The 56,343-nt window shown below is 46.9% G+C and overlaps 4 protein-coding genes and 1 long non-coding RNA gene across 7 annotated transcripts; 3 read left to right on the plus strand and 2 right to left on the minus strand.

Annotated features, from left to right (window-relative positions):
* Positions 1–805: 805 nt before the first annotated feature.
* CCDC51 (coiled-coil domain containing 51) lies at positions 806–23,270 on the minus strand. The gene is made up of 4 exons (XM_079963782.1): positions 23,183–23,270; positions 20,722–21,073; positions 18,001–18,165; positions 806–1,631 (listed from the first exon to the last, which is right to left on the minus strand). Exons 2-4 carry the CDS (start codon positions 20,989–20,991, stop codon positions 861–863), a joined length of 1,206 nt encoding a protein of 401 aa, XP_079819908.1. The 5' UTR covers positions 20,992–21,073; positions 23,183–23,270; the 3' UTR covers positions 806–860.
* Positions 23,271–24,032: 762 nt separating this feature from the next.
* Positions 24,033–27,866, plus strand: TMA7 (translation machinery associated 7 homolog). Its single transcript, XM_079964211.1, has 4 exons — positions 24,033–24,188; positions 25,477–25,532; positions 25,891–25,978; positions 27,676–27,866. The coding sequence occupies exons 1-4, from the start codon at positions 24,173–24,175 to the stop codon at positions 27,708–27,710; spliced, it is 195 nt and encodes a 64-aa protein (XP_079820337.1). The 5' UTR covers positions 24,033–24,172; the 3' UTR covers positions 27,711–27,866.
* A 4,738-nt stretch (positions 27,867–32,604) lies between these two features.
* Positions 32,605–40,412, plus strand: LOC307208916 (uncharacterized protein). 2 transcript variants are annotated; one of them, XM_079963957.1, is made up of 2 exons: positions 32,605–33,082; positions 35,504–40,412. In XM_079963957.1, exon 2 carries the CDS (start codon positions 35,583–35,585, stop codon positions 36,537–36,539), a length of 957 nt encoding a protein of 318 aa, XP_079820083.1. In that variant the 5' UTR covers positions 32,605–33,082; positions 35,504–35,582; the 3' UTR covers positions 36,540–40,412. The 2 variants fall into 2 exon arrangements, with proteins under 2 accessions (XP_079820083.1, XP_079820082.1); XM_079963956.1 differs by having other exon boundaries at positions 32,606–33,249.
* A 3,769-nt stretch (positions 40,413–44,181) lies between these two features.
* On the plus strand, positions 44,182–49,711 carry LOC307210876 (uncharacterized protein). 2 transcript variants are annotated; one of them, XM_079967058.1, is made up of 2 exons: positions 44,182–44,831; positions 46,316–49,711. In XM_079967058.1, exons 1-2 carry the CDS (start codon positions 44,574–44,576, stop codon positions 47,351–47,353), a joined length of 1,296 nt encoding a protein of 431 aa, XP_079823184.1. In that variant the 5' UTR covers positions 44,182–44,573; the 3' UTR covers positions 47,354–49,711. The 2 variants fall into 2 exon arrangements, with proteins under 2 accessions (XP_079823184.1, XP_079823185.1); XM_079967059.1 differs by having other exon boundaries at positions 44,184–44,600.
* A 35-nt stretch (positions 49,712–49,746) lies between these two features.
* Positions 49,747–53,273, minus strand: LOC307210878. Its single transcript, XR_013836195.1, has 2 exons — positions 50,144–53,273; positions 49,747–50,091 (listed from the first exon to the last, which is right to left on the minus strand). It is a non-coding gene; the product is annotated as an uncharacterized lncRNA (long non-coding RNA).
* Positions 53,274–56,343: the final 3,070 nt, after the last annotated feature.

Consider the following 56,343-nt stretch of genomic DNA (forward strand, 5'->3'; position numbering starts at 1 on the left):
GGCCTAGAAGTACAGCAGCAAGCTGGGGAGAGAATGAGTCAGGGCAGTGTTTGAGCACAATGTTTGATTTTTGTTTGAATCCAGGGCTGCGGCTATGGGATAATCAAGACCCTTTTGGGGTATTAATGCTGTGGACCTCTCCATCATAGGCTCAGGCCATCTATATGTGTGTAAATAAACCATATATCATAAAGACACCACAGTTTCCACTGTCCCTCACTTCCAAGAGGAAACATGAACCCTGGGTAAATGCTTGCAACTGGAATCTTGCACCGCTTGGAGATTGGGTTGGTATGCAAAAATATTTTATGGCACAGCTGGCACAGCTAGGAAGCATGTGTAGGCAGGTAACAGAAGATGCCTCCAGAGAAGATTAGAAAGAAAAGAGGCATCATACACCTAGCAAAACCCAAAACATCCGACTAGCCATCTGGCACATTTCATTTTAGAAGATACCCACGTTAGAATTTCAGAAGATACTGCAAGGCAGATTCTGGGAAATTGTAAAACCCACATCCTTGCTAATTTGTTATTTAAAAGTACATCAAGTAAGGTTTTGCTAGCAGCTGTTAAAAAGGCTTATCCCGTTAGGATAACTCGATATGGAACCTGTTTTACCCTGCATCTGTCTCCCCACAAAAAGGAACTTGCAAACTTCATAAGCAGTCCAGAAAAGAACACAAGAAAGAGGTACAGATTGTATGCTTTACCACAATACATTTGCACGCAGCTCTAGTCTGAGGTACAATTTCGGGAAATTGCCTTCAAAAACAACCACACATTATCAAGAAGAAACCGCCAAGACTGAAGGGGAATGACTCTTTATTACTCCAACAAATTATTCTTTGCTGGGCTGCGGGCTAATTCCCCTTGAGTAGGACATAGAGCATGGGGAATGTGATAGCAAAGACAGTACATGTGAAGGCCGTGCTGTAGATCGAGTTCCTCTTCATTTGTGCTTCCAGTCTCCTTTCCGTGTTGCACAGTTCCAGAACCACATCTTCTGCCTCAAAGGTCTGGCTGCTCCCCTCCGCTGAAGGACCAAGCAGTGCTTCCCTCCCAGGTGCGGGCTGGGGTACCCTTTTCACGTTCTGGACCTCGGCGGCCATTTGCCCTAAACTTTTTTCCAGGCTGCTAAGCTGCCGCTGCAAACTCTCGAGGAAGGAGCTCATCTGTTTGGAGTAGCTCAGCTGCTCCCTGACGGAAACTAAGAGAGGGTCTGTTTTCAGAGGAGTGCTTTTGGCCGGGGAATCCCCCGTCGCTTCCTGCGAGGTCACGGCCACCGCTTGTAGGATGTCCTTCAGGTTGGCAACGAGGTCACTCAGATCTCTCTGCTGGGAGTTGTAGGCGGAGGCCTGCTCCCTGATCGCTTCCTGAAGATTGATAGGTCCCTTTTGTGCCTCAAAAACTAAGGCTTTCAGCTCCTGCAGCCTAACTCGGTTGACGTAGGTAGAGCCCAGGACGCCAATAATGGCCCCCAGCACTGAGCCAATGATAGACCAGTTCTTGGTTTTCTCCGCTCTCGTCCGCTCTTTCTCGTGGCTTTCCCTCACGGCGGCAGAGAAGAGGGAGAAGGCTTCCCGTTCAGACTCCTCCGCAGTTTGATAAGTGCTCCGGTACCTCTTCTCTTCCTGCAAGGAAAACACACAGGCCTTGTTAAAAGAACAGCATGTTAGATGCCGGAACCACCTCGGAAGACCGGTATGCGGGGGGAAACCAGTGAAATTTATGAAATATTACTAGAAACGGAGGATCAAGAAGATCAATTTATTTATTTACTTTTTAAATTTTAATTTATTTAACATAATTATTACAAAATATAAGCAAAATATTGCAAATACATGCATATATATTTCAGATAAGCACACACATATATAAAAAGAGCAAATGAGAAAAAAGGAAGAAAAGAAGAAAGAAAAAGAGAAGAAGAAGGAAAGTTGGAATAATTTCTTTCAAATTTATTCTACAAATATCTCAATAATAATATTCCATTGATTGACTTCCATCACTTACACTGCACTTCCTATATACATTTTAAGCAAGACTGTATCTGTTATTCCGTTTCCCCCCCATACAATCTCACACAAATATTCTAATCAATAAGTTCTCTAAATCTTTCATAAATCTATTCTAAACACAACCAATACCTTGCATTTAATCTTTGTCTAGATCAATTTAAAGAAGTGTGGGAAAAGGAGACAACAGGGCAAATAGATAGTCAAGGCTGGGGGAAAATATGGGAGAAACGTACGTAGAAAATGTTGTCTATAAGAGTAAAAGAAAATTATTATAAATTAATTTGGAGATGGTATTTAACACCAGTCAGATTAAACCAAATAAGCAAGGAATATTTGGTGTTATGTTGGAGGGGATGCCAGGAAACAGGGAATTATGTTCACATGTGGTGGGGCTGTAAATATGTACAATTTATTTTATTTTTATTTTTTGCAAAGGGTGTTTAAGGAGATAACAGAAATCACTGGGTTAAAGCTGGCCGAAAGTCCAGAGCTAGCATTATTATCAATTTATGATGGGATGGAAGATTCGCAGGCTATGAAGTACTCACTCACAAATTTAAAAGGTAAAGTAAAGGTACCCCTGCCCATACGGGCCAGTCTTGACAGACTCTGGGGTTGTGCGCCCATCTCACTTAACAGGCCAGGGGCCAGCGCTGTCCGGAGACACTTCCGGGTCACGTGGCCAGCGTGACATCGCTGCTCTGGCGAGCCAGAGTCGCACACGGAAACGCCGTTTACCTTCCCGCTGGTAAGCGGTCCCTATTTATCTACTTGCACCCGGAGGTGCTTTCGAACTGCTAGGTTGGCAGGCGCTGGGACCGAGCAGCGGGAGCGCACCCCGCCGCAGGGATTCGAACCGCCGACCTTTCGATCGGCAAGTCCTAGGCGCTGAGGCTTTAACCCACAGCGCCATCTGCGTCCCTGCCACTCACAAATTTATTGATGAATTATTATAGCTAGGAAGTGGAAGGGGCAAGCAGAATATAAAATGCAAGGAAGGTATAAAGAGGTGTGGGGTACAGCTGTTAATGATAAATTAACACGTGCCATTAAGGTAAGACGGGGAATATGCAGGATAAATGATTTTGAGGAGATATGGAAGGTGTTTGTAGAAGTTGTACTGTTAAAACGGAAAGGGGTCAAACCATCGCTAGAGGTGTTGAAATTTTGGGAGGTTGGATAGTTACAATGGAATGGTCTCGGTGGTGGGGTGCACGTTTTTATTCTTATTCATTTATGATTATTACTTAGTCAAAATATATACATAAAGGAAGTCCGTATGTGGCATAATCTGCCCCAGGATGATGCTGGGGTTGCCAGCTTTTCCCCATTCCCTGCTTCTGTGCCTTTAACAAGAGCTTGATGTGTGCAAGAACGCCAGAGTGTTCTTGGTTTCATTCGCCTGTCAATTTCTCCCAATCAAGACTGCTGTCAAAGCTGTGGCTACAGGAGGTCAACCACATGTGCATGTACAGGAAATAGCTGGCTTAGGTCTTTTTTTATCTCTGGCAGAAAAGGGGCTAGCAAGATCCTCCTCTAGTGAATACTGGGGGATTACAAGGGAATATGACATCTTTGCCATCCCAGGCAGGAGCAATATAAAATGCACCATTTGTACCCTGCCTCTTTATCCTCAAGTCCACAAGCTCTGTTTGCACAAGCATTAACATGGCTCAGCATCACCGGTTTCATTCTCGAAGGGAATGTTCTCAAGATAAGGCTAAGGTAGACTGCGCGATGTGAGCGAAAACAGGGTGAAGAGGAGAGTCATCTTCCCTTTATTTCAGCGAAGCTCCAAAATGAAGAAATAAGCGAACGGAAAAACTAAACACGTGTTCCGTTATCAAAAGAATGTGGGAATCACAATATACAAAATATTGCTCCAAAGCCCCACAAACCCGCCTGACACAATCAATAAAAAATGGGAGGACGACACAGGCTACGAAATTAACCTCACCCAATGGACTAGAATGTGGTCTAAACCTTCCTTTAAATCCATATCAGCAGAAAGAAAAGAAGAGGAGTTTGCTTTTAATATCCCGCTTTATCATTACCCGAAGGAGTCTCAAAGCGGCTAACAATCTCCTTTCCCTTCCTCCCCCACAACAAACACTCTGTGGGGTGAGTGGAGCTGAGAGACTACAGAGAAGTGTAACTAGCCCAAGGTCACCCAGCAGCTGCATGTGGAGGAGTGGAGACGCGAACCCGGTTCCCCTGATTACGAGTTCTATGGTAACTTTTCAAAAAACCTGCCACTGTTTTTCGGGCGCTCATTCAGGGCGACAGATATGAAGAAGAGGAGTTTGGATTTGATATCCCACTTTATCACTACCTGAAGGAGTCTCAAAGCGGCTAACAATCTCCTTTCTCTTCCTCCCCCACAACAAACACTCTGTGGGGTGAGTGGGGCTGAGAGACTACAGAGAAGTGTGACTAGCCCAAGGTCACCCAGCAGCTGCATGTGGAGGAGTGGAGACGCGAACCCGGTTCCCCAGATTACGAGTCTACCACTCTTAACCACTACACCACACTGGCTCTCAGAACTCACCCTGAAACTCACTTACAGATGGTACCTAACACCACGGAAACTGGCGCTAATACGCCCAGAAACTTCACCAAAATGCTGGAGAGGGTCACCTCCCCAGGCACATTTCTCCACATGTGGTGGGAATGCCCCGAAACCCAACTCTTCTGGACGACAGTCATATAAGAAATAAGCAAAATAACTAAATGGGGACTAGAAGTCACCCCAGAATTGGCCCTACTGAACATCTTCCAAGATAACAATGCCCATTCACGCTATAAAGAGCTCATAACCCACCTACTCTCAGCGGCCAGAAATATCATAGCCAGACACTGGAGGGACCTGTCAGGAATAAACATGCAACACGGGTTTTAAGCGGTATGGGAAACTGCCTTACTAGAAAAGCTAACCAATAGATTGAAACTGACATAGGGAGAAATAGAAGAAGACAGCTTTACCTCCAGTATGGCTCCCCTTTACCACATACACAGCCCAACAAGACAACAACATGAACCCGATGTTAGAATTCCTGCTCCATGATTGCAGTCATGGGATTTTTGTCTTTCACATGACGATATATGTTTTGACTCCACAGAGTGGGAAGTGACAGAGACAGGATGTTTGTGTTACTGTGGGACTATTCTACTTTGTTTTTTCTCTTTGCTGTCTGATGTAGAGAGAGAGGGAGCCACGTTGAGGTGCTCCGTGTGTGTTTATACGTAAATAAAGTAGATTAGCCAAAATGCTGAGCTGCTGAGGTTTGTTATGCAAGCTGCGAATACTCTGCGGATCCCTAAGTGTGCCGGTGTCTGTTGGCATCGGTCGCTGTGATGTTCGGGAAGAAGAAAGCTTTTGAAGCTCCCGAACGATTGACCAGGAGGGAGAGAACATGCCAGTTGGGCATGTGTCTCTGCCAGGGTCCTACTCGTGTGTGGGCCGAGCTCCTGACACCCACCAACAGCATACGATTCAATATGGCTAACTTAACCCAACAACCCCACGCACAAACAAATCCCACTGTGGCTAACCAAAGACAATCACCCTAGGCCGCCCCACCTCTCTCACCACCAAGGGAAAAAAACAAGCAAACAGAATGAAAACCTACCCAAGTGACGCAGACACAAAGACCCCACACATACACTAAGTAAAAGAACATAAGCTTTACCACCCCACCCCTTCTCTCCCATCCCCCCTCTTTTTTCCCCAACCCTATACTGCATATAACACCAATGTCTCACGACAAATGTAACTGATCTGTAGAAAACACACCCTGAAGAAAGAGAAAGAGACGATGCGTGTGCTTTTGTAAAAGAGGAGAATCTTTAATACAGTGGTACCTCAGGTTACAGACGCTTCAGGTTACAGATGCTTCAGGTTACAGACTCCGTTAACCCAGAAATTGTACCTCGGGTTAAGAACTTTGCTTCAGGATGAGAACAGAAATCGTGCTCTGGCGGCGCGGTGGCAGCAGGAGGCCCCATTAGCTAAAGTGGTGCTTCAGGTTAAGAACAGTTTCAGGTTAAGAACAGACCTTCCAGAACGAATTAAGTTCTTAACTAGAGGTACTACTGTAAATAAAAATAAAATAAAAAAGAATGTGGGATTAAAAACAGGAAAGTAATCCCCAGATAAATTATACTCCCATCCCCCTTTTTTAGACCAGGGGTGTGTATATTTTTGCTGTAGAGAAGCATGTGGTGGTGGGTGGGTGGTCAGGAGACAATGGCAGTGACGTGGCAAAGGTGTTTTTTCCTCGCTCTGTCTCTTTCTGTCGCTCTCCGTCCCTCTCTCTCTCGGTCTCTCTCTCTCACACACATCCCTGGCTGTGATGGGAAGGCCTGCCAAACGCCTCTTCTGACTTGCGATACTAGCGTACAAGGCAGCCTTGGAAATTACAAAGTTGTCCAAGTCTTTAAATAGACTGTGGCTTGTGCTGTTGATTTCGGAGAGCTTGGTCTTTAGTTCTCAAACCGGATCCCCCCTACCTGACAATAATCTCAACGATTATGGGAAAAACGAGAGAACGCGCAGACTGTCCCCAACCTGATGAAGACACAGAGGGCAAGCTCAGGCAGGGAAGCAGGAAGGGCACGGAGCTGAGAAAAATACCCTAAAACCGCTGTGTGTGATAAGTGGCTATTATGAAAGGCAGAGGGCAAAGGAAGGACCTGCCTAGATTTGAGGGAATCCTTGTAACAGTACCTGGAAGAGTGGGCCCCAATGGTAGCTTCTTTCCATTGCCCCATAGAGTTCAAAGGGAGCCACTAACAATGAAATCTGCCCCTACCTGCACAGCCCCCACCCTGTAGTCCCATGCCTTGGTCACACATAAGAGTGACCAAGAGACAGGTCCCAGGAACCTTTTTTTCTGCTATAAATTATTACCAAACAATGGGTGCATCCACTCTCCCCCCCCCCCCCCGTTCTGAGTTTAGCCCGTTATAGCAACGACTGTTTCACAAACCAGCTTCATGTTGGTACTTTCAGACCCTGTATTTGGGTCTAATGCATAATGCCTGCAAAAAATAGATCAGCACAGCTGGGGTGGAACTCGCATCTGCTTGACTAGAAATGTCAACTAGACTATCGGGATCCTAGCTCTTCCCTCTTTTCTCATGACCACTCTTTTCCCCAGGGAGCACAGCACAGCCCTGGGCTTTTTAAAGAACAACCTCAACGCACAGATGGAAGCGAAGGAGAAGTTGGAACAGCTCCACCACAAACATAAACGACACAGAAGCAAGGCAGGCTGCAGTCGTGGGCAGACCACTGGTCCATGCCCTCTTGCAGTTTCCTCTGTAGTTTTCCCTGGCAACATCAGGACACGAGGAAACCATTTACCGAAACCCGTAGCCTGGTGGCTCGCTTTCTCAGGCTATGAAAGCCACATGGCCAAGGAGGTGAATGCTGCAAACAATAAGGAGAAAAGCTGCTCCTGGGGGAAATGTTTTTCCTTTCACATTCCAGAAACACTTCTTCTGAACCAGCTTGTGGAACTCATGGCCACATGATGTGGTAATGAACAATGGGTTTACGGGCAACTTGAACTGTGAGATCCAGTTCACGTTTATTACAGAGGGGTTAAGTGTTAAGTGTTACTGGATATGCTTTAAAGGCCACAGGTTCAAACTCGAGTATTCCCAGACAGGGCTAGAAGAGACATTTGCCCGAAATCCTGCAGGGTCACTGCTAATCAGTGGACACAGGGCTGAGCTTAGATGGACCAAGAGTTCTGACTTGGCAGGCCATTCCTCCCTAGAAGTTAAGTCACACTGGGCAGCATTCAGAGGAGACCCACAATGGAATTCATTAACATGACTAAGTTGTTGTTGTTTAGTCGTGTCCGACTCTTGACTAGAAATGTCAACTAGACTATCGGGATCCTAGCTCTTCCCTCTTTTCTCATGACCACTCTTTTCCCCAGGGAGCCCTGTGTCCACTGACTAGAGTGTGGTGGAGTCTCCTTCTTTGGAGGTCTTTAAGCAGAGGCTTGACAACCATATGTCAGGAGTGCTCTGATGGTGTTTCCTGCTTGGCAGGGGGTTGGACTCGATGGCCCTTGTGGTCTCTTCTGTTGCTACCAAAGGGTTAAAAGGTAGCAGAAACGCTCTAATCACTGAGCAGCTGGAAGTCATTAGGCTTCCAGGAACATGAGTTTGTATAAATAGTCTCCTGTGTGTTTGCTCCTCCCTTCTCCCCTTTTGGGCGTATTTGCTGATATGTGTGGTTCGTCTCCGGGTTTTTTGTTTTTGTAAATAAACCTTTCTTTGAGTTCCAAAACTGCTTGCTCCAAGACTCCTCTTTGAAAAGAAATACTGCCTCTCCTGCCCTTCTTAAACTGCTGCGCGAAATGCTCTGCTGTAATGGGACTTGAGACGATGGAAGCGCACCGGACATTTACTTTGCATTAAACTAATTAAAGTTTAATGGGACAGGTTATGGCTGTTTGTACGTCAAGAAGGAGCTAAGGAGTGCAGTTCAGAGTGATTTATGCAAGGACTGGAGCGAAGTCAGAAGTGGTTGCCGACAACGAAAGCCTTCAAAGCAGCTTGAGTCCTGCAACGTGCCTAGAAAAGTTTTAAACAGGCACTGAGCAGTTTGTACTCGCTGGAAGACGTCTTATTCCTCAAGGAACCACCTCAGCAGCTGGGAGACGGTCTACAGGTGTGTGAGTATCGTTCCTAAGCCCCAGGGAGGATGGCAGAGTCCCAGGAAAGTTTTTCTGTCCCGTTTACGCGACTCAATGGGAAAAATTGGCAAGATTGGAAGGCTGGAGTAAGGGTTTGGTTGCAAGCAAAAGAGTTGTGGAGTTGTACTGAAGCACCGCCTTTACAGGCAGCTGCAGACGCATCTGCAGAAGACAAAGCAGCAGTAGCAGCTTCACAGAAACGCGACAGGAAAGCCCAAGGTCTACTAGTTTTGGCAGTGGGACCAGAGCAAATGCCTTATGTTTCTGAGTTAAAGAACACGCATGAGGTCTGGACGGTTCTGCAGCGGTTAAATTCCAGAAACACTGCGGGGGCCAAGATCCATGCTACAAGATGTTTGTTTGATTTACGTCTCCAACCGGGAGCGTGTGTGAAAGAACATATTGCCAAAATGGTGTCTGCCTTTAATCAACTAAGACAGCTGGGCATTCCTTTCTCTATGGAGCAGCAGTCATACATATTGTTGTCTTCTCTTGATAAAAGCTATGAGACTCTAGCTCTAACTTTGGAGGCTATGCCTTCAACTGAATTAACCCTTGAATACATTTCATCTCGGCTTGCAGATGAACAGGATAAAAGGCAAAGAGAAAGAGGTTTGTCTTCAAAGGGGAGTTATACTGTGCCTAAGAGGGGGGATGCTGAGTTTGAGAACACAGTAAATGCTTTTACAGCTAGACACTGTTTTCGCTGTGGTTCCCCTTCCCATCTAATCAGGAATTGCACACGTGAACCTGGTCAAGACAGCACCAAGGCTGTTACCCCTAGTTACCAGACAAGGAGTTCCAGGGGACGTCGAAGAAGAGGAGGAGGTCGTGGCTACTCCCACAGCACACAGCACATGGCTTCAGCAATGGCGTTGATGCAAGGGCGTGGCCAAGGCAGCAATCTACGCTGGTTGATTGACAGTGGTGCATCTCACCACCTGGTGGCGCCATCTAGTGTCCGTTTGCAGAATTGCAGACATTTGCAAACCCTTAAAGTTGTTACAATGGCAGATTCAACTAAACGTTCCTTAGAGACCGTAGGCACAGTGTTCTTGAATTGTTTGCAAACAGAAATTGATGCCTACGTGCTAAAGGGATTGAAGGGGTGTATTTTGTCTGTGTCAGAACTTGATAGAGTTGGGTTCAAGACTGTGTTTGAAAATGGGGTTTGCACTATTTCAAAGAATAACGTATCTCTTTTGCAGGTGGAATGCAGAGATGGGTTATATTATTTTGAGACAAGTCCAGATGAAGTTGAACAGGTTCATGCTGGTTGTGTGAACACGCCTACCCATAATTCTTGTGTCCATTTATGGCACCGCCGTCTGGGACATATTAATTTTCAGTATGTTAAAAGGCAACCTGAATTATCAGAAGGGTGCAAAATGAACAAATGTACTAAGTATTTGGATTGTACTGCATGCAAAAGGGCGAAGGTTCATAGATGCAGCTATCCCAGTTCAGATAGGAAATCTGACAAAGTATTCCAACTTGTGCATATGGACCTATGTGGCCCAATGCCTGTTGCTAGCATGGGAGGTTCGAGGTATGCACTGTGTCTCTCGGATGACAAAACGAAGGTTACATGGTTTTTTTCCTCTCAAAACAAAAGCAGATACTGCAGAAACAGTTAAAAATTGGGTTCATGCAGTAGAACTTGAATTCGGTACTAAAGTACTTGCTTTTCAGACAGACAGAGGGTCAGAATTTACCGGGTCTGTGTTGCAGAATTTCTTTAAGAAAAAGGGAATTAAGCATCGTCTGTCTACACCTTATTCCCCCCAAGAAGGAGGCGTGGCCGAACGAATAAACAGGGTTCTGCAAGAGTTGGCAAACTCTATGTTGTTTGATGCTAATCTCCCTCAAAGTTACTGGGCGGAAGCCTGGCAGGCGGCTACTCATATTCTGAACCGAGTATATAATTCGGTAATTGCCACTACCCCATATTTTGCTTTATATGGGAAGAAGCCCAAAATTAATTACTTTCGGGTGTTTGGATGTCAAGCCTATGTACTTATCCTAAAGGCGTTAAGGAAAAAGGGAAGTCCAAGGGCTAGGAAACTCATCTTTTGTGGGTACGAACCACACGCCAAATCTTGGAGATTCGTGGACCCAAATGGGGATACTACAAGAGTGGTCCTCAGTAGGAGCGCTGAATTTTGTGAGCAGTCCGGATGGACTCACTTACATGCTAACCCTGACATTTTGAGAGATGATTTAGGCATTTATGCTGAGAATGAAAGTCCAGAGAGTAGTGAGCCAGAAGGGGATGGTGCACATGGTTCAGATGCAGATTCTGACCAGGCACAAGGTTCTTCTCCTAAGGTAGAAAAGCCAAAATCTAGGAGTGTTCCAACATCGCCTCCCAGTAGGCCTAGCAGACAGCAAAAGCGAAGCAGGTCACCTGCAACACCAAGCCCAAGGGAGGTATCTAAACGGAGGTCTTTATCCCTAGAGGCACATCCAGATATAAAGTCTGAGACAGATTCTGACAGCCAACGGTCAGAGGGGGCACAAGAGGAACAATTGCGCAGGTCAAACCGTGCCACAAAGGGCAAGCCACCAGAGCGGTTTAAGGTGACAAGTGTATACGTAAATATGGCACAGTGTGAGCCAGATAGCTATATGGAAGTACAACAGCTTCCAAGCTCAGAAGCCGTAAAGTGGCAGGAAGCAATGGAAAAAGAGATGGCTTCAATGAAGTCTCTCGGTGTGTTTACAAGTACAGAGCTTCCGAAAGGGCAACAAGCTGTAGGTTGTCGATGGGTATATCGTTTAAAGCCCACAACTACTGAAGAGTTGCAATATAAAGCCCGACTAGTTGCAAAAGGGTTTTCGCAGCGCAAAGGTGTTCACTATTCTCAAATCTATGCCCCTACTTCAAGATCGGAGTCACTAAGAATGCTTTTAGCCTCTTCAGCTAAGAAGGGAAATAAGCTGTTTCATTTTGATGTCAATGTGGCTTATTTAAATGCAGACTTACAGGAGGAAGTCTATATGACACCACCACCGGGTTTTGAAGGAGACAAGCCAAACCAGGTCTGGCGCCTACACAAATCCATTTATGGGTTGAAACAGTCTGCCCGTAATTGGAATTCCTGCTTAAACGATGCTCTAGAGAACATGGGGTTCAGAAAGAGTGCAGCAGATGCGTGTCTTTATCTAAAAGGCTCGGGATGTGAACAAGAAGCAGTCTTGATATTTGTTGACGATTTATTATACAGTGGAAAGGACGATAAACTTGCACAACAATTTGCCACAAAGCTTGGAGAAAGGTTTCAGATAAAATCACTAGGCAATGTATCTGTTTATCTAGGAATTAAAATTCAGCAAGATGAAAATGGGAACTATTGGCTCAGCCAAGAAGCTAAGATCCAGCAGTTGCTGGAAAGGTTTAAAATGGACAACTGTGCTGGTGTTAAAATCCCAATGGAGTTAAGTTACATAAAGGATGCTCAAGCCGAGCAACAGGCAGAGTTCTCTAATCCCGGGGTTTACCAGTCAGCGATAGGAAGTCTACTTCACATTGCACAGTGGACTCGGCCCGATATAACATATGCTGTCAACGTGCTGTGTAGACAAGCTGAAAAACCATCAATGCATGCTTGGCAAGGAGTAAAAAGAGTTTTAAGGTATCTCCAAACTACCAAAAGGTTTCGCTTAAAACTATCAGCAGAGGGCAGCACACAACTTGAATGTTGGGCCGACAGTAGTTGGGCAGATGCTGGACCAGATAGAAAATCAGTGTCAGGAATGGCGATAAAATTTGGAAATGCACTAATTGGTTGGAGATCAAGAAAGCAGTCACTTATAGCTTTAAGTTCAACTGAATCTGAGTTTAATGCATTATCAGATGTATGTAGAGAACTGGAATTTTATAAGCAACTGGTACAAGAATTGTTTGGAGAATGTTCCCTACCTATCAGAGTGTGGGAAGACAATCAACCTTGTATTAAACTAGCTAAATCAGGTCAATTCAAGGCACACACAAAACACTTGGATATCCGTTATCAAAATGTATGCCAAAGTGTAAAACAAGGTTTAATTGAACTAAAGTATTGTCCAAGCCAAGAAAATCTCGCAGACGGTTTTACGAAAGCTTTAAGTCCGCAATCTCATAAATGTTTCTGTTCAGGTTTAAATTTGAATTAAGGTTGGTACAGCTCAGTGTTAAGAGCGAGAGGGGGTGTTGCTACCAAAGGGTTAAAAGGTAGCAGAAACGCTCTAATCACTGAGCAGCTGGAAGTCATTAGGCTTCCAGGAACATGAGTTTGTATAAATAGTCTCCTGTGTGTTTGCTCCTCCCTTCTCCCCTTTTGGGCGTATTTGCTGATATGTGTGGTTCGTCTCCGGGTTTTTTGTTTTTGTAAATAAACCTTTCTTTGAGTTCCAAAACCGCTTGCTCCAAGACTCCTCTTTGAAAAGAAATACTGCCTCTCCTGCCCTTCTTAAACTGCTGCGCGAAATGCTCTGCTGTAATGGGACTTGAGACGATGGAAGCGCACCGGACATTTACTTTGCATTAAACTAATTAACTAATAAACTCTATGATTCTATGAGTCTATGATTCTTTGTGACCCCATGGACCAGAGCACGCCAGGCACTCCTGTCTTCCACTGCCTCCCGCAGTTTGGTCAAACTCATGCTGGTAGCTTCGAGAACACTGTCCAACCATCTTGTCCTCTGTCGTCCCCTTCTCCTTGTGCCCTCCATCTTTCCCAACATCAGGGTCTTTTCCAGGGAGTCTTCTCTTCTCATGAGGTGGCCAAAGTATTGGAGCCTCAGCTTCACAATCTGTCCTTCCAGTGAGCACTCAGGGCTGATTTCCTTCAGAATGGAGAGGTTTGATCTTCTTGCAGTCCATGGGATTCTCAAGAGTCTCCTCCAACACCAGAATTCAAAAGCATCAATTCTTCGGCGATCAGCCTTCTTTCTGGTCCAGCTTTCACTTCCATACATCACTACTGGGAAAACCATAGCTTTTACTATACGGACCTTTGTTGGCAAGGTGATGTCTCTGCTTTTTAAGATGCTGTCTAGGTTTGTCATTGCTTGATGGCTAAGTTAGGTCCGTTAATTTCAATGGGTTTACTGTGACCAGTCTGCAAAGGGACTCAACACCTACTGAGGATTGCAGCCTCAGAACGATGACCAATTCGTGGTGGTTAGGGTTCACCAGGATGGCCAAGCAGAATTGCCACATCTATCAGCAACACACCTCTTCACACACCAATCGCTGGGCAGACAGAGGTAAAACTGGGAGAATTTTGGTGCCTTCATGTCTTAATTGTCCCAGAAGTACCCAGCTGGACATGGCAAGAAACAGGATTCTGGTCTCTACGGTGCCCTTAGTCTGATCCAGCAGAGCTTTATTTCAGAAAGAGACACGCCGCTTATCCTCTTTCAGAAGGGAGAGATTAAATTTCCTAATCATTATTATGGCATGTGTGTATTTATAGTGAAAAGGGTTATGTAACCGAACCTGTGTAGCAAGTCCTGGCCAGCCGTCAACTATGATGTAAAGAGAGGCTCATTCTGGAATTATGCGAGCACAAAAAGAAGAAAGGGAATTTTTTAACAGTATTGCATTCTTTTCACCTTGCTGCAGGGCACGAAGGGATGAAAAGATCTTGTTCAAACTACGCCTCTGCCTGCACATCAGCAGAGCTAAAACAAACAGACTCTGGGAAGGGAAGGAATGTCAGGCCCACTGAAAACGTTTCTTCCAAAAAAAGAAGAGTTTTGTTGTCGAAGGCTGGCAAGCTGGCAGGAAGGCAGGAGCACAGGAATCAGGGGAGAGGGGGAACCCACATTTTTTGCATTTTAAGACAAGCCAATAACAAATCATTTTAAATACATCCGAAGCAGGAAACCAGCCAAGGAAACAGGCAGATCATTAGATGAGAACAGGTTTGCTGGAGCTGGGATGAGGGACCCTGCTGGTGTTGCTGGACTGCAAGTCCCATCATCCTTGACCAATGGCCAGGCTGGCTGGGTCTAAAGGGAGCTAGAGTCTGCCTGGAGGACTGCAAAAAGTTTTCCCATGCCTGTACTAAAGGAAGAAGCTTAATCGTTTCCTTCAGTAGTCGCTGTGCAATATGCTAGAAAGATACTCGCCCCCTGAAGCCTAATCCCACCAGCCCAGCCTAAGTGACTAAGTCAAATGGAAGTGAGAAGACATGAAGTACAGTGGTACCTCGGGTTAAGAACTTAATTCGTTCTGGAGGTCTGTTCTTAACCCGAAACTGTCCTTTACCTGAGGTACCACTTTAGCTAAAGGGGCCTCCCGCTGCCGCCGCACGATTTCTGTTCTCATCCTGAAGCAAAGTTCTTAACCTGAGGTAAAATTTCTGGGTTTGTGGAGTCTGTAACCTGAAGCGTCTGTAACCTGAAGTGTCTGTAACCCAAGGTACCACTATACTAGGGCAAATCGGCAAGGTAAAAATTAACAGCCTGCTGCATATGATGGCATACACTCAAGAACTCTTAACAGAAACGTGTGAAATGGCCCATTGCCTGAGGAAAAAAACGTGCAGCTAGTCCCTAAAACCAGCTTCCTCCAGGACTGGAAAGTGCTTGACATAATGCAAGTTTTAAAGAACGGTGGGTGGAGTCAGAGACCAAAAAAATGTTACCTTTGTACAAGAGGCTCGTTTCTTCACACATTTGCCCATTCCTCTATCTGCTGCCCATCCAGGCAAGAAAGAAGCAGTAGCAGAGTTCAAGGACAGGGCAAAAAACACTCAAGGAGGGCTGGTGAAGGGGAGGGTCCGGGGAGAGCCCCATGGGTCAGATGGAGAGATATGGAGGGTCACTTTTAGCCCCTTGAAAAAGAAGAAGAGTTTGGACTTGATATCCCGCTTTGTCACTACCCGAAGGAGTCTCCAAGCGGCTCACATTCTCCTTTCCCTTCCTCCTCCCCAACAAACACTCTGTGAGGTGAGTGGGGCTGAGAGACTTCAGAGAAGTGTGACTGGCCTAAGGTCACCCAGCAGCTGCATGTGGAGGAGCCGAGACGCGAACCCGGTTCACCAGATTACGAGTCCACTGCTTGGCCTCAGGTTTCCCACCCTTGGTTTAAAGATTAGAAACATACTGGAAACTGAATGCTGGGGTTTTCAGGATTGTCATTTCACCAATTTCTATCCAAATGCAATTTTGGTTTTAAACGCAGTGTAAGGTAGTCTCTATGGGAGTATATTGTATTTAATTATGGGGTATTAGGTTTTAAGGGGGCTAACCAGGCTGGATAGCAGGCTTGTTGGTTTTTGAATGTCTGATGTAGATTTTTTTCAATTTTGTTGTTCTGTATGGGACAATGACAATAAAGATTATCGTATCGTATCATAATTTCTGCTCTTGCACAATGTAGTCAGGGGAATGGGAAATGAAACACCAGCAAGCCTCAATAGGCTTTCAGAATCCCTACAAAATGGTTTACATAGTTATCCCAGTCTAGTTTCTGCATTAAATAGCTTGAGACAGCCTCCGCACTCTTAACATTCACAGCTTCTCCTCTAAGGAAGCGCTCAGGTTTTGTCCTCCAATGGGCCAAATCGGCTGCCTAGGATCTGCACGCTTAACGCTTTTGCTCTCCTGGTGATCAAAGCCATTCTTTGACCAGAAAGGATGTCCTCTTCTACTTTGTAAAGCAGACAGCTGGTGCTACATATATAACAATGTGATAAACAATCATGCCAATCCTTGCCAAAATATTCCATATCCTGCAAACCAAAGGGGCTCACTGTTGTAGGGCTGCAGAGCTGAATTAAAAGAAAAGCATGCTTTGGCCCCAACCACTGGCCAGGAAAATAAGGGCCACAGAGTGTTGCATCCTCGGCCTCCCATGAAAAAACAACACAGCAAGGGGAAGGCCACTGTGGTGCCATCCGCTGGCCAAGAAGGGAGCAGCTGCAGGGAACTTGCTTCCCTACTCCACACCAGCCCTGGGATTACAAAACTGAAGGGAAGTTTGCTGTTGTCTCGTCCATGCCCCAGTGGTGCTAATGGACAGTGCATCTGGCTGTTAACCAGAAGGTTAGTGGTTCAAGGCCACCCAGGGACAGCGGTGGGCAGGATTTGTGCATTGCAGGGGTTTGGATTAGATCAGTGGTTCCCAATTAGGGGTCCGGGGACACCCTGAGGGTCCACAGAAGGCACCCAGGGGGTCCACAGCACCATCTCTTGCTGGGGGACTCACTTGTCTTGTTAATTGTACCACCTCAGATTACAAGTAAGGAATAGCGATAGGCCTATAGGTTTATAAATCATTTAATGTGTTAATACAAATGGATGCCGTTAACATTGCAGTTGTTATATAAGGGATTGTTATTTTGACTGGAGTGCAATTGAGATGAATAAGATTTTGGAATGCAGAAATAAAGGACTGTATTTTTCCATGTATAACACGCCCTGTGTATAAGACAACCCCTATTTTGGGGTACTCAAAATTAAGAAAATGGGGGGAGATTGCCCAGAGTAGTTAAGATTTTTTTTGGGGGGTGGACACCACATGACCGACGGTGCCAATCCTTTTGAATGTGGTGATAACGAATCCAGTGTGGTGTAGTGGTTAAAGAGCGGTAGTCTTGTAATCTGGGGAACCGGGTTCGCGTCTCCGCTCCTCCACATGCAGCTGCTGGGTGACGTTGGGCTAGTCACACTTCTCTGAAGTCTCTCAGCCCCACTCACCTCACAGAGTGTTTGTTGTGGGGGAGGAAGGGAAAGGAGAATGTTAGCCGCTTGGAGACTCCTTAGGGTAGTGATAAAGCGGGATATCAAATCCAAACTCTTCTCTTCTTCTTCTGAATGTGGAGATGTACAACTAACAAATCTATCTGCAGAAAAGCGGAATGCCCAGTGTTCAGCTGAAACACGCTTCCTTGCAAATGAACAGACAAAAAGAAAATAACGCCACCGGAACCTATTTCTAAAATCCTATTGTTAGATTCCTGCCATTCTGCATGCAGAGTTTTAATATGCCTGTGGTGATTTGCTGATCACCCAAACTCTTGGCAGGCCTTTCAAAAAACAGTACCATCAGAAAACGGTTTTGGCCCCTTACTGAAAAAAACCAAAAAAGCAGTTCAACAACCATCAGCATCGTTGCACCTGCTGTTTTAGCAACCTTTAGTGCTTTTACATTTTCAAGTTGCGTTGAGGCGGTTCCAAAAGGAAGGGCAAAAAGTACCTTTGATAAATAAATGAAGCGAGCAAGCGGAATCCCAACCCTTTCACTCCACTCCCGGACTCTGAGACACTCTTACCTGCAGTAATTTGTGCTCCAGAGTTGCCAGTTCCAGATACTGAATGTCGTCACGCGAGACTCTGTCTAAACGGTCCCGGATTTCCTTCAGTTTGAGCTGCTGGGCCTCCCAGGTTTCCCGAGATTCTCGTACAATCCCACGAGCGACCATGAACCTTTTTTCGGCCTAGAATAGGATGGGTGGGCAAGGGAAAGATGAGCTTGCCATCTACAAGTTTGGCAGCCTAACTCACTGAAGCTGGTGTGCTTGCATTAAACCATTGTTATCCACTCTGCGCCAGAGTGAAAGAGAGAGACAGAAAGAAAGGAGGGGAGTCGATAAGGTAAAAGAAGGACATGCTTTCTTATTTAATTAAAATGTGTTTATTTAAAGCAGCCTTTCTCAACCTGTGGGTCCCCAGATGTTGTTGAACTACAACTCCCATCACCCCTAGCTAGCAAGGCCAGAGCTCAGGGATGATGGGAGTTGTAGTCCAACAACATCTGGGGACCCACAGGTTGACAACCGCTGATTTAAAGTCTCCGAGGTCTCTGATGAAACACAATTTTTTTCTGGCCACATGGTGGCAGTTTTTTTGTTTTTTAACTTTATACACTCATACAATGGACTGCCTCATTCCAGCAAATCTGATTACTCAATTTATTTGGCCCCTTTCCTTTCCTTGTGCCCTTTGGACTTTTTCTTTTCTTTTTTTTTGCTGTCCAACTAGGATTAGTTGTTGGTACCCTTATAGTAGTCTTTTTAAAATTGATTTTATATTTTATGTTTTGTACAGCTCCGGGTTTATCTTCTTGTCCTGATGCCCTTTTTGTATGTACTGTACTGCTATAAAATTTATTTATTTAAAACATTATTAGGAAAAGACTTGTTATGTATGGGGAAACTGCTGCTCAGGTGCTATTAGCCAGCGTGGATAAAAATCATTTTTTTAAAAAAAGTAACAAAAATTGACTTTTTAATTTAAATCAGATTTTTAAAATAAAATGCTTTTGGAGGAAAAACCTTTGTAAAGATAGTTTTTTATTTCTGACATTATAGTCCAAAGGCTATTCTTCAGGAAATAAGGATTTGTTTAAAGTTTTTCATGTGTGCTAAAACCCAGTCTAAGTTTTATTTTTTTTTTATTGTTTAACCACATCGGTTAACAAACATGGATACATATGCTATAATGTTATTGTTTTAGTTAAATAAATTGTTTAAATTGTTATTAAGGAAATTATTATTTTTCTCCTCCCAATAAAGTACAGCAGAAAAATTGTCCAAATATAAACAATGATTTCATAATTATCTGCCTATGTATTTCTGATAGTATAACCAAATCAGTCATTTTTGATGTAACTGTAAAAAACTACTCTGAAAATTCATTATTCGAAAACCTTCCTCTGGTTGTAAATATTAAGAGGATGCCAGCAAGGTTGAACCTTTCTGTAAAAAAATTGATTTAAATCAAGCCTTACTGACTAGTGATTTAAATCAAGTCTTACAGACTAGTGATTTAAATCAAATCCATCCTGCTATATTAGCCCAGAGAAGGAAATAAGACAAAGTCCCTACCAGGAAGGAATGGCAAACTAAGCTGATGGACTATGCCAAAATGGCAAAGCTGATTGGAAAGCTCAGGAACCAAGAGGACAAAAACTTTTAAAAAGAATGGGAAAATTTATAATTTAGGAGACCACTGCAAGCAGATGGAAACATTAGCAGGATTTTAATCCCTCTTGTAATGTAACAAATACCATGGATAATATGGATTGATACAAAATATAGATTATGGTATAATATGCAGTTTTTAATGTTGATAAGACCCACGGAGGGGGTGGGGTGAAGTTGTGAGATTCAAAATAATCTCTATATATGAATATGTATTTGGCGTGTTTTAATTCTACATTTGTAAAATCAATAAAAAATAATTTCCAAAAAACCTCACAAAAAACATTATCTTCTCATCTTTCCTCAGAAAGTCTGCTAACAATCCATCACATCAATTAACACTAGACAAATTAAGAGCAGTAGGCTTAAACAGCAATAAAAAGAGGTACTCACTAAATACGTCAACTAACAACAATCAACGAAAGCAGGGATGGGGAAACCTCTCAGATATTGCTGGACTACAACTCCCATCATTCTTGAGCACTGGTCATGCTGGCTGGAGTCAGTGGGAGCTGTAGTCTGACAATATTTGCAAGCACTACAGGCTCCCCATTCCTGAATCTAAACAACAGAATAAGAGTAAGAATGCAATTTATAAAAAGCTTGGGGAAAAACAAGAGCACAGGATTAACACTGGAATCAAAAAGCACCCAATAAAACAGGCATAGGCAAACTCAGGCCTCCAGACGTTTGGGACTACAACTCCCATCATCCCTAGCTAACAGGACCAGTGGTCAGGGATGATGGGAGTTGTAGTCCCAAAACACTTGGAGGCCTGAGTTTGCCTATGCCTGCAATAAAACAACTGAAATAGCTTCTAGAGGTATTTAAAAACTTAACTAGAAGCCTTAAAAAGGATGGCAAAAGTCCATTAAGCAGGTAGCGAGATGACTATTCTAGAAAAGGAATGCAAAAGCAGGGTGGACAGGTGCTGACAGGGGCCTCTCCTTAGTCCCAGCCAGATGTATTTCGGAGAACTTGCTAAATCTAAATAAGCAGGCAAGTCTGTACAGCAGAAAGCAGACCTTCAGATACATTTTATCCAATATGTACCAACGATGTTGTCATTACCTCCGTCACATTTCCCTGGGCCTCTCGGACTTCATTAAGTCCGACAAATTCCTCGTACTTGTCCCACCAGCTCTGGGAGGTTGCAGAGATTCTCTGAATGGCGTTTCTTCCCAAAACTTTCCCAGCTTCTGATAAGCGATAAAGAACATTTGTAGCCACTTCCACAGCTGTGTTGGCTTCAGGCCTCTTGGAAGCTGGAGAGCAGTAGGCTCTCACTATATGTAGGCGCATTTTGTGATTCCTCAGAGCTATCAAATTGTGATGTTGCATGTTGTTGGCTCATGGGTAGCAACAGACACCATATGACACGTCATCAAAACTGACCATAGATTTCAGTCATGGTGGAAAATATCTGCAAGGATACAAGTGCAAAGAAGAAGGAGAAAAACAATCACTCAGAGCCATAAACAAACCTCTTAAAACAATGTCCCTTCGATGCAGAATGGCCATTTAGGTACAGTGGTGCCTCGCAAGAAGAAAAGAATCCGTTCCGCGATTCTCTTCGTCTAGCGGTTTTTTCGTCTTGCGAAGCAAGCCCATTGACGGCTTAGCGGCTTAGCGCTATTAGCGGTTTAGCGGCTTTTAGTGGCTTATCGGCTTAGCGGATAAGCGGCTTAGCGGCTTAGAAAAAGGGGGGGGGAAGGAAAAAAACCCCGCAGGAACTCGCAAGACATTTTCGTCTTGCAAAGCAAGCCCATAGGAAATTCGTTTTGCGAAGCACCTCCAAAACGGAAAACTCTTTCGTCTAGCGAGTTTTCCGTCTTGCGAGGCATTCGCCTTGCGGGGCACCACTGTAAGTATTTAAACTGACTTTGCAATATTTAATTGCCACTTTCACTTCCAAGATCAGCAAATGTTTTCCTTGAACACAGAGAATTACATGGATCCACAGCATGCTTTGAAGGTATCAAAGCAAAAACAGTCCTGCATCATAATTTTTTCTTTTGCAATTGTCCAAATGATCACCAAAACAAGGAATGGGGAACCTGCTGTTTTCCAGATGTTTACTGGACTCCCAACACATATCAGTCCCAGCCATCCTGGCCTATGATCAGGAGTGACCAGATTGTAGTCCAGCAACAGCTGGAGGGCATTAGTTTCCCCCATCTCTGCCCTAAACGTCAATTCCTGGTTAATAATGCCAAATAATGCTGAATAAATTGGACGGGGTATAGTTTAGAGGGTTTTGTGGGGGAAGGGATTTGTTGCTGGTATTGATATTAATTTTTTGTACAGTGGTGCCCCGCAAGACGAACGCCTCGCAAGACGGAAAACCCGCTAGACGCTTTGCAAAACGAATTTCCCTATGGGCTTGCTTCGCAAGACGAAAATGTCTTGCGAGTTCCTGCGGGGTTTTTTCCCTCCCCCCCCTTTTCCTAAGCCCTAAGCCGCTTATCAGCTGATCCGCTGATAAGCCGCTTATCAGCTGATCCGCTAAAAGCCGCTAAACCGCTAATAGTGCTAATCCGCTAAGCTGTCAATGGGCTTGCTTCGTAAGACGAAAAAATCGCTATACGAAGAGCCTCACGGAACGGATTAATTTCGTCTTGCGAGGTACCACTGTATCTTTGTTTTAGATCTTATTTACCGGTATATATTCAGTTTGGTTGTGGGGGGTTCATTAAACTGCTCCGGTAAGGTGCGGGCAACTGTGTGGCCCTCAGCGTGGTGGTTTAAAGGAGCTCACACTTTTGGAGAAAGAGGTGATCTCACCCTCACCTGTGAAGGCGGAGGGAGCCCTGCAAACTGAGTCTGTGGCAGGAACAAGTTGCCTTGTCTATGACACCTCGTGGTCCAGGGACGAGGCAGCTTGTTCCTCCCTTTCAACGTTGCGATGTATCACCAGATTGCAACGCTGAAAACCTGACATGGCCCTGCCCTACCGGCAACTCCTGCAGCCAAGCTGTTGCCCAACATATTGCCCTGCTTTCCTTTGGACCACATCAGTAGGGCCAAGTGGCCTTGTCGTCTGGGCAGCTCAGGACCTCCAGACACACTGCCCAGGCTTGTGGGGAAGTCACTTTGGTGCTGCTAAGTCAGCGGTTTGACCTCACCCTGGAGGTGCACTCCATTGTCAACAACAACAACTGCTGTAAGCCACTTTGGAAACCTGAAATTTAATCAAAACAAAACAAAACAAATTAAAAAATTAAAAAATTCCTTCCAGTAACACCTTAGAGACTAACTAAGTTAGTTATTAGTGTGAGCTTTCGTGAGCATGCACACTTCTTCAGATTCACTCTGTTAGCTGCTTTGAGACTCCTTAAAGGGAGTGAAAGGCGGGATATGAAATCCAAACTCTTTTTCTTCTTCTTCTTCTTCACTCATGAGCACACGAAAGCTCATACCAATAACTAATTTAGTTGGTCTCTAAGGTGCTACTGGAAGGATTTATTTTATTTTATTTTATTTTATTTATTTTATTTTGTTTCAACTCCGGCAGACCAACATGGCTACCTACCTGTAACTGAAATTTAATGAAAGCATTTTAAAAAGTGGCCGTCCCTGTTCCCACTTTTGGGTGCTGGTCGGATTCCCAGCCCACTCGGCACCCCCAGCAGTTCAGGGCTCTGCTCCTGCCCCGCCTTTTCCATGGGGGCGCTGCTCCCCTCCTCTCCCCTCTCCCCATTCTCGCCCCACTTTTGCTGTATGGCAACAGCAGCAGCGCAGGGTTTTCCTCCCGCTCCCCAACCCCGCGCACCTCTCTCTTTCTTTCCCTCTTCTTCTTCCAACTCCAGCTCACAGTCTACCATAGGACTTGCAAATGCCGGGCAAAGAGAAGCTAGAACACCATGACAAAGTCCGGGCGGATGTAATGTATGGGGGTCGCTGGAAATAGACGTAGAAGATCCGCGTCTGTAGAGATAGGAAAAATATAGAGTGACACGCATCGCGAAAACCGGGTTGTCGTCATAGGCCGTGATTCGAGGACGCAGAGCGGTGACACTCTACCCCCTTGATATCTCTATGGTGAGAGGTAAAGGTATGGAAAGCAGGCGACTGGATCGTGTGGGAGGCCGAAACCTTCTAGAGGTGTTCTCTGTGGGGAATTCCATCTTTCAAACTGAACCAGTTATTGACGCTCAACTCTCCGAACGGACCGTATGATTTTTTTAGACGTCGCTCTAGGCTTTCCCCTTCTATCTCTATGGTCTCTCACTATATCCTTCTACACGTCGCTCTAACCCTTTCCCCCTATATCTCTATGGTCTCGCTAGCATTCTGGGCGTCGCTCTAGCCCTTTCCCCGTCTATCTCCATGGTCTCTCTAGCCCTTTCCGCTTCTATGGCAGAAGTGGTGTTTCCGGGCCGGGCGGAAGTGATTCCCTGCGTCATACCTGCGACTGATTGGTGCTGCCCCTTTTCCTTTCCTCCCCGGCGTCAGGGCCTTCGGGTGTCGGAGCGAGCGGAGGATCGGGGAGAAGCGAGCCAGCAAGCGAGGAGGAATCATCATGTCGGGACGCGACGGTAATGAATCTCGGTGAAGGGGCAGTGATGGCGGGAAGGCAGCGGGCGGCAGCGGGCGGAAGGGGCGCCTCCAAGGTTGTGGGGCTAAGCGGGGAAAAGGTCTCGCTGGGAGGGACCGCGGCTTCGGGTCCCACTGCCAGCTGCGCGCCTTCTTCAACAACCCGGCCTTAAATAACAGCAGCCACTTCTCCTGGGAGCAGAGGGACCCACACGGCAAGGGGATGGTGTTGGGGGACCGCTAATCGGGCCCAAGCTGCCTTGGTCACTGAAAAGCCAATAAATGCCATAGACAGAGGAGATTTCCCACCATCACTCGTTTATTCAGCTGAGTAAAACAGAGCAGAAGGTCCGTATAGTTAAATCCATGGTTTTCCCAGTAGTGATGTATGGAAGTGAGAGCTGGACCATAAAGAAGGCTGATCGCCAGAGAATTGATGCTTTTGAATTATGGTGCTGGAGGAGACTCTTGAGAGTCCCATGGACTGCAAGAAGATCAAACCTCTCCATTCTGAAGGAAATCAGCCCTGAGTGCTCACTGGAAGGACAGATCCTGAAGCTGAGGCTCCAGTACTTTGGCCACCTCATGAGAAGAGAAGACTCCCTGGAAAAGAGCCTGATGTTGAGAAAGATGGAGGGCACAAGGAGAAGGGGACGACAGAGGACGATCTCAAAGCTACCAGCATGAGTTTGACCAAACTGTGGGGGGCAGTGGAAGACAGGAGTGCCTGGCATGCTGTGTTCCCTGGGGTCACGAAGAGTCGGACACGACTAAACGACTAAACAACAACAACAAAACAGATCGGAGGAGCCACACTCACCAGTGTGATGGTGAAGCCCCCCCCCCCAACAGCCTTTGTTCATACTTTTTATAGGCATGCCCCTCCCTTTTCCCCTTTCGAGGTTCCTTGTGCTGATCGAAACAGGACATACTGCCTGGAGATCTTGAAGGGGAGAGTTGCCCGGCAGAGGGAGATTTTCCTGAAAATCACCTAGCAAGGTTATCAGGTCTTGACATATTTGTGGTTCACCATCCTAAATTCTAAGGCAGGCAGTTTTTTACAGGCCTCTGTGGCTTTTCCTGAGACCCCACAATGGCATCTGCAATATCCAAAACACTAATATTCAAAACCCCAGGGCCCCCCACGCCAAAAGCAAAGAACAGTGGGAGCATGGCATAGGTTATGAAACGGGTTGATTTCTTAAGACGCCATAAGACTCTCTCCTAATTGCCCGTCATTGCCCCGCAGTCTTACTCTGATCACCTCTCTCTCTCCCCCTTCCCCCGCAGGTGGCAAGAAGAAACCTTTGAAACAGCCCAAGAAGCAAGCAAAGGAAATGGATGAGGTAAGAAACATGTAAGGGGGTGTAGAGTGAAGGAGGGGTGGTGGTACTGTGGAGAAACTGTGATTTGGGAATACGGGTTAGAGGAGATTGTTGGTGAGGCATCACCTTACGACGAGTATTGTGGGCTCCACACAACTGCTCTTCCAATCCGTAATAGCATTATCCGTGGTCACTCCAGAATGAGCAGGCTAGGCTACTGTGTGTTTTGTGCCAACAGCTGCTTTTTGAAAGGAGTGCCCTCCTCCCCTTTTGGAAGGAAAGAAGGCAGAGTTCATTTTGACATTGTTCAGTTGTCATAGTGGATTTATAATTCTGGTTCGTTGCTGTTTCATGCTGTTACTAACAAATGTCCCAACAGGAAGACAAAGCGTTCAAGCAAAAACAGAAGGAAGAGCAGAAGAAACTTGAAGAGTTGAAGGCAAAAGCAGCTGGCAAGGGCCCACTTAGTAAGTGGCTTTCTCTAAAACTGTATGCAAATGAAGAATTATCTTGAGCGATCTGACTGCTGGGCAGACATAGACACTGGGAGGAGCTCAAGGTTACGGTAATAGGGCTAACGTGCCAAGTCTAACAGATCTAACATGGTAGGTTGTTCACTGCTTTTAGAAACTTGTGCTTACACTTGCCTGTTTCCTATTTAATTTTATTCTCTTCCGTGCCCTCCTCCCCAAAATGCCTGAAGGCGCCGTTGATAGTAAATAGCAAAACATGTCGCTTGCCTCATAACTCGAGTCTTGGGTATTTCAATTAACAATGGGTTTCATCCAATGCTAGTCCTACTTAGAGTAGAACCATTGAAATTAATGGACACAACTAATTCAAATCCAATTTCAATAGGTCTGTGCTGATTAGGACTAGCATTGGATTCAGCCAGGATTAGACAAATTCATGGAGGTAAATGGTTGCTGGCAATGTTGGCTATATTTGTCTCCATTACCGGAAGCAGGAATGCTTCTGAATACCACTTGCTGGAAACTGCAGGCTGGGAGAGTGCTGTTGAGCTCAGGTCCTGCTTTGTGGGCTTCGAGAGGCAACTGGTTGGCTACTGTGAAGCCAGGATGCTGTGCTAGATAGACCATTGGCCTCATCCAGCTGGCTGCTCTCATGTTCTTAATGTACTTTTTGTGGCAGTGTTCAAACAGAAGAACAAGACCACATGCATATACAATATGTCTCGCTGCCATTCACCACCTTGTGGTTAATAGTTTGTATCATGCTGATGCTGAATAAATGTGTGGATTTATCGTAGCCTTGGTTAAACCCAGCTGCTGCTCCCACCCCCACCATAGAATACCTTTCCCTTCGCAATAACTATGCTATTAGCCATCGCTATCGCGTAATTTAAACACAGTGTTAAAGACAGTTTAAAATAAACTGCAGATGCTGGAGCATTAATTGAAACACACTCGGTGACCCATCCCAGCAGATGGAGGCAGGCCACTGAACTGTCCAGAGAGACATCAAGGGCTACCCAATATACTGTGTGTTAGTGTAGTCTATTATTGTTATTGTTATTAACATTATTGCTATTTGTTTAATTTATATACTGCCCTATACCTGGAGGTCTCAGGGCGGTTCACAGAACAAAAGCAAAATATAAAACCACAAAATATATAATCAAAATAAAAAAACAACAACTCAATACCCCCCCCCCCAATCCACATTTTAAAAGGGCACTGGATGTCAATCAAATCAACCAACGGCCTGGTTAAAAAGGGAACTTCCCTGGGAGAGGATTCCACAGATGGGGAGCCACTGCAGAGAAGGCCCGTTCTCAGGTTGCCCCCTCCGGACCTCTCGAGGTCTAGCCTTCTGGTTCCAAGACATGAAGAGTAGTTGGCAAGTCCTGGTTAGATAGATAGGGCTTCAGTTAAATGTAAATGAGACAAGTGCCTTGCAGAGCTCCTAGAATCTCTTCTGGGAGTTCATGCATACTGGACAGCTACCTGATTTTTCAGAGTTTAGACTGCCTTATGACAATTTATTTCTATGTATATGCACTGGATGAGGAGAAAAGCAATTTACGGTATCCAATGTGGCCCTTAGTAAGTCTAGGATGAGAGATGGACTTCTGGATTTTGCTTCTAGTACCACATGTTAACTCTCTTTCCTAAGCCTGATAGTAATGTATTTCCTTTTGCAGCCGGAGGTGGAATTAAGAAATCTGGTAAAAAGTAGCAGATTTGATGCGGCTACATGGCAAGTAAAGCATTCACTCTCACTGGATGCTTGGCACTAGGATGGATTTCCAGGCTGATGTTGTGGGAAACATTAATTTGAGCACCTTTGTACATTTCGTTCAAACAAAATAAATGGCGCTTTTTTTGTTTGTTTTGTTAATGTCCGCTGAGTTTCTTTATTTGTGTCCTTTGGTTCCTGTGGTGGGTGACCAGGAGATAAGGCAGAAGTCCTCCAGATATTAATGGACTACGGCTCTCATCATTCTGCTTCAGAGACTGCAGAGTATTTATATTGAGCAGCAGAATAAAGAGATATTTAATGAAGGGGCATGCAAAACAGAAAAAGAGAGGATCTATTAAGGTCCTTAACTGTTTGTTAGAAGTGAGTGAGCTTGCACAAGTCTGGCTGGCTTCTCTGATAACGTAAGAACATAGGAAGTTGTGTTATAGTCATTGAGACCACTGGCCCATCTACAGTGGTGCCCCGCAAGACGAACGCCTCGCAAGACGGAAAACCCGCTAGACGAAAGGGTTTTCCGTTTTGGAGGTGCTTTGCAAAATGAATTTCCTATGGGCTTGCTTCACAAGACGAAAATGTCTTGCGAGTTCCTGCGGGTTTTTTTCCCTCCCCCCCCCTTTTTCTAAGCCGCTAAGCCGCTTATCAGCTTATCCGCTAAGCCGCTTATCAGCTGATCCGCTAAGCCGCTAATGGGCTTGCTTCGCATGACGAAGAGACTCGCGGAACGGATTCTTTTCGTCTTGCGAGGCACCACTGTACTTCATTACCGTTGTCCCTGACTGACGCTGAGCTATGGCCCTTCATATCAAGCGAAGCCCCAGCTCTCTAAAGTCTCTGTGAAGATGACCAAGCGCAGGAGAACCAAAGCTGCAGGCTTCACATCCAGCTCCGCAGGCTGCCTGAAAAAGAAAAACTTGGTGATACCGTGGATGTCTTCATCCAGTGAATTTCAGAGAGAAGTCTCTGTCATGGATCAGTGCATACTGGGCAGGACCACCGCCTCCCCCTACCATTTAGAGCAGGCATGGCCAAACTTGGCCCTCTAGCTGTTTTGGGGTTACAATTCCCATCATCCCTGACCACTGGTCCTGTTAGCCAGGGATGGTGGGAGTTGTAGTCCCAAAACAGCTGGAGGGCCAAGTTTGGCCATCACAGATATCGAGGGTCTGAAATGGTTGATATTAGAGGAGACACTATTTCAGGTCCTCTTCTTTGGTGATCACTTGTAGCTGAGTAAGATTGTCTTCCATGAACACAGTCTTGACAGTGAGTCCATAAAGTGACTCTGGTGGCGAATTCTGGATCCACACATCCTTCTACACAGGACTTGGGATACCGGGCGGGAATTGATCACGGTGAGGGTTTGCCAAACGTGCCTTCTTCTTAACACATTTCTCCCTTTCATCCTGAGTTCGAGCGTACTATTTCAAGTACTTGAGTCCAAAACCCTTCAGAGTTTTCTCCACTAGTGCTAGCACCTTGAATTGTGCCTCATAGCTCACTGGCCCCATAATATTGATGGATTCCCTCCATCCCAGCCTGTAGGTCGTATTTCGTTGGTCCCAGCAAATCCCTCCAGGCTGTGAGAGGGCATAACCATCCCATATCTGTTCAGCGTGACCCTGCTGCATGCCTTTTGTTTGACCTCTGCGTCTTTCCCATCAATGGAGAAGACTACATCAAAGGGCATTTCAGTGGTACAGGCGGTGCTAATTTTCCTAGGGAAATGTCTGCAAGTGGTCTTGATGCTTCTGGCCTGGCCAGAAATCCATGCAAACCTCCATAGGGGAGGGCTCAGCCAGGCTAGATGCTCTTTGCCCTTCATCCTATTGTATCTGCATTTGTTATGATGAATATGCTGTATCTTAGAAAAACAGGACATAACGGCAACCCTACCAGCATAGGTGTAGGCAGTGGTGTAGCTACCTGCTCTGGCACCCAGAGTGGCAATCCGCCCACAGGGGCAGGGCGATCTGCCACAGCAAGCCACCCACGGAGTCCGCCTGGCAGACACAAGCCCCACGCTGCCATCCCAGGAGAGACATGGCTCAGACACACTTCAGGCCAGGCCCCACAGTAAATGCCGCCCTCCGCAGTGTGCCATTTTGTCACCCCCCCTCAGGGATGACACCCGGGGTGGACTCCCCCTTCCTATGCCTCTCGGCGTAGCCAGGATTTTTGTTAGGGGGCAGGCTTTTTTGGGGGGGAAGCAGAACCTCAAAATTTGTATTGATTTTGATTGATTGGCTATGTCCATGCCTAACAAAAGCAGCACCCACAAGCTAGAGGGAAGCGCAAGTTCCAGGCTCAGGGAGAGGGAGGGGCGGGACTGTGGATTCGAGGGGGAGGAACGGCAGCGTTGGCGGAGCACGAGAATGGAACGAATTGGGGGGCGCTGGGCAGGTTCCCCCATTCACACACACCCCCCCCCCCCGGTCAATGCATCTCTGCGCTGTGTGAGCCAAAATAACAGACACGTTGCCTTGGCAGAATGGCAGACGAAAGTGATAGACTATATGGAACTGGCGGAAATGACTGGCAGAATCCGTGACCAGGGAGAAGAGTTGGTGGAAGAAGATTGGAAGAAATTTAAAGACTATCTGCAGAAACATTGTAAAGTTAATGAATGTTAAAATGATGTTGGATCGAAATGAAACGGCTTTAGCAACAAGGCTAAAAAGAGTATGTAAAAAATGGATTGATAATCAGATGAAAATATGAAGCTATAATATGTTAAGATATAGAATTAAGATAAAAACAAAGAGGGAAAGGATTTGCTGAATTAACCATGTGAACTGGAATACCAAAAAGGGAGGTGTGAGGAGGTCAGGAAACAAGTAAACAAAATATAAGATATGAAAAGATTGATTTTTTTCTCTTTTTTTCTAAGTGGTTCTTTTTATTTTCCAGGTATTGTGTATTTTTGTTCGTATTTTTGTATTTGTAATTTTTTTCTTTTTATTCTGTAATTACTTTCTTTTCTCTGTTTGTAAAACTCCAATAAATATTTTTGGGGAAAAAAACAAAAAACAAAATAACAGACACGTTGTAACACCCAGGAGACTATAGGGGGAGGACTCTGCAGGGGGTTGGACTAGATGACTCGGGGGGTCCCTTCCAATCTATCCTTCTTCGATTCTGATCTTTATTATTCCAAGGGGGAGGCAGTCAGTTTCTAGATGAAGTTCATCAAGAATAGTACAGTGGGTTAAAGCCTCAGCGCCTAGGACTTGCCGATCGAAAGGTCGGCGGTTCGAATCCCTGCGGCAGGGTGCGCTCCCGCTGCTCGGTCCCAGCGCCTGCCAACCTAGCAGTTCGAAAGCACCTCCGGGTGCAAGTAGATAAATAGGGACCGCTTACCAGCGGGAAGGTAAACGGCGTTTCCGTGTGCGGCTCTGGCTTGCCAGAGCAGCGATGTCACGCTGGCCACGTGACCCGGAAGTGTCTCCGGACAGCGCTGGCCCCTGGCCTCTTAAGTGAGATGGGCGCACAACCCCAGAGTCTGTCAAGACTGGCCCGTACGGGCAGGGGTACCTTTACCTTTACCTACCTCGGGTTACATACGCTTCAGGTTACAGACTCCGCTAACCCAGAAATAGTACCTCGGGTTAAGAACTTTGCTTCAGGATGAGAACAGGAATTGTGCTGTGGCGGCGGCAGGAGGCCCCGTTAGCTAAAGTGGTGCTTCAGGTTAAGAACAGTTTCAGGTTAAGAACGGACCTCTGGAACGAATTAAGTACTTAACCTGAGGTACCACTGTACTCTTTTCCCACCCCCCCCCCGTAACATTAAACCTCAAGATAACATTCATTAATTTGTGGCCTCGTTATTTGCCTCCTTTTTTCTGTTCTTCCTTGCTCCGCCAGTACTGGGTAAGATTTGTGTGCGACTGATTTGCATGCTGCGTTTTCAGTTGGGTGAGCAGAGGCAGGAGTGCTCTCATATGTGCTGTTCTTGCTAAAAACGCACAGTCCAAATTGAGCCAGAGATGGCTGCAGTGGGTGGATGAGGTTATATTTGGAGCAATGCAATTCCCCTTTGCCCTTCCGGCTGCCTTTAAGAGGGGATTAGATTCTATTGATGCCACCCTATTTCGCTTTAGCTCAGCATTTTAAGAAAAGCCTTCAGCAGAGGTGAAGGGAAAAACTTTGGAAATCTGGTTATTCCAAATTATTCTACTTTTTGTTTTTACTGCCCCCCCCAAACTTGCTGCTTCAAAGGCTGCAAAGTTTCTCAGCTATGTTTTTTGTGATCTGTCTTTTGTAAAGTACTGTTTTGTTTTCCAGAATATGGTTGTATTCTCAGGCGCAAGCGTTTGAAAGCAGGGATTTCAAAACATTTATGTTTTCGGTTCTGATACCAACATTTACTACTATAAATTAGTAGAAATTTAGAAAACATCTGAAGGGAAGTTCAGGGAAGTTTTTAATGTGTGACATTTTGATGTATTTTTAATCTTTGTTGGAAGCCGCCCAGAGTGGCTGGGGAAACCCAGTCAGATGGGCGGGGTACAAATAAATTATTATTGTTATTATTATTATTTTTTATTAATGAACAATAAATATTTTTTTAAAAAATGTTTTGTCAAAAGTGAGAAAGGACAAAGGGACAGGATATCCTCCGTTTCTCCAGCATGGTGAAGACAGAGTACACAAGAGCATAGTGGAAGACGTGAATTGGGAGACTGTGAACGTATGTCATGGGAAGAGAATTTTCTGTCATTTTCTTCGAAGGCCAGACTCTCATGAGATTCTGGGCTGAGTGACAGCTCCTGCTTTTTCCTCCAGCCGGGAGCCCGTACCCTCCAACATTTCTCCGATGAAAATAGGGACGCCCAGAGGAAAAGTGGGACGTTCCAGAATCAAATCAGAAAGCAGGATGGCTTCTGTAAATCCGGGACTGTCCCTGGAAAACAGGGACACTTGGAGGGTCTGCAAAACGTTTCCCTTGAGCATGCCAAGAGCGCCATTCCCGCGCCCGCATGCCTTAGGCGCCCTCTCTTCTGGGATTAGCAAAGCCCGAGCTCCAGGTCTTTAATTTTAGAAATTAAACCCGGAACGGGCGGAGTGGAGGTGGTGGAGGAAGCGGAGGCGGTGGCGGTGGCGGCCCGACGGGGACGCACAGACGGGCGGAGGTGGCTGCTTGCTCTGCGGCCGCCAGAGGGCTCTTGCGGCGGCTGCTCGGCTCTCCTCGTCGGCTCAGGCCTGGGTTGCGCTTCCTAGGTCAGGGTCTGCAGCTGCTTCCTCCATTGCGAGCCCGGAGAAGTCGGTGCGCCTTTTGGAGAGGGAAGGCGCCGTTTGCGCACGCCGCGCTCCGGTGAAGCCACCCGGGGACCCCCAGAGCCGCGCCTGGTGGGCGCTGGGGGGTGACCCCCACCCGTGCGGTGGAGGCAAGCCGGGGAGCCTCCCTCCGAGGGGGCTCCCGCGCGTGTGACCCCCGAAGGCGACGCGGTTTGTTGCTGCCACTCCGGACCCCCTTTGACTTGGGCACCCAAGGAGGGAGAATCGCCCACTGGCAGGTTAGCGGCCACGGCAGTGGGTGAGCGGGTGGGTTAAAAAGGGGTGTCAGCGGGCGGGGGGGGGGGGAGAAGGAAGGGGGACAAACGCCGGAGTCGATGCAGCGAGGGGGGCGGCTAGCTTGGAAAGCGGAGTCCACTCCGAAGTCAAGTCTCCGTCCGAGGGCCTCGCGCCCAGGTAACGCTTGCTTTCAACATCGCAGTGCGATTTTGTGCACGCCGTCTGTTAAAAAGAAGAGACTCGACGGCCCGATCAGCGTGCTTGAGCGCGATTCTCTGCTTGTCTGTACAGGCTTGGCAAATGTGGCGCAGATAAGCCTAGTTGGCCCCTTGGGACACATGCTGTCGAGATGGTTTCATAGAATTGTGGAGTTGGAAGGGACCCCGACGGTCATTTAATGCAACCCCTTGCCATCCAGGAAACTCAGCTAAAGCATCCACGACAGCTGGCTATCCAACCTCTGCTTAAAATCCTCCAGGGAAGGAGAGGGAGGGAGACGGCTCCACTGTCGTGCCAGAAAGTTCTTTCTGATGTTTAGTCGGGATCCTAGTACTTGAAGAAGCAGCTTTCCCTATACCAGCCTCCAGGGTTGGTCTTCTAGTCCCATTATGGGAAGGAGATGCCTCAGGTGGTCTTCCCTGGAGGAGTGCCCCCCTCCATTTATTGAAGGCCTGCCCCTCTCAGGTACGTTTGGGCTGATTTTGCATTTTGGTCCCGCCTGAAAACATTACCACTTCACCCGTGTTCAGTAAGGAAGCTTACTGAAACAATAAGCTGAATTGTTAAGTTGTGATACTGCCTGCAGGTTTCTTCCAAGGCGGTTTTGGCATCGTGAGTGGCGCGTTTGTGTCAGTTCTGATATTTCCGCCTGCTCTCATTGTTTCGTGAATTGTATTGTTTGGTGGTTTTCTACGCAACTCACCCCCTGGGATTGTTACTGGATGAAAGGAAGGATAGAAAAATTGGGAAATGGATCTGGAGCCGTGTTCAGGCATTATACTCACGGGTAGGTACAGAATAACCCCCTTGCTGTGGACGCTGTGCACATCAAGGAGTCCCACCTTCTGGTATTTGAAGTATGCAAACATTTGCATGTGCCAAAGCCCTGCAGATGTTGCGCTTTGTGCATGGATGCTGGGGAGAGAGGGGTTAATCACCATGCATGGTGTCAGAACTATGGCTACTCAGGGTAACTCCTGCACCTTGCTTGTGTTGTTGACTTATTTGTGAGCATAACTCCTGGAATAGGACTAGGGAGTAGTAGTTACTCTGGCTTAGTTAACCTGGAATAGAAAAGTGTCGTGCATCTGGCTTCATATGAGTGAACTCGTGTATGCATTTCATGCTGCAAGTCTGAGTATGTTTAGTTTTATTATTGGAGCATTTATTTTTCCGCCACTTGAATGTAATAAAACTTCAACATGGTTTGCAGAAAGAACAAAACAATAAGCTAAAAACATGTGTCTTTTACTTGGAAATGAAGTTGTGTATACACACACACACACATGCTACCTGTAAGGAATATTCTTTCCCTCAGTGAATTCTGGGTGTGGTAGTTTACCCCTCGCAGAGTTACGATGCTCAGTGACCCTTAACAAACTACAGTGCCCAGAATTCATTGGCAGGGGAAATGTCATTTGTAATTTAACTATCCTGAGATCTTTCAAGTGAAGGGCAGTATATAAATTTAATTAATAATAATAATAATAATAATAATAATAATAATAATATATTTATACCTCGCCCATCTGGCAGAGTTTCCCCAGCCACTCTGGGCAGCTTCCAATTGAGTGTTAAAAACAATACAGCATTAAATATTAAAAACTTCTCTAAACAGAGCTGCCTTCAGATGTCTTTTAAAGATAAGATAGCCGCTTATTTCCTTCACATCTGAAGGAAGGGTGTTCCACAGGGTGGGCGCCACTACCGAGAAGGCCCTCTGCCTGATTCCCTGTAACCTGGCTTCTTGCAGCGAGGGAACCACCAGAAGGCCCTCGACGCTGGAACTCAGTGTCCGGGCTGAACGATGGGGGTGGAGACGCTCCTTCAGGTATACAGGGCCGAGGCCATTTAGGGAAAACCCACCTGATTTGACTCTTCCTGCATTGCAAAGGCGTGGGATCACATCTCGGTGGAGCAGCTCCCATACTGATCTGGGCATGAGTAGAGAAGGTCTCCAAATCTGTGTCAATATGCATAACATGAGCATTCAACGTAAGTGACTCTGACTGATCTTTTATTATGATGCTTCTGCAGGTATAGGGAGCCACACAGTGAAGGATACAGTGCCATGGAAGGCGGTTTGCAAAGCCCATTCCTCTGAAAGGCTCGCAAGATGCTGACCCCCAATCCCGAGTGCAGCCAGCCCCGCGAGAGCAACAGCAAGACTAGAGGAGGGGAAGAGGCGATGCCTCGCGGCCGGCCCGCCGCGAAAGCCGTCCAAGGCATCCGCAAACGCAAGGACTTTGTGGTGTGCCAGCAGGGCGCTCCGGCGGAGGAGAAGCCCAACATCTGCATCGAGTGCGGGAAGACCTTCAGCCAGAACTCGAGCCTGGTCAACCACCGGCGCACGCACTCCGACGAGAAGCCGTACAAATGCCCCGACTGCGGGAAAAGCTTTGGGGTGAGCTCCAGCCTCAACCGGCACCAGCGGATCCACACGGGCGAGAAGCCCTACAAGTGCGGCGAGTGCGGCAAGCAGTTCAACGACAAGTCCAACCTGACACAGCACCAGCGCATCCACACGGGCGAGAAGCCCTACAAATGCATCGACTGCGGCAAGAGCTTCAGCCGCAGCTCCCACAAGAAGCACCACCTGCGCCACCCGCCGGGGAAGAAGCTGGGCAAGGGGGGCGCTGCCGCCCAGGCGGATGGGGCCTGCGCGGCCAGCGCCAAGCCCAAGCCCAGGAGGAAGGTGGAGGTGCTGAACACCTGCACCGAGTGCTGGCAGAGCTTCAGCCAGAACGCCGACCTCATCAAGCACATGCGCATCCACACCGGCGAGAAGCCCTACCAGTGCAGCGTCTGCGAGAAGAGCTTCAGCGTCAGCTCCAACCTCTTCCGGCACCAGCGGATCCACACGGGCGAGAAGCCCTACGTGTGCTCCAGCTGCGGGAAGAGGTTCACCGACAAGTCGACCTTGGTCCAGCACCAGAGGATCCACACCGGGGAGAAACCGTACGCTTGCCGGTTTTGCGGCAAGAGCTTCAGCCACAGCTCCCACCACAAGAGACACGAGAAGATCCACAAGGCGGACTACCCCATACTGGCCTACTCGGCTCCACTGAGCTAGCAGGTTGCCAGAGGGCAGAGCTTTCCAAACCGCACGTTAAGTGTGCCGGCCGCGGTGCGCATGCGTGTCGCCGCGAGCGCTCCTCCCGGGGATGGAAATCAGGTCCGTTTAACTTCTGCTTTGCTAGTGGAACTGAATTGCCGTGTTGCGAAATGACGCCTGTCTGCAAAGCGTGTCACCGACGTGGAAAGTTTGGAAAGCTCTGTCGTAGGAGGGGGAAAAGGGGCTTCTCTGCTGGGGAGTTTTTTTTAGAAGCACACAAGCCCCTTTGGAAGCTAGCGGGTGAAAAAGCCTGGTGGGGTGGGAACGGGACGGAAGGGGAGGGGAGCCCGCTGGGCATCTCACCAACTGACAGCTTACCAGCACATCAGCTGGTGATTTTTGGATCAATTCCGCTTCTTGAGATCTAGATACAGTGGTACCTCAGGTTACATCCGCTTCAGGTTACAGACACTTCAGGTTACAGACTCCGCTAACCCAGAAATAGTACCTCGGGTTAAGAACTTTGCTTCAGGATGAGAACAGAAATTGTGCTCCGGCGGCACGGCCGCAGCAAGAGGCCCCATTAGCTAAAGTGGTGCTTCAGGTTAAGAACAGTTTCAGGTTAAGAACGGACCTCCAGAACAAATTAAGTTCTTAACCCGAGGTACCAGTGTACGTCTAGCCTTCCATCTCAAAGGGGACATTTATGGGCTAAATGGCAAAAGCGTATGGCAATTATTTTTCTCGATGGCTCTGCTCCAGACTGCGGGTGTGAGTGGCGTTGCATATTTTAAAGACCTCCCCATTGATCAAACGCCTTGCTCATTTTTTATTATTAAAAAAAGCATATTAGGAACACAAGGTGAGGTTGCTGGATCAGGCCAATGGCCCATCTAGTTCAGCGTCCTGTTCTCACTGTGGTCCGCCAGATGTCTGTGAGCAAACAGGACTTGAGATTAACAGCCACTCTCCAAACCTGGGTTCCCCAGCAGTTATTATTCAGAGGCACAATGCCCCTCTGAGAGTGGAGGTGGAGCCTGGGCATTTTGGCTAGTAGCCAAAGAGTATCAGCGACAACCTTTTCCTCTGGTGTGCTCGTTTTTCTGCAAACGGAAGGGTTTCAAAGGAATGCGGGAGGATATGCAAAAATGTGACAAACCCCCACCACCTGCAATCTGAAGTGGTCCAGTCTGTTTGGAGTGAGTTTGCCAGACATAGGATCAACTCTTGGTCTCAGCGCAGAGTCTCCCAACGTTTTCCTCCAGAACCGGTTCTGGCGGTGAAACAGCCTCACTTAAAAAACAGAGCTCTTACAGTGAGCATCTCCTGAAGCCTTTGCTGCTTTTGGCTAAGCTCAAAAGCTCCCTGCTCTGTACATTAAAAAGAACAGCTCTTCTTAGAGTGACACAGAGACTGTGATTCTGCTTTTCAGACTTTGAAATGGCTGCGCCCGTTTTTTCTTGCCATTTTGTGTAGTTTTCAAAGTAGGGAGGGGGCCCTTTGATCCCACCAGTCCAAGACTTACGCACCTGATGAGGAGGACAGAAACCGTACTCTGAAAAGGCAAGGTTTTGATCTACCTGTTCTTTGGAGAATATCATTAGTTATATCAGGACATTGTGTGCTCTGCATTACCTTTCTGTAAGTCATATTTTATAAATGTTTGTCATTCAAAGGCTATCAGGTGTGTTGAAGCTGACCCTTTTGCTCTCCACAGAATATAGCGCTGCGGTGTCCGGGTTAGCAGTATCTTGTCTCCTGGTTCCCATTGGTGTCCTTTCCATCAATATTCTCCATACCTCAGTTATTTCGCCACCCCCTTTCTTCAAAAGCATAGTTGGATAGTTTTTCCAGCTCCAGTGAACATGCCAGCAGGGTATAATAGGGCTGGAGGAACTTTGTCTCTCTGCGTATTTAATTTGCATGCAATTAACACAATGTGCATAAAAACAACAAGCAGAGGATGCTCGTTAATAGGTTTAGCTGGATGTTGCACTTCTTTCCTTGTGCTGCCGATTAAGTTTCTGGCGTTGGGCCTCCGAGATTCTTTGCAGACAATCAGTAGTTAACGGCGGTCTCAGTTTTTACATTGCCACTTGGTTTAGCGTTAGGTTTATTAAATTTTACGTACTGTGGCCCTCTTACAAAAAGTCCCAAAGTGATTTACAACCGAGTAAAAAGTGCCGCCATAAAATCACACGATAAATGTAATTAGAAGCAGATTTAACAATAGAGCATCGTGATATCATCAGCTTGGCCCAAACGTCTGGGAAAACAAAAATGCTCTTACCTGCTGCTGAAACGATGGCAAGGTTGGCACCGAGAGGGCCCGTTCTCTCATCGCCACCCTCTGGACCTCCCTTGGAAATGATGTACAGAATGACCTCAGATTCTGATCTCAGGGTTTGGGCATGTTCATATAAGGAAGGAGGTCCTTTAGATATAGGGGACATGAGCTTTAGAGGTCAAAACCAGCGTTTTGAACTGAGCCTGGAAACAGTGAGCCTTGATGAAAAGTGAAAATAGGAAAAATGCACGGCGGATTATTTCCCCTGTTTTAGCTGGCTGAAGCTGCAGGAGCCATGGATGGGACACCCAGTATTGTTGGACTCAGACTCCCATCAGTCCCAGCCAACATGGCCAAGTGTCAGGGGTGATGGGAGGTGACGCCCAGCAACACCTGGGGAGCCACATCTTCCTTATCCCTGCTGGAAGTATTGCAGCAAGGAGAATTCTTGCAAGCAAAACCCCTACGCTCCATCTGCAGCCGTGCTTTGCAATTCAGCATCTCCAAAGGACAAGTGGCCAGTAAGTAATGTTGTCTATAGTCTTTAAACTTGAAGATTTGTTTTTTTTTTTTAAAAAGCTATTCTACTGCCCTGTCTACAAATCTTTGTTTCTTAAGACTTGTATTCCACCTTGTGTTTTAAGGTACTGGAGTATAGATACTTGGGTGCAAACACTGCCATCAAGTACGAGGGCTGTGAACGAACAGTGGGCAGTGTTAGTGGTATACTCATAGGGACCACAAGGTGGCACTGTGGAGGGAGGCTTGACCATTTTTGTGTGGGAAACTACAGTTCTGTCGTTTTCCCTCCTCAATGGAGTTGCCGCTCGTGGTAAACTCTATGGCAGGCATGTATTTATTTGGGTTTGTTCCACCGGGCCTGATCAATGGTTTTCTTTAACCATTTCTCACTCCTCCATAATTAGCCGGTGCTTATATGTTATTCTCAGGCATTCATATAGGAATTTCTATACGAAGAGACCCTTTTGTGGCATAAAATTTCCAATAACTTACCTTTGACCTTTTTTTGGTTCATGCCTTGTGCCCATATGTAGCAACCAAGCAGTTGGCATTCTCCATGTAGCATCAAAAATAAAAAATAAAAAATGGCTTGATGCATTTTGGGTTTTAGACCAGCTGTCAGAAAATCAACGACAAGACCAACACCCCCCTGCCGCCCTTTGGCGTTTTTAAATTTAGCTGTACATTTTAGATTCAGAGACTGCTATGAATCAGCCATTTGACACGATGAAATAATTTCTGTAAAATTATGAAGGAAGTATGAAACTGTTTTTTAAAAAGGAGACCCCTTATTCCCCTCACATAGCTGCAGTTCCCAACACTCCCTAGGAAGGGGGTTTGGCCCATAAACTTCTGGAAATTGTAGCACTGTGAGGGGGATGGGGGGATCTCAGCACCCTGAACAAACTAGCACTCCCAGGAACTTTAGGGGAAACCATGACTGCTGCAAATGGTATGACGCTGGTTTAAATGTATAGTGCAAATGGGCCCTTACTTTCAGTAACCAGCACTATGCGTTGGACAAATTTTCCTCTGAGCTGTTTTCTCCATGAGTATGCTTATTTATTAGAAGGTGAAAACTTTTTTTAAAAAACCACTGTAAAATACATGGAGCTGGTTTATTTTCCAATCTAGCTCAGATTTCTAAGAAACCAAGGTGTGGAGCTTTAGGTTTCATCATAAATCGAATAGGTATTTTAAAAAAATAAACAATCTTTTGGTCCTTGGAGAATGTCCTTGTCATATGTTTTGCGACTTGTTGAACTCCATTCATCTTTCACTCTGGATATTGACAAGCTAGAGTGTGGTCCAGAAGAGGTTGACCAGAATTAGGAGAGAGGTCTGGAGACCAAGTCTTATGATGAAGGGTCAAAAGAGCTGCGAATATGCAGCTTGGAGAAGATTGAGGGGATACCTGATAGTTGTCTTTAAATATCTGAAGGGGGTGGTATATGCAGAAGACTTGTGCCATGTTGTGTTGCCAGAGGACAAGACTGGAACCACTTGAGGGGACAATAGAAAGGAACCCGGCAAAGTGTGTGTATTGCTACTTCCTGATAGGAGACAGGGTGCCAGGAAATCCCAGTTGCAGTTGCTGAAGGAAGTGACTGAATAATGATGTTGACCAAGTCATGAGGCCTAGGCTGGCATACACACCATGGCCTGGATTCAGCTAGCTTGGTGTGCCAGTTGAAGCCAATGCAAGGGCACACGATTAGACAGTGGGTCTTCCCCCCATGCATCTCTGCACCTCCCCCAAATATGCTTTGGGGGGGTCAGAATAACCATTAGACCAGTATGCACGAGGAGATGAGGAGTGCCCGGTCAGACAAGCAGAAATGCTCAGGCGAAAAGATAATGAAAATGTTTAGGGAAGTTTTTAATGACTGATGTTTTCATGTATTTTTAATCTTTTGTTGGAAGCCACCCAGAGTGCCTGGGAAACCCAGCCAGATGAGTGGGGTAGAAATAATAAGTTGTTATTATTATTATTATTGTTATTATTCATATTGAATTCCTCCCCATACACATTCTTGCCTCCAAAGGTTCCTGGGAACGATAGTTTAAGAAAGCTGGGAATTGTAGTTTTGTGAGGGGAAAACTATGGGGATGGTTAAATTCTCCAAGTCTCTAACATGGCTTGCTTGGGACAGAGTGGGGGACAAACCTTCCTTAATCTAACAAACAAGAGTGGATTTTGCCTGGCCCAGGGAAAGCAGAAAGTTTCTGGATAAACCTAGAAATTGTAATTTGCTGTTAAGAGTTTTACACTCAAAACCACATCCAGCTGCTTTTCTCCCCACAGGGGAATGAGAGCGCATGATTTTGAGTGTGTGTATGGGGGGAAGCTATTATGAGTTTGATTTTCAAAACAAGCCTCATGTAAAAGGTACCTGCAACTACATGTCTTGTGAAATTCTCTGCCTGTGAAGAACTCAAAACCTACAGCGGAAGCTGCAGCCCATTGGCACAGTAAACTTGCAGTAAACAGATTCAGTAAACACTTCTTTGTTTTTGGAATCCTCTTGAGGAATAAAAGGGACCGGGGGCCCTGAGGGAAGGCAGTTTTTCAGTGGACAGTTGGTCTGTTCCAATATTGCTCCCCCATTCAAAGTCTCCCAATGTGGCATTCATTCATTTCCCACTTTCTTCACCAGGGTAGGAGAATCTGTGGCCCCTGAAAGTTGTTGGGACTCTAGCTCCCATCATCCCTGACCACTGGGCCATATTTGAGGACCACCAGGTTCCCCATCCCAGATGTTGTATTCAAGGCAACTGGCAGCTATACAAAAGGATAAACAACACAAGGAAAATAAATAAATGGCAAAGTCCTTAAAAATACTAAAATGCACACTGTTCACTGACAAAGCAACCATTCACACCTTTATTGAGATGCTGTTTAGATTTTGAGTGTGCCACTACTGAAAAGGCCCTGTCACAAGTATTCATCCTCCATACATCTGCTGGTACACGTTTCCGCAAGTAACATAAAGTTTGAATTGAAATTGAAATACTTTATTGTCACTTGTACAACTTGTATACAGTGAAATTACATGAGCACCCCCCACTCAGCTCTCTTAGTCTTAATTCCCCTCGTTTACTGACGCACACCCACCAAACCCTAAAGTCAGTTGCCCTGTTGTTATCTTTTCATTCAGCAGCCTAACAGCCCATGGATAGAAGCTGTTCTTTACCCTGTTGGTGTGACTAATCACGCTTCTATATCTTCTGCCCGAGGGCAGGAGATCAAGAAAGTGCTGGCCAGGGTGTGAATCATCCCTGAGAATTTTCCTCACTCTCCTGAGGCAACGTTCTTCCACAACGTCATCCAGCGGATTCACTGGACAGCCCATAATATCTTGTGCTGTATTCACCACCCTCTGTAGGCACTTCCTGTCAGTTGATGTCAAACCAGCATACCACACCGTGATGCCGTATGAAAGGACACTTTCTACTGTGGACCGGTAGAAGGAGATCATCAAATGTTGATTGACATCGTTCTTTCGCAATATTCTGAGGAGATGGAGTCTCTGTTGGGCTTTCTTAACCACTTGGGTTAAGAGAAGTTGACCTGTGGAGAGAATCAATCAACCTCTCGCTAATTTGTAATTTGAGTGGCAGATGCCAAAAATGTATAAGAACCCAGTGGCCCATCTAGTCCAGCACCCGGTTTTCACAGTGGTTCCCCAGATGCCTGTGGGGAACCATCAAGCAGGTTCTGAGCTCAACACTTTCCCTTCTTGTGATTTTCCAGCAACTGGTATTCAGAACCATTGCTGCCTCTGACCTTCTGAGGCAGAGTATGGACCATTGATAGCCCACTCTTCCTGTTAATTTTTCTAATCCTCTTTTGGAGCCATCCAAATTGGTGGCCCTCGCTGCCTCCTGGGGCAATGAGTTCCACAGTTTAACTATGCGCTGTGTGAAGAAGTACTTTATTTTATCTTCCAGCCATAGACATCACAGACTTGTAGACTTGGAAGGGACCCTGAGGATCATCTTAGTCCAGCCCTCAGCTGTCCCTTAGGAGGATCGAACCTGCAACCTGGGAATTATCAGCACCACACACTAACTAGCTGAGCTATCCTGCTACTGGACGTTCAAGAGTTCCAGTGTGATGAGAGAGGGAGAGAAACATTTCTCTCTCCAAGCTTCTATCATGTGTGAGCAGATAGCATCAGGAGTGATGTAAGCAGCCAGAGCCGGAGGCCTCTGGCGTCTTGAACGGAAGGTGGGGAGAAGGAGAGGAGGAATGCAAGGCGCTGTAAGGAGATCGTCGGTGCAAAGGAGACGAGGTGAAAAAGAAGGCACCCTTAATAGTTGTGTGGGAGGTGCAGGAGTCCTGCTGTCTTTCGCATCTGCGCCCTGAGGGACCCCCGTGCGCTTGAGCTCACGTTCAGCTCCTTGGCTTCCTGCTGGCATCTGGTTTGTGAGGCCAGGGTGCCGGACTATAGATGGACCACACTGGCCTGGTCCAGACGCCGGCATTTCAGGATGCTCACATCCCAGCCAGCCCTTGGCCTTCTCCCTCAAGCCACGCGATGGCAGCTGAGCGCAAAGAGAGGCTTGCGTTCACCTTTCCAAAAAGCAGCCGGGCACTCACGCCCCAGCAGCTGCTGCGGGACAATGTCTGCAGGGAGCGCAGAGCCCGGGAAATGAGCGTGGCGCAACAGTCGCCACCGCCGCGTCCCCTCGGAGGAGAAGCAAAGCAAGGCGTCACGGAGCATCGCTGCCAAGGCTGCGCCCACTAGGGGGCTCTGGCATCGCCGGCGCCAGGCTCCTTTCTTTGTCTGGTCGGGTCAGCCTTCCAGCATTGAGTTTCCTGGGTCAGAGGTAGCTGCTGGCGGTGCTGCTGCTGCTGCTGCTGCTGCTGGAAGCGGCCTCCTCCTGCTCCTGCTCGCTCCCGCGCCGCCTCCTCTCCGCCTCTTCCATTGTGGACGCGGAGCCCGCGCTCGGCTGCAGCCGCTCCTGGGGGGGGGCGCGGGTGGGACCCCCGTCTGCGATGCTCCTGCAGGCGCCTTAGGCGAAGCGGGGAGAGGCGAGGCGCACCCGGCGCGGGCAGGATCTGGAGCAGACCTCTCAGCCATCGCGCCCCGAGCCCGGGAGCCCATTGAATTGGCCGCACAAAAGGCGCCCTCTCCGTTTCTGGCCGACGTGGGGCAGGGGGTTTGGGGGTGGGGGTGGGGTCCCGCCGCCGTCGCCGCCGCCACCTTTGCCGATCCCCCACCGCCGCCGCCGCCAGCATGAGCTCTGGCTTCCTTGATCGCAAGGTAGGGATGAGCAAAATCCGCCACCCCACCCCAGAAATTAAAGCAGGGCGACGTGGTGTGTATAGAGGGCCCCCCCGGATCGCTCGGCTCTGCTTCTCGCCTCGCGCCTCCTCGGGCGGCAGCAGCTGCGGGCCGGACAGAGGGGTTGATCCGGACCTCTGGGCTGGAAACCAGCCCCCCACTGCCCGCTCTCCTGCAGCCGCCTCCGGCCTGGCTACCGGCGCACGGACGGTGAGCTGCAGCTCGAAATCGCATGGGGTGGGGGCGGCTGATCTGTTGGGTGGCGGTGGTAGCGGGGAGTCGAGGGGCAAGAGTAGGCCTGAGCATGTGCAGAGTGCGCTTTCGCCACGCATTGCTGGTCGTGTGGCCCTTGGGTCACCCTGGTTCCTGCTCAGCCGCGCGCAAAATACAGGCAAACGGTGGAATTGTTGCGGGTGGCAAGCCTGCCTGCGGTTTGAGTTTGGAAGATGACACGCACGTGCGAGGGGCGGTGTGTGTGTTTATAAATGGCTTCAACTTTCACAAACAATGATGCTGTTTGCGTTTATTTTGTGCTGAGGAGTCTCTTCCCCGATAACAGATGGCAGCATATGGAGGGGCCCCGAGTAACGCATCCCCCCCCCCTCTCTCTCTCTCTCTCTCTCCTGTGTTTGGGATTAGAGGACTTGGAGAAGGCTGCCGGCATCTCCTGAGACATTAACTGCTTTGGGGAAAGGTTGAGGAATAATGCAAATGATGGTTGGTAGTGGAAGATCGCTCTGTGGAGCTAAGGGCAGGCTAAGCCTTTTCTCCTATTAAGGGCCACCCAAGATTCCAAAATCAAAATGTCACGAATAAGGCTGGCTCTGGAAGTGCGGCGTTTAGCTTAAAGCCGAATTCAGAAGCTGGCAGCCTGGGAGCTGTGTCCTGCCTCTTTCCCCAAGCTGCCTCCAGGGTCTGCTGCTTCCGCTGGCTGTCATCCCCTTCTCTCTTCAGAGATCAGCAAGGCAGAGCGTGCAACACCGAAATTCACCCTGAGTCCTTTGTGCCATTGCAGTCAACTCCACTGTATGGAGTAATCCCGCTAGGCTAGGCAGTTGGGTCAGAAGTGCCGAGTGATGCTGGCATGCAATGGTTTTGGTTTGCAGAGCACCCCGATTCGTGTGCCATTTCCAGGAGTTTTCTGAGCCTTTTCAATGGCACAAATGACTTGGGGGTTGGAGGCGGAGGGTTCCAATTTAGCGTGCCTCTCCTTCCTGGCCCTAAGCACTAAAAATTTGCTTTAAAGGAATTCAGAATTCCAAAGGAAGGGAACAGCGAAGCCAGTGCCACAACATGCAGCTTTTCTATACTTCTGTGCAACTGTCCTGTAGCTGTACACAAGGAGTTGGCATACGATGATCTTCAGAACCCGTTTTGGGGTCCTATAGTTTATCTCCTTCACTAAATTCCTGATCTTCCTCCCCCCCGTGAAGTCACTGGCAATTGGCCAAAGTAGGTTTTTGCCCACCTGCAGTTGAGAGTTAGTTCCTGCATTACTCTTTGATTATGCCATATTTTAAGAACTGATGGAGGAAACAAGCCTTAATGCAAATGATACATATAATGTATATTGGAACCACCTGCTCTGGGTTTACATTTGGATTACTGGGGGTGGGATTAACAGGGTTGATGCTTTGCTACTGTGAGCGTTGCCTCCCGTCCTTAAAAGAGCAACACGTTTGGTTTTCTGCTAGGTGAGAGGAAGCGACGCTATGAGCCACATGGAGGAGAACTTCAGCCCCGAGGAGGCTCGGTCGCAGCTGGTGACGAAGCGTAAGCTCCTTAAAATGCTGAGTTTAAGCCCCGGGCGCAGCCAAGCTTATGGAACGGAAGTGCGGGAGAAGAAAATCCCTTCGATGACGTGGCCGGTGAAGCCGGTCCATACCATCAAGAAACGCAAGGTCTTCCTGGTGCATCGGGGGACCCAGACGGAGGAGATCCCCGACATTTGCATCGAGTGCGGGAAGGTCTTCATCCAGAACTCGAGCCTGATCGACCCCTGGCCGGTCCAGCCCGACGACAAGCCCCACAAGTGCTCCGAATGTGGGAAGAGCTTTGCCGTCCGCTCCAGCCTGAACCGGCACCAGCGGATCCACACGGGCGAGAAGCCCTACATCTGCCTCGACTGCGGCAAGCGGTTCAACGACAAGTCCAACCTGACGCAGCACCAGAGGATCCACACGGGCGAGAAGCCCTACGAGTGCATCGACTGCGGCAAGAGCTACAGCCGCAGCTCCCACAAGAAAAAGCACTTGCGGGACTCGGCCGAGGAGCAGCAGCAGCAGCAGGAGCCTTGCGCCCTGCAGGCGGACGGCGCAGACTCGGCCGGCGAGAAGCCCAAGGCGAAGCAGAAGACGGAGGTGCTGAACACCTGCACCGAGTGCCTGCGCAGCTTCAACCACAACGCCGACCTCATCAAGCACATGCGCATCCACACCGGGGAGAAGCCCTACAAGTGCAACATCTGCGAGAAGAGCTTCAACGTCAGCTCCAACCTCTTCCGGCACCAGCGGATCCACACGGGCGAGAAGCCCTACGTGTGCTCCGAGTGTGGGAATTGCTTCACCGACAAGTCCACCCTGGTGCAGCACCACCGCATCCACACCGGCGAGAAGCCCTACGCCTGCCGCTTCTGCGGCAAGTGCTTCAGCCACAGCTCCCACCACAAGAGACACGAGAAGATCCACAACAGAGAGAACCCCTTGTTTGCCTACCCCATCCCGCTCTTTTAACAGGGTCGCTCTCGCAGCTGGAGCGGGTAGATAGGGAACTCTGTGCCTCGGGAAGCTGAACTAGTGGGTTTTTGTTGTTGTTCGAAGAAAGAGCGCAGGAGCCGTCTTAAAAGATTGCGCCAGTCTGGCTTCAAACGCCATCGCAAGGTTTGCCGCTCGTGGCAGCTACTGGATATCAATGCCTTAGTCTATAGGATCTTTGGTAAGACCCGTATGTGGTTATAGGCTACAATGAACGCTCAAAATCTGGTTGGCTCCATTGTGAACGTCAATAATCCCAGATAAATTTTGTGCTTTTCTGAAAACATCCCCGCTTTGGGGATATAAACCGTTGAAGAGCAGGCAGATTTATGTGGCTGTCGGCACTAGCGGCTGTTCTGTCGGGCTGTCAGAAAATGCACTGGGTCGTCAACGTTCAGTATCAACAAACAGGAATATTGTGAGTTCTTAGGAATATTGTATGTGACACTCCTGCAGCCCTTGCTAGTGTGCCTTCAAGATGTTTTGAGTGACTCGCGTGGAAGCTGTCCGAAAACATCTGGAGGGCAGCACGTTGGCAAAGTCTGTGTTTTAGTTTTATTAAAGGCACTGTAGGACTATTTATTGATATCCAGTAACTGTGAGCGAACCTTCAGGTGGTTTTGTTGCTTTGGCTCACTGGGCCGAAAGCTTTCGTTTTTGCGGCTCTTCTAACTACCTACACAAACCAGGCCGCAGGTCCTTTTGAAGAGAAGACTCCTAGTCTCTATGCAAAGACTCTTTGAGTGATGGAGAATCTGCCCTTAGGAAGGTAATGCTGGTCGCAAATTAACCTCAGTAGCCTTTTGCTTCAGGGCTTCACTTTCCCAGCCACTGGATCACACTGTATTTTTGTCCACTGAGTCAGGAAGGCCCAAAAGTTGGTAGGAATCACATAGCTTTCTACAGAGGATCCATTTTACAGTTGACTCTTTGGTAAGCTTGAATAGGTTTGAAGTTCTCTTGAGGCCTCTGTAACAAGGCACATTTTCCAGGCCTCGGGGGTTTTTCCCTGCCCTTTGCTGCTCATTCTCCACAGTGTGGCTGCGACAAATGGACATCTGGCGGCAGAAGAGCTACGTTATAGGAAGACAAATTTGTGCTGTGGCACTTTAAGAGACTAAGCGGTTTGTTGTGGCCTGCTACTAAGGCAGCAGACACCATCGGAGGCTCACACAGTGGGCTGTAAAAGGTGGAGGTGGTGTGTTTATCTGTGTGTGTTTTTTTGCATGTGTATGTATATATTATATTTATATATATTATATAGGTACACAGGCACATGCACACACAAGTTGAAAAACCAAATTAAGCAAGGAGAGGACTGAAAGTAGCGCAACGTGCTCAGATTAGTGGACCACTGAAAGGTATGAACGCAACACCGAATGAAAGGGAAGGCCGTCTTGCTTCCTTAGAGAGCTAGCCGCCTATAATCCTTATTCAAGCCCTGAGAAATCTCAAATCAGGTTTGTTGACGGATTCCAGGTCCTGTTTGGTTTTAGTGTATCGCAGCCCGACGGACAGAGATGGAGGGGTCCAGGACGGCTGCAGTAGTCACCCCATTGGTTTCCCTGTATGTTCCCATTTTGTCATGTCCCGAACGGTGTTCCCGCCTGTTCTGATCCAGCCAGTGGTCTCCCGCTCCCCCTACCCAGGTGGGAGAAGAAATTATTTGAATCTCAGCTCATCCATGGACCAAGTGGGCAGAGTCGCCACCTCTGTGCCTCTGCTCCTCCTCTGTTTTAAAAGGAAAGGAAAACGAAACACACAAAAGTTGAGAATTTAGGGAATCTCCTTCAACTGGGTAGTTGCGATGGCTAACTATCGAGAAGAAAGGCAAATGTCACGATCCGCCCTGCGCTTTAAAGAGAAAGTGGGGCTGTCAAATCTAGATCTAACAGAGGTAGCCTGATGCGAAACTGTAAAAGTAACACAAGGGGGAAAGTTTGGAATTAGCTGTCCATAGAAGACTGTTTGCTATATCCAAGTAATTTTTGTGGTTAGCTTTTATCCTTTCTGTAGGTGAACCTTTATGAAAATGTTTGTTATTTAATCGAGTGTCTGATAGGAAACCTAACCTTTGACCTATTGTAGCAGTTGATTCTACAGGTTAATTAAACACTTTGTACAATTGGTGCTTTTTTTTGCCATCCTGAATGAGATGGAGAAGGGACAGTTGTCGATGTGTCCCCAAAATACAGGGAAAAACAAAAACAAGTCAGCATTTCTCAATCACCCATAAGTGCTGCATTCTGTCTGAATCCATTATTTGTTTCTGCTGTATGCGTTTTTGTATCCCAGAAGGCAAACTCTTGGTTAATATAGAGGCGTTTAGAAAATCCCCACTATTATTTGTAGAGGGTTTTTTTTGTGGGGGGTGTGTGTGTGTGTATGTCCATTCTAAGAAGAGCCCTGCTGAATCAGACCAATGGCTTCTCTAGTCCAGCATCCTGTTCTCAGATTGGCCAACCCAGACGTCTATGAGAAGCCTATGAGAATCAGGGCCTGAGCATAATAACTCTTCACCACCTGGGATTCCCGGCATACTGCCTCTGACAGAGCAGGGAGAAAAAGGTAGGAGCCAGTGACTAGCAGCCTTAGCAATGAATTTGTCCATTAGTTAACTCTGTGCTGTGTTTTCCATCTGTCCCGAATCTGCCAATATCAGCTTCATTTAATGTCCGTGAGTTCTGGCATCACGAGAGAAGGAGAAACTCCATCCACTTTCTCTGCACCGTGCATCATCTTACAAACTTCTCTCGTGGCTCCTCTTACTCGTCTCTGAAACAGGCTTAGGTTTTGTTAAGTTTTCCTCCATCCTCTTGATCATTTGGGTTTCCGTTTTCTGAGCCTTTTCCAACGCTACAAAATCCTTTTTGAGGCGAGGTGCCCAGAATTGTACACAGTATTCTAAGTGCAGTTGAATACAGTCATACCTCGTGGTGCGTGTTTACTTCCAGGTTCGCCATCCGCGCATGTGCAGAAGCGATCTGCGCGCTTCGTGCACATGCGGAAGCCCTTGATTGCGCCGTGCACATGCGCAGAAGAGGTGCTCTAGTTGTGGACTTTTTGGGGTGCGAATGGCACCCCGAAATGGATTAAGTCCGCAGCTAGAGGTACCACTATAGTCATATTATCATACTGGCAATTTTCTTTTCTTTTCTTTTTTGCAATGATCCGTAGCATGGAATTCATGTTTTTCACAGCTGTCACACACTGGATTGACATCATTGAACTTTCCGCTACGACCCCAAAGTCTCACTCTTGGTCAGTCACTGGCAGTTCAGACCCCATGAGGATTTATATTTAATTTAGACTTGTTGCCCCAATGTATATCACCTGTTTACATCAAATTGCTTTTGTCATTTTGCTGCCCATTCACTCAGCTTGGAGAGATCTTTTCAGAGCTCTTCACCATTAATCTGGTACTACCAGCCGGCTTGGCTACCACATGCCTAACTAAATTATCAACAAGTTAAAAGGCACAGGTACCAATACCAATCCTTGAGAGACTTTCTACGTAATGTTTTTAAAATTCTTTAAAAATTATTTATAGGCCACTCATCTGACTGCGTTGCCCCAGCCACTCTGGGTGGCTCCCAACAAAATATTGAAAACACAATTAAAAAAAACCTTCCCTGTGCAGGGCTGCCTTCAGATGTCTTCTAAAAGTCAGTCAGTCATTTATCTGTTTGACATCTGATGGGAGGATGTTCCACAGGGCAGGCACCACTACCGAGAAGGCCCTCTGCCTGGTTCCCTGTAACTTCACTTCTTGCAATGGGGGAACTGCCAGAAGGCCCTTGGAGGAGGACCTCAGTGTCTGGGCTGAACAATGGGGGTGGAGATGCTCCTTCAGGTATACACGTCCCATTTAGGGCTTTAAAGGTCAGCACAACACTTTTAATTGTGCTCGGAAACGTACATCCTTCACTGGGAGAACTTGCATTTATTCCAATTCTCTGCTTCCTGTTTTCCAACCTGTTACTGATCTCACCAGGGGTCATCATCCTCTTTCCCATGTCTGCTATGCTTACTTGGCGCCAGGAGTCTTTGGTGAGGTACAGCGGTACCTCGAGTTACAAACGCCTCAGGTTACAAACACTTCAGGTTACAAACTCCGCTAACCTGGAAGAGTTACCTCAAGTTGAGAACTTTGCCCCAGGATGAGAACGGAAATCGTGTGCTGGTGGTGCAGCGGCAGCAAGAGGCCCCCATTAGCGAAAGCACTCCTCTAGTTAAGAACAGTTTCAGGTTAAGAATGGACCTCCAGAACAAATTAAGTTGGTAACTAGAGGTACCACTGCACTTTGTCAAAAACTTTTTAAAAGCAAAATGTCAACTAGATCGCTCCTATGCATATGCTTGTTGACTCCATCAAAGAATTCATGTAAGTGCATCATGTAACCCTTGTAGAAGCCATGCTGGTTGTGCTTCAGCAAGACTTGTCCTATATTCTTGGCAGTTTTTTAACAATACTGTCTACCAGTTTTCCTAGGTGTATGGTTATAACCAGCCATTGCACAACTCCCTATTGAAAGTATTTCTCGAAAATAATCCCTGCAGAGTTGTGTTAGTACACGACGCATTTCAGAATCGGCCCACAGTCATCCGTCTATCAAGGTTTCGATTTTGCGTTCACCCAAAAGCTCATTTGCAGGTTACAGCAACTGTGCAAGAGTCCTGATTCAGTCACTCCTTCAGGCTGATCATGGCCACTAAAGTGTAGATGGCTTTCGGTTTTTTAAGGGGTTTAGATAAATTAATGGAGGATAGTTCTGTCAAGGGCTGTTAGCCACTAACTTCCATATACTGAGGTCCTGTAGACCTTGGAGCACCAAACAAGCAGAAGGGTGGCCATAGCTATTGGATGCTATAGTTGTGATTCCTGCATCGCAGGGGGGGGTGGACTACATGACCCTTGGTGTCCCTTCCAACTCTACAATTCTATGATAATGAACTCAATGGGGGCCTCTGGGAGGGGATGATGGCAGAGGAGTGTTGGATTAGATGAGCTTTTCCGTCTGAACCAGCAAAGCAAATCTTTTATGCCAGGCTTCCTCAACCTCGGCCCTCCAGATGTTTTGAGACTACAATTTCCATCATCCCTGACCGCTGGTCCTGCTAGCTAGGGATCATGGGAGTTGTAGGCCAAAAAATCTGGAGGGCTGAGGGTGAAGAAACCTGTTTTATGCTCTTGTGTTCAGCCAAGTGAGGATTGTGGACTGGATTCCCACAAAGTGCAGACCTGGTCTTTCAGAGCTTTTAGTGATGAATATGGGCCAAATATGTTGCCCAGGCTCCCATTATGTTTCATTGCTATTCTGTGCCTGTGTTCCTGCCCACTTTCATCAAGAGTATATTTACCAGAGCACCCTCTGCCCTGTTTCTAAATGCAAGGCTTTCCCCATTTTTTTATGATAGGCACAGCTCAACACACCAAAAATCTCCCCCACCTGCCACTTTATGAATTGGGATGTTGCTCAGACAGGATCTCACAAGTATGCTTTGAGAGGAGGATCTGGTGCTCTGAATTAGGGTGTGTGTGCGTGTGAAATTTCACCCCCTCCACCCATCCTGTTACAGCATTTTATTTAGAGCACAGCAATGTGTATGTGTAATTCACAACCCCCCCTTTTTTAAAAAAATAAATAGGTGATGTGGTGTAACGATTTTAAAGCAAGCCTCGCTGTTGGAAGTGAGTGGAGAGTTCTAATAACTTAATTGACATAGTATCTAAGCATTTCCCTGGTGAATGAAATTTTCATTAAAAAATAAACAAAGGTTTGCTATTGTGCAATCTGCCTTTTTGTACCCGTTTTATCATTTGTGTGTGTGAATCCCTCGGTCAGTCATGTTGTTAATGGTTCACTTCTCCATTTATTTTAAACATGGTTGAAATAGGAAGAATCAACTCCTTTTAAATTCTCGCCTGAGTATGTCATTGTCACTTGCCTTCTTCCTGGAGGTCTGGGTTGTTGTGTTTTTTAAAAAGCTTTACATTTAATTTTGCTGCAGCGGGAGATCAGAGATTGGTCTGCCCACCTCCCTTCTTGCTAGGTCCTTCTGTTTGCTTCCTTTCCCTGTCTGCTTTGGGGCATGGTGGAAGCCCTGATGGCTATAGCAGCAGGACGAAGCAAGAAAACAGGCTGTTCTGGTGGCCTCATCTGCTACACCCGGTGTGGGGAACCTGTGGCCCTCCAGATGTTGCTGGACTACAACGCCCATCATCCCACGCTTGCTGAGGCTAACGGTGCTTGTCATTCAGCTGCATCTGAAGGGCCAGAGGTTCCACACACCTGTAGTATAGCAACACCTCCACATTTGCAAGCCAACAGTTCTTCCAAGGCATCTCTTTCCACCGTGATGATGAGATGGGATACTTTTGCCGGAGCGTTTGGGGTTATGTTTTCATACAACATGTGAGGCGACGCTTCTCCTATAAATGAAGCGTACACTGAACAATATAAAGTAGAAGCACATCTGAATAGCTTTTTGCAGGAGCATCTCTTAATTGTTTGCCTTTGTCCGTGAGGGTGCCATCCATGATAATAGAAGCTAAATGGAAATAAGAGAGTTATGTGTACATAGCCTGAATAATAATAATAATAATAATAATAATAATAATAATAATAATTTGTTATTTATACCCCGCCAGGCTGGCTGGGTTTCCCCAGCCACTCTGGATGGCTCCCAGCAGAATATTAAAAGCATAATAAAACATCAAACATTAAAAACTTCCCTAAACAGGGCTGCCTTCAGATATCTCCTAAAAGTCAGATAGTTGTTTATTTCCTTGACATCTGATGGGAGGGCTTTCCACAGAGTGGGCGCCACTACCGAGAAGGCCCTCTGCCTGGTTCCCTGTCACCTCATTTCTCGCAGTGAGGGAACCGCCAGAAGGCCCTCAGAGCTGGACCTCAGGGTCCATGCTGAACGATGGGGGTGGAGATGCTCCTTCAGGTATACCAATCCCTTTTCTGACAAGATCCTTAACAAGATAGGCTCCAGCATTCAATGCCTCTGTTGTCAGAAGGACCGACATCTCAAAGACATAATGGTTTGTGCACACGTCTGCATCTGTACAAGTGCTCCTTCCCGTGTGTTGTGCGGCTCATATGCAGTAAAAAAAATAATCCTGGGTCCCCTGCAATAGCAAACGGTTTGGCCTTTGTGCATGCAACCCTTGACAAGAGGTGGCTAGTGTTTGGCTGGAACAAGCTCCTGTTCCTCCAAGGCAGATGGGAGCAGCTTGTGTCTCGCATGTCACCAGCTGTGTAGTGTGGCCTGCCGAGTGCTTGGGGAGCTGTGTGGGTCATAGTAAGTTTTGCAAGCTTTCCCAAGGGTTGCTGTTTCAGTCTTGAGCAAAGAGGTCTGGCACTCCGGCTGCCTGAGTTAGGTGAGCCAGAATCTGTCAGGTTTGGCCACGTACTGTAGAGACCAGGGGTGGGGTGGGGTAACCTGTGGTCCTCCAGATGTTGGGACTTCAAATCCCATCAGCTCTATCCAGCAAGGCCAATGGTCAGTGGTGATGGGGGGAGGGGGTTAAAGTCCAGCAATGTATGGAAGGCCGCAGGTTCCCTACAGAGCTAAAGTGTGTCAACAAAACTATAGCTTATCTAAGAACTGTGACGTATGGGATTTTTTGCATGTTTTGAGATGATTTCCAAATCAAGCACATTTCTAATGGAGTGACAAAGTTGCTACGTTTGGGTGGTATCTAGCTAACATGTCCTATCAACGCAAGGATTTAAGGCCCCCCATTTTATCAGAATATATTATTTTATTTTTATAAACAAATTGCTTTTCCAGATTAGAATTTACATTCACATAACAACATAATATACTGTATATAAAAGCAAGATTCCAAATAATCTCCTGGACTTCCCTTTCCCCCTTTGTGGGGTCTTACTGTTAATCCTTTCCTTCTGCATCTTTTATAATAATATAACCTTTTTATATCTCCATTATGTCCAAAGTTCATTGCTACACTACAAGTGTTATTCCAACCCCACTAACGATTTTAACTGTTTAAAGTGGTTTTTAAGGTAAACTATAAATTTCCCCCATTCCTAATTAAAGTTTTGGTCCAGTCAGAATATCTTAAGGACTTAAGGAAATCATTGCTGGATTAGGCCAAAGGTTCACCTCAGCCAGAATCCTGTATTTCACAGTGGCCAATCCAGGGCTTCTGTGGAACACACAAACATCCACTTAGTCTGTTAATGTTACCTCTGCTAATCTTAGGAGGGCCAGGAAAGTAAACAGGGCTAGAGGAGAGAGTCTGAGGATGGAGTCTAGGTGCCTCTGAAGGAAACAAAAATGAGATGGATGGTATTTATTTTGAGCCAGACAGTGGTTGTGTGTACACACCTCATTTATTTAAAGCACACAGCCACCTCACAAAACCTGGAAGCGGTAGTTCACGCCTCACAGAGCTATAATTCCCAGGACCTTTAACAAACCATAGTCCCCATGAATATTTTTGGGGTGCGGTGACATGCTTTAAAAGTACGGGATGTATGCAGCCTGAGTTTGTATAACAGCGCAGCTCCTTACAGTTCACATCTCAGGCCTGCTTTCAGTGCAAACTCCGGCATGGTTTTTTTAAAATAAACAAATGAAATAAAAAACCCGTTCTCATCGGTGCATATGGCTGCACCTCCAGCATAGCGTATTCTCAGCATTCAGGCCCCTGCATTATATTACTGTCCAAACAGAAAACCAGTGACCCTGTTTAAATGTGATACGAAGCATGTGGATCCCAGAAGAGGTGCCTTAAAACACACAGAGAGGCCGTGCTTGACGTTGTGTGTTGTAAACCAGGCCTCATTCGGGCCTCTTGGTTTGGGCCTGTTAAGCTGCTGTAGCTTCTAGCCTCTGCCACAGATCCACAGCATTTCCTGGCTCCATCCAGAGCTCAGCTGAGATTCTGCTTCTGTTGTTTCCCCCCCAAGGTTGAATTTACTTTGGGG

Source organism: Podarcis cretensis (genome assembly GCF_951804945.1).
Source record: "Podarcis cretensis genome assembly, chromosome: 2".
NCBI classification, from domain to species: domain Eukaryota; kingdom Metazoa; phylum Chordata; class Lepidosauria; order Squamata; family Lacertidae; genus Podarcis; species Podarcis cretensis.

Coding starts and splice junctions, on each gene's coding strand:
- CCDC51 (XM_079963782.1), bottom strand. CDS start 20,991: ATGCAACATCACAATTTGATAGCTCTGAGGAATCACAAAATGCGCCTA. Junction 18,166..20,721: donor CCCAGGGAAATGTGACGGAG/GTAATGACAACA, acceptor ATCCTATTCTAG/GCCGAAAAAAGGTTCATGGT. Junction 1,632..18,000: donor TGGAGCACAAATTACTGCAG/GTAAGAGTGTCT, acceptor TTTTCCTTGCAG/GAAGAGAAGAGGTACCGGAG.
- TMA7 (XM_079964211.1), top strand. Junction 25,533..25,890: donor AAGCAAAGGAAATGGATGAG/GTAAGAAACATG, acceptor ATGTCCCAACAG/GAAGACAAAGCGTTCAAGCA. Junction 25,979..27,675: donor AGCTGGCAAGGGCCCACTTA/GTAAGTGGCTTT, acceptor TTCCTTTTGCAG/CCGGAGGTGGAATTAAGAAA.
- LOC307208916 (XM_079963957.1), top strand. CDS start 35,583: ATGCTGACCCCCAATCCCGAGTGCAGCCAGCCCCGCGAGAGCAACAGC.
- LOC307210876 (XM_079967058.1), top strand. CDS start 44,574: ATGAGCTCTGGCTTCCTTGATCGCAAGGTAGGGATGAGCAAAATCCGC. Junction 44,832..46,315: donor TGGCTACCGGCGCACGGACG/GTGAGCTGCAGC, acceptor GTTTTCTGCTAG/GTGAGAGGAAGCGACGCTAT.